Source organism: Lepidochelys kempii, chromosome 8, assembly GCF_965140265.1.
Source record: "Lepidochelys kempii isolate rLepKem1 chromosome 8, rLepKem1.hap2, whole genome shotgun sequence".
In the NCBI taxonomy this organism is placed as follows: Eukaryota; Metazoa; Chordata; order Testudines; family Cheloniidae; genus Lepidochelys; species Lepidochelys kempii.
Genome location: NC_133263.1, coordinates 22,128,814 through 22,200,902, shown reverse-complemented (window position 1 = coordinate 22,200,902; position 72,089 = coordinate 22,128,814). Strand labels below are relative to the sequence as shown.

Genomic DNA, 72,089 nt, shown 5'->3' with positions numbered 1-72,089 from the left:
GCCTTTCCCTGAGTGGTTTCCAAACCATCTGGCCCTCCCCACACCTCTGTGTTTGCCAGTCTCTTCCCTCCCCCCACCCCGGGAGTAACTTTAGGCAACTCATCTCTACAGCATGCTCTTCCCCCCACAATCACTCCTCCCTTTTCCCAGGGAGTGATCACAAACTTCTCCCTGCTCCCCTTTTTGCTTCCAATTTCCTGTCCTTTGTATAAACCTCACCTGTCTCTCACAGGTGAGTTTCTCTCTAACTAGCTGCCTCCAGCCTAAAGCTTCCTCATTTGCAGCCTAATTAGCTGATTGGCCCACCTGGTCCTATTCAGCTCTTGTAGGGGCAGTGTGGGGAGCACACCCCACCACACTCATACTGCCACCAACCCCAAGGGTTCAAAAATCACAAGATTAGCTTAAAAATCATGTGATTTCAAAACCCAATACATTTGGGGTTCTTTTTATTTGGCTTCTGGTGTTTGCACTTTTAAGGGTCACATTTTCCAACTTTTCTCTGCAACCACTAGGGCTAGAAATTAATTTAGAAAAAGCTGAGATTCTCATGCAATGCAGTAGCAACACTCCATTGAATTTCCTTATTCATACATACCCCACAGGGCTGTTATGAGGTTTGACTCACAAATATTTGTAAAGTCCTTTTGAGATCCTCAGATGGAAGGCACAGGGTGAAATTCACCCCTTTGTGAAGGACTTAAGTGCAGTATACCCCTTGTGCTGTCTGTCTGCCTCAGGTGAATTACACTGTGGAGAGATTTCAGAGTAGCAGCCGTGTTATTCTATATCCGCAAGAAGAACATGAGTCCTTGTGGCACCTCAGAGACTAACAAATTTATTAGAACATAAGCTTTTGTGGGCTACAGCCCACTTCATCAGATGCATAGAATGAACATATAGTAAGAAGATATATATATATATACAGAAATTATGGCCTTTCTGCACACTTACCCATTGTGCACATTCCTGAATGTTGTAAACAGGCCCTATCGGGTGCTCACATACGCACTGCACTATCCTTTGAAAATTTGGCCCTTTAATTTTTAATTCTTCAGTAGGATGTGACTTAAAGCAACTTGTTAGGATACAGATATTCAGGCCTGTCTGCAAAGGCCTGTGCTTTAAGAATTTAGGTGTATTCTTATCACTTGGCTAGTTCCAGAGGTATAAAAGAAAGAATCAAAACCACTGTCTGCCAGTGTAAGGGCCTTCTCTTACTGTGACAGTTTGTGGCCCTGTGCTTAGGCTCAGGCCTTTGGCTAAGCAGCAGAGGCAGCCATAAGCTGGGAAGCGAACGGTCACATCCTCACATTCCAAACTAGTCACACTGAAATAAGGTGCTATTGGGCTGTTAGGCACTATCAGGACAGGATTGTATTCCTATCACCTCCAGAGAAAGGGAAGTGCCTAGAAAATGTAAAAGGAAACTTAGTTTGATAGCATCCTGTCTGGCAAGAACTCACTTATAAATAGCTGGGATGTGAAATCCTCACTTCTGTGTTGTCTTGTTATTGTAGTTCCCACTTTGCTATTGTTTGTCTGTATAATCTCTGTCTGGTTCTGTGATTGTTCCTGTCTGCTGTATAATTAATTTTGCTGGGTGTAAACTAATTAAGGTGGTGGGATATAATTGGTTACATAATCATGTTACAATATGTTAGGATTGGTTAGTTAAATTTCAGGAAAATGATTGGTTAAGGTATAGCTAAGCAGAACTCAAGTTTTACTATATAATCTGTAGTCAATGAGGAAGTGACTGGGTGTGGGTGGGTATGTGGGTGGGGGAAATGAGAGCAGGGAATGGGGGTAAGAAAATTAGAATCATGTTTTGCTAAAGGGGGAAATGGGAACAGGGAATGGGAGTAAGGAAGTTGGAATCATGTTTGGCTAAGGGTAGGAATGGGAACAGGGACACAGGTGTAAGGCTCTGTGGTGTCAGAGCTGGGAAGGAGGATACTAAGGAAGGAAACTGGAATCATGCTTGCTGGAAGTTCACCCCAATAAACATCGAATTGTTTGCACCTTTGGACTTCGGGTATTGTTGCTCTCTGTTCATGCGAGAAGGACCAGGGAAGTAAGTGGGTGAAGGAATAAGCCCCCTAACACAACTAACTCCAGCTCTTCTGAAAACAGAGACCTCAATATTTTATTAATAGTGATATGCAACATGAGGATTTTTCTCTTCCGCATTTGGAGACTTTTCCTGATTATACAAGAGCACTAATTTCACTTTCAGCTTTCTCCTCACTACGACTCTTCTTGGTTTTGAACTAAGGAGCGATCAGGAGTTAGAGAGATGTTGTTCCTGCAGCTTTTCTCTGCCTTGATTTTCTACAGCCAAGTCCAAGGAGTGACTCCTTACTCACTGCAGAACTGTATGGTCCATGAACAGTGGAGCAAAATGATAAAGGTGCTGTGCTATCATCAGAACTTGCCTCGAGTCCCAAGTCATCTTCCCTGGAATGTAAACAACTTAGATCTGTCTGAGAATCAGATTGCAAGCCTGAGGCAGAGCGACTTCAGCAAACTGAGTCTGTTGCAAGTCTTGAATGTTTCTCAGAACCAAATTCATCTAATTGAAGAAGGCACTTTTACTCACACAAGCAGCCTAAAGATCTTGAACCTCACTTCAAACCAGCTGAGAGTTCTTTCCAGCTCTATGTTTGATGGGCTGGGGAACCTTACAGTCTTGCTACTTAGGGAAAATAATATTGACAGGATTGAGGCATCTGCCTTTGCCCACCTGATGAAGTTAAAGGTAATTGATTTATCATCAAACAAGTTACATTCTCTGAATGCTTTGGATGTTGTGTTTAAGGTAAAATCTTTGGAAGAGCTGCACATAAGAGAGAACAATATAACAAATTTCACTACCAAAGATATTGTAAATGTGCCCATGTGGCTTCGTGAACTGGATGCATCCCATAACCCAATCTCTTTCATTGATGTTGCAACTGATGCTTTGTATAGACTTCTTTCACTGGATTTATCTTTCTCTGGCACCCATAACCACATTACATGGATTATACAAGACCCTTGTTTCCTGAAAGGGTTAAAGAGATTATATTTAGGAGGAATATTTATGACACCACTAGACATATTGGCTGTGGTCCAAAAACTGAATTGCTCTTTGCTAGAGGAGATCCACCTAAATGAGTTGAACTTGACTGATTCTGACAATATCATAGAAAAAGTATGCCTCTGGCACCGAAATGTCAAGACTCTTAACTTACAAGGCAATAAATTTGAAAGCATTAAAGGAATTGTCTTTGAAAACTGCACTCATTTATGGCATTTGGATCTGACACACAGCAGGTTTAAAGTGGTGCCGTGTATATCTTTTCAGCCCCTGAATTCTTTACAGAGTCTTTCCCTGGCAAACAATGAGTTCGCTGCAGTACCAAATGCAACTTCGAATATAACGTCTCTGAAAAGTCTGGGTCTCAGCTTTAACCAAATTAGGAAAATTGTCCCAAATGACTTTGCCAATCTAAAGAACCTGGAGCACCTCAATCTAACTGGAAACAGAATCACTAAGATCAGCTCAGATTTGTTTTCGGATCTACACAATTTGTTGGAATTAAATATCGGAATGAACCTCCTTTTGGAAATCTCAAACCTTTTTCAGATAGTTTAGGGAAGCTGGAAAAAATGGAACTAACAGGAAATAAGATGAGCTCCATCAAGAAAGAAACTTTTAGGAATCTGACTTCTCTGCAGTTTCTCAGCCTGCTGGACAACCAAATTAGCACAATAGAACCCGGAGCCTTTGAAGGTCTGAGCCACCTTCAGACACTGCTTCTTGCCACAAATAAGATCACCAAGCAAACCTTCCAGAAAGGCATCTTCCAGGGAGTAAACTCATTGGTTGATCTTCAGCTTTTTGAAAATTACATCCCCTATGAGACATCTGGAGAACTTGACAACCCTCCCTTCATTCTCCTGAAGTCCTTAAAATACCTCTCTCTGAACAACCAACATCGGAATGGGCTTCTGAATTTCCCATCTAACTTCTTGCAAGGGTTGGAATCAATAGTGAGAATCCATGCTGGCAACTTGCCCGTCACTAATTTGGATCCAGCCACCTTTAGTTACACCCCTATGCTTGAACAGGATTGTTGCTCAAATCCAATCAGTCCCATTAGCCCAGCTCTGTTCCAGCCTGTACCGAAGCTGAGAGAGCTACATCTCAGTAAAATAGGGCTGCAGTCCCTTGATTTTGTTCTCCAAGTAAACTTTTCTAAGCTAGTCATACTCAGTGTCTGGAAACAAACTAAATGTAATTGAACTTAAGCACATAAGGGCTTTATCTTACCTTACTTTTTTGGATCTTAGACAAAATCCTTTCACTTGTTCTTGTGCTAACCAAATGTTCCTCAATTGGTCTCTTCATGACTTAAAAACTCAGATGATCTATTTCTACCAGTACACCTGTGCTTTCCCACTTGCCAATAAGGGAAGGAAACTATGGGCCTTTCACACCTCCTCCTGCACAGTCGACCATGAGTTTATTCTGTTTGTTACGAATACAACCACAATTATTTTACTGATGATAGCCTGCATCTTTTTTCCCTGGAGGTGGCAGGGGATTTATGCTTATCACCTGCTCCTTGCCAATATTCATGACAAGAGCTACTAAAGGATGAGGCAACATAAAAAATACGAGTATGACGCGTTTGTCTCCTACAACACGCATGACCAGGAGTGGGTGATCAATGAGCTCCTTCCCACACTGGAAGACAAATACCACTGGAGGCTATGTCTGCACCACCGTGACTTTGAACCAGGGAAGTGCATCCTGAAGAACATTGTGCAGAACATCTATGCCAGCAGGAAGACCATTTGTGTCATAACCCACCATTACCTGGAAAGTGAGTGGTGCTCTAAGGAGATGCAGGTGGCCAGCTTTCGCCTCTTTGATGAACACATGGATGTCCTGGTCCTAATTTTCCTGGAACACATCCCCAGTGATAGTCTATCACCCTACCGCAGAATGAGAAAGCTGGTGAAGAAAACATATCTCACGTGGCCCCAGGAGGAGAAGGAGATTCCGCTGTTTTGGCATAAACTCAACATGGCCTTGAAGACAAGTTAGGGGAAAGAGGATGAAGATCCTATTTTGTCTTCTGGTCTCCATCTGGAATGATCCCAAACACAGTGGCCTGCAGTGACTCTCTCTGTCTGCTTATGACACTTCTGATGGGCCCATCTCTGCGATTTCTAGATATCAGCCTGGAAATTGAAGACATTTGTGTCCAGTATTTGAAAATATCTGGCTTCCCCTCACTGAAGGGGACTATGACAGTGGCACTTGCATTACAAAGAGATCAGTCCTAAAACCACCTGCACATTGCCAAGCCATGGTTGAGGCTTATAGACTGGGCTAGTGACCGTATGTGAGTGAAGCTTGTTTGATACTATGTGTTCTTGTACCTGTTCTGTGGCTAAACAGAAGCCTTGAGTCTGCGGGCCATCAAGCTTAATTTGATGAAATTTGTTAATTGGGTTTTAATGTGCTTTAAAAATGTAAAAAAGGAAAGAAAGAAAGAAGAGCTCAGTAGCAAAGCTAAGTAATTGTGAACCAAAGAGAGCAAACCTGGGGTAGAAAAGAATGATGGAAACAACCTTTGCAAACCCAAAATGAAAACTTAACAAAATTATGAATGCCTTCCTGTCTGCAGCTGTTTGGCACAGTGAACATATGACCTTTATTGTGAAACTATTTTAAAACAATATGCAAATCACCTTTAAGAAAAGGTAAGGTGCAAACTTTCATTTTCAAACTCCCTGAAATTATGTAAATCCAGCTTCGAGGCAATTAAAGAGAACAACTGCATTGAGAAAAAGCTCTACTATGAACTTTTAATTATCTTTACACTTGTTAAAGCCTAATGTTTAGATTAATTTCTACATTTCATTTTTTAATGTTTAAGAACTTTAAATGTTTAGGTTAATTTCTAGATTTCATCTTTAGAACAAGAGATTGACACTGGTAATCAATCTGGACAGGGAGCAGATATCCACACTAAGTCCTGTTCTATACACTGTTTATACTGGTAGAACCATGTTGGCTGGTTTGTAATTTTTAATGAAATAATTATACTGGTACAACCCCTAGAGTGGATGCAGTTATAACAGTGTAAAAGTGCTTGTACCACTATTGCTTATTGTGCTTCCCATTCAGGAATACCAGGATATATATATAAGGATATACCAATATAGCACTGTTTTATAGATATATGGCTGTGTCCACATTAGAGGGATTGTACCGCTTTAGTTACAGTGGTGTCATTAAAATGGTACAACTTTTGTGTGTACATAAGACCTAAGGCTTAAATGCAGGAAAGCATTTAAGCACATGCTTAACTTTAAGCAAGTGTTCAGATACTATGGTGATTAGCGAGATCAGAGAACCAATATAGAATAGAAGCATGTGAGTAGTCCCACTGAACTAAAGCTGGATTTTTCAACAAAACGGTTTCCTTGGAAAATGCCAATTTGTTTGTTGAACTTGAAATATTTCACAAAAACATGAACCACACACGGGCAGGGCTCTATCAGAAATCCACCAGCTCTGGGGCCTGCAGCTCTGAGCAGTCTCACTATGCGGACTGCCCTATGGCTTCAAGGTCTCTGCTCCGGACCCAAGAGCCTGAAAGGCTTTGGGGGCTCTCAAGGCTTCCAGGCTCCCAGCCACAGAACTGGAAGACTGAGCGCCCCGGCTCCTCAGCAGCCTGATGGGGAGTCAGGATCCTAGAAGTTCTGGGAACCACAGTTGAGCCGGAAGCTCAGGCTCAATTTCACTTAGAAGTTTTTTAAACAACATGTTTTGATTATTTCAAACTGATTTTTTTTTCCAGATTTTCCCTTTTGCAGGGAATTTCGAAATTCTATTTACATTTCTAAACAGAACTTTATTTTTTATTTTGGAATTTCCCACAGAATGAAAATTCCGACTTTCAACCAGCTCTAGTCTTAATGGCTTTGCTAGATTGGGCCCTTGGGCATAAGCAAATGGATTGAGAGGGATTCTCTGTTACAAGAAGACACCCTGTGATAAATGAAGGGGTAGGGTAGCTCCCTTTTATGGACACCCACCCAGCCAGTAGCTATAAAATCCCTCACAGTAGCTATTCTCTAATTGCTCTACCTGTAAAGGGTTAAAGAGTCTCACTATTATGCATAGGTAAAAGGAAGTGAGTGGGCACCTGGCCAAAAGAGTCAATGGGAAGGCTAGAACTTTTTAAAATTGAAACAAGACTCCCCTTTGTCTCTCTGTTGTTGTTCTCCTGGGGAGAGGCAAACAAAATAGAGCTCTGCTGTAAGAGTTTGGGCCAGGTATGAAAAAACCATCAGTATCATACCTAGAAACTACTCATTTAAAACCCGAGATATGTAAGTAGATCAGGAAATGTCTAGGAAGACGCAATTAGGTTTATTCCTTGTGTTTCTTTATGGCTTGTGGACTCCTCTATGCTAAACCCAGGTCCTTTTGTTTTGCTTGTAACCTTTAAACTGGACCTCAAGAAAGCTATTCTAGATGCTTAATCCTTGTAGTTTTTTTTTTTTAAAATCTAGCAAATGCCTAAATTCCCAGGTGTATTGTTTTTATTAATAAAATTTACTTTTTTAAAAAACAGAATTGTTTTTTTGTGTCTTAAGAGGTTTGTGCACATGTTGTTTAATTATCTGGTGACCACAGCTGATTTCTTCTTCTTGTTTTTTTCTTTCTCAGCCCTTCCAAGCAGGGGTGTGTGTGTGTGAAAGGGCTTGAGGGTACCCCACAGGAAGGAATTCCCAAGTGTGCCTTCCTGAGTTCTCAAAGGGGTTCTGCACTTGGGTGATGGCAGTATCTACCAGTCCAAGGTCAGAGAAAAGCTGTAACCTTGGGAGTTTAATACAAGCCTGGAGTGGCCACTATTAATTGTTGGAATCCTTGCAGGCCTCCACCTTCTGCACTCGAAGTGCCAGAGTGGGGAATTAGCCTTGACACACCTAGACAGTGTGAGTTAACTGGATGGTTTTGGTAGTCTAATTTGGTGATATACAGTAGTGTAGTCTTTGTGGATATCCTCGCTATAGCTCAGCATTTAAGAATCACTACAGGATGTTTTAAATGAGCACATTCTGTTGCATTTTGCTGAGCATATTTAGTAGCTGCTGTCTTAATTTTTTAGTATATGTTAGAAGGGAATTTTTTAATAAAACAAGGTGGATGATACAGTGTTTATGAAAAGATGAACGAATAACACTCTGGGTCACATCCACCACTGCAGTGACTTCCGTGGAGCTGTTCCCATACTCTGATACTTGGCTCTTGGCCTTAGTGATCTGTTGTGACAGTGAGCTCCACAGATTACTATGGGTTGTGTAAAACGATTTTCTTGTATTAGTTTTAAGTTTGCTGCCTTTTCCTTCCATTGAACATCGCTTTGTTTTTATATTGAGAGGGCAACAAATTTGCCTTCTCTATTCCAGTCCTTATTTTGATGCTCCCTGTTCTTTGTTTCCTCTCAAAAATAGTCCCAGAGTTGTCAATTTATTTTCTTAGGGAAGCCTCTCCAGGCATCTAGTTACTACTCCCTGCCTCTGAACCCGCTCTATTTCTGCCATATCTTTTTTAAGATGGGCTGATCAGAACTAACACGCTATTCCAGCCAGGGGAAGGTGTACCCTGGATTTATCCAATAGCATTAGAATATCTCGAGCAGTATTTCCTGTCCCCTTTCTTATACACCCTGACACTTTCTTTTTTACTGCCATTTCACACTGGCAGAGGCTTTCATTGAGCTCTCCAGACCTTTTTCCTGGTTAGAATTAGGGTCTGATTCTTCCACCTTTACTCATGCTGAATAGCTCCCCACACCATGAATAGGATCACTAGAAACCGCCATCACAGTGGCACCAGTTGACACCTTTGCTGACAGTCTCAGCAGACAGCCCAGTGACTGAATGGGCCACAGATACTTAACTCCCCTTACTCTAGCAAGGATCTGTTGTATTAATCTCCAGGTCAGGGTTGGGGCACATGGATCAGAAGCAGAATTTGGCCCATTGAATGTAACAGCCACTGTATGGGGGCGATTGCTGAACTTTACATCCTGTCAATAACTTCAGCAGCCCTATATTCTGGGTGTCTGAGCCCTGCTAGTGGCTATCAGAGCAATAATGCTACCTCTGGTTATGTCCCGGTGTCTTGCCCTTGGCTGATGTGTGTCTGATTTGGCCCCTAGCAGCGCAAGATTCCTGTCTACAGCAGCAGCCCAAAAAGCTGTGAGCAGCTCTAAAAATAGACCAGTAAATGGCCTACTCTCTGCTGTAAAAAGCCCCCAGCTGAAGGTCATAGAAAAGCTACAGACCTGGCCACCCTGCTCAGAAGGGCGCCCTTGGAAGTTGTGCCCTTGTCTCAATGACATGCTCTGGACATAACAGCATGGGCAGTTGGGAAAGCACTGAGATGCTGAGGCAGAATGGGTGTCCTGAAATGAATATCCCAGTGAGTCTGCAAAACCATTCATCCAGATCTAATCTGATGCATAAATATTGTAGCAGTGCCAATAACACAGTGCCGTCTCTAATGCAGAAGCACGTAGATGTTAGCCATGTTACTGTTCTTGTATTAACAACCTTTCCTCACTGCATCAAATAGGCTCTACGGCCCATGATTGGGTCTCTGCAACCTGATATTTAACCCACCAGTCAGATGGAGAGGCAGTGTTATTTAATAACTAGACCAAGGTACTTGAAGTCTGGTGATCTGAGATTTATACCCAACTTTGCCAATGACTTCCTGTGTGACTTTGGGCAAATCACATAAGGCTTAGGCTCCCTTTGTGCCTTTGAAAATCTTTCCCCTCAAATGCTGGGGCCCGCAGGTTCTGTGAAATGAGGTACTTTTCTACTTCATAAAGTTGTTGTGGAGTTAAATTCATGAAAAGTCATAATGTGATTGGAGATCCTCAAATGGCAGGAGCAATACAAGGACAAAAGGGCAGATCCTGATCTCATTTACATCAGTGTAAACCTTGAGTAATTCACTGGACTTGCATCAGGTTTACACTGACATACCTGAGATCAGATTCTGTCTCAAAGTCTTTGTAATCGTTATGCTATTGGTGAAGTGCTCCACCCTAGCTCTGATGTTAAAACAGTAGTCTAGCAAAATTGAATCTAGACTCTCCTCTCTGACACTGGGTCCCAGCCCCTATTGCCAACAGCAGCAAGAGTGAATCCCAGTAGGGGGCTCAGAAGTTAAACACCCCATTATCAGCACTCACAGGCCACCCATGAGGAGATGTGCTTGACACTCTGACCTTTCAGATCACTGCATGATGTAGCTTGTCAATGAAAGGCTTCCCCCCTAATGCTATTTGGCAAGAGCAGGGGATATCCCTGCTGCCCAGAAGGAGGATCTGTTCCCTCTCTCTCTCTGACTTCACAGTGACAGATTCACCAGCACTACTGCAAGTATGCTGCTAGATCTGTACTGTATAGAACAGCTGTTTCATTATGGTGTGCACAGCCCCCCGTCCCTACCCTGGGATCAAATTAAAAGCTTTGGGGACATTCAGTTGCATAGAAAGAACAACTGAAGTGTGAGCAGTGCTGGGATCAAGGTGATATTGAGCTAATTGTATGAGAATGGTTCTCAACAAAGCAGGAAGTTCAGTGTATCTAATGGAGAGAGAAGAAAGGGGATTTATTCTTTTGCTTTATCTGGTGATACAGATGTAAACATCTCTTCCTTGCTTCATTGCCCCTCACAAAACAATGAAATACACGAGACTTAGAGCATCTCAGAGCTTTAAACAGAGAAAATATTAAAGAGCTGAGGCTAAAAAGTGTGGTGTATTGAAAAGTGTGTTAAAATTATAAATTTTTACATTCTCAGTAGTTTACCTTACTGGTGCTGCTTGCTGGCGAGGGTACTCTGTAGGGAAGCGTGCAGTAGTAGCCAGTCTGCAAAGATCCAGCCTAGAGCAAGGTGGGGTGACTTGCAGAAGGTGGGGTGACTGCTTAAATTGCAGAAAGAGAAGTTTAGGTTGGACATTAGGAAAAACTTCCTGTCAGGGTAGTTGAGCACTGGAATAAATTGCCTAGGAAGGTTGTGGAATCTCCATCCCTGGAGGTTTTTAAGACCAGGTTGGACCAGGATGGTCTAGATAATACTTAGTCCTGCCTTGAGAGCAGGCGATTGGACTAGAAGACCTCTCGAGGTCCCTTCCAGTCCTACACTTCTAGGGTTCCATCCGATTGATTTGTCTCAGGCAATTTTTTTATCGTATTTTGTTGATGAGGGTGTGTAGGCTGATAGTTTCCAGTTTTACGTTTGAATTAAGCAATTACTTTTTTTCTCTCAGTTTTTTGCAAAACCACCTTTGAAGCTGGGAATGCAGGCTTCTTTTGCTGATCAGACTTGTCCATCTTCCTCTGACACACAGTACAAATCACCTTGCAACTCACATTTACAATGCCGCTAATGCTCCCTGTGGTTTCAAAAAGAAATCCAAAGCCAGAAGTTTTCATCAATTCATTTTCTTTCTGATACTGACAGGCTGTGCAAATGTTATTAACATTTGTGTAACTCACGATTTTTCTCAAAGTCGCAGAGTGAGAACATGGATGTAGAGGCTGTGGCTGCATTTCTGAAAGGCCTGGATGGATTTTTGATTCATAGCTCTGTAAACTAAAGACCAGACTCCACAATATAGGCCATGTTGAGGGGTGAAAGTGAGCTGGTATGGGCCGATACGGCGTACCATTAAGATGCCGGTACCAGCCCATACACAGCCCATCTTAAAGCACTGCTGTGGCAGTGCCTTAACGTTGCTGCCCCTTCCCCCATCCGTCGGGGCCCTTCCGGTAGGGACCCTAGCGGCAGGGCTGCCGATGGGGGAGGCAAAAAGGACAACGACGTTAAAGCGCTGCTTGCCCCTTTTGCCCCCCCGGGCAACCGACGGGGGCTGTCAAGTTTCCTTCCCCACTCTGAACTCTAGGGTACAGATGTGGGGACCTGTATGAAAGACCCCCTAAACTTATTCTTACCAGCTTAGGTTAAAAGCTGCCACCATCAAAGTGTTACACAAAGAATAACAGGGGAAGTGCCCACTTGGAAACATCTCCCCCCAAAAATATCCCCCTCAAGCACTACAACCCCTTTCCTAGAGAAGGCTTGATAAAAATCCTCACCAATTTGCATAGGTGAACACAGACCCAAACCCTTGGATCTTAAGAACAATGAAAAAACAATCAGGTTCTTAAAAGAAGAATTTTAATAGAAGAAAAAGTAAAAGAATCACCTCTGTAAAATCAGGATGGTAAATACCTTACAGGGTAATCAGATTCAAAACATAGAGAATCCCTCTAGGCAAAACCTTAAGTTACAAAAAGACACAAAAACAGGAATATACATTCCATTCAGCACAACTTATTTTATCAGCCATTTAAACAAAACAGAATCTAACGCATACCTAACTAGATTGCTTACTAACTATTTACAGGAGTTCTGACCTGCATTCCTGCTCTGATCCCGGCAAAAGCATCACACAGACAGAGAGAGCCTTTGTTTCCCCCCCGCACCTCCAGCTTTGAAAGTAACTTGTCTCCTCATTGGTCATTTTGATCAGGTACCAGCGAGGTTATCCTAGCTTCTTAATCCTTTACAGCTGAAAGGGTTTTTCCTCTGGCCAGGAGGAATTTAAAGGTGTTTACCCTTCTCTTTATATTTATGACAGGGGGGCAAAAGGGCAGCTGCCCAGGGCTGGCAATTTAAAAGGGCTCGGAGCTCCCGGGCCTGGCTGCTGCTACCGCAGCAGCAGCTGGATATCTAGGCCCTTTTAAATCGCCACCGGAGCCCCGGCCAGCGGGGTCCAGGCAGCGTAGATGGGCTGGCTGGGGGAGGCTGACCTGCAGCCCTGCCCCGTTTGCCAGAGGCCCCACCCCTTCCGGGGGCCGAAGCCGGCCCCCGTACTGGTAAGAATTTATGATTACTTTCATCCCTGGCCATGCTTATCCATGGAAAAGCCGGAAAGAGACTATTTCTCCTATTGGGCTTGACAGCTGGAAAGGTGCATTATCAAGAGTGTTCATCTTCCTCTGAGGTATCGGAGATTGGTCACTACTAGAGGTAGGATTCCAGAGTAAATGGATCAATGGGTCTAATCCAGTATGGCAGAAGGTAGGGTACCATACTAGATGTACCTGTGGATCTGATCTTATATGGCAAGGGGCAGAATACCAGCTTAGGCCTCTGAGTCTGATACATTGTGCCAGAGCTGGATACAGGACTGTATGGACCTGTGGATCTGATCTGATATGGGTAAGGCGTGGGATACCTGAATGGATAGCTCTATGATTTTCATTCAGATCCTATGTCCTTACTAATCCCATTCACTAAATGTGTTGAACTCCTGCCCATCCAGAAATTAATTTCTCTTTCTTGTTCTTGAGAAAAATATTACCTTCTTGCTATTGCAGAAAGATACATACACAAGTACAGCTCATAAACTGCCACGACCCAAATCTGAAAACTGGCATTTAAAATGTGGACAGAACAGTAGTAGAAACAGGATATGAGCTGAGGTCATTTCAGTATCATACATCTAGACTTGGAAGAATTATATATTTTTTAAAATAATTTTGATGGCTAATATTGATTTTTTAAGCATTTTTTCCAATTTGTATCAATTTAAATCTTCAGTTGTGCAAAATTATGGGATTTAAACATTTTTTTATTATTATCGATTTCCATTTTCACAGCTGTAGGAAAGTTGGGGGGAATCAGAAAGTAATTGTTTAAGACAGTAGACATTGAGATTTAAAAGGTTAAAGCTTTGTAACTGTTAAAAACCAACTGTCAGAATCACATGTGAAAATACACAATATAAATATCCGTAAATCAAATTCTAATAAGTTCTCAGGCAGCATTTTTCTTCCTTTGCCTATTTGTAAATTTCAGTTGTTATCTATGGAAATATTTTTGCAGGGGTGTGTGTGTGTGTGTGTGCAGAGAAATTGACATTCCCTGATAAAAGTTGAATCCTTCCAAGCCTACATACATTCTGCGATGTTCCTTGAGCCTCATGCATGAGTGACATGGTGGAATTGTCCCTGTGATCTTGTGTGCACATGTCCATGGAAAGCGTATGTGTGTGCATGTGTATGTTTAAATAGTGGGCAATGCATATGTTTGTGTGTGTATGGAATCAAAAGGAGATGACTGTATTGATGTTGATGCCTTTGCTAACTAGAAGCATAGACAGATAAATAGATCTATTTTCTTTCTGTCCAGACAGCCAAAACTCCCATTCAGGTTTCATCATATCCCATCTTCGCTATTGTGGCCTCCCTAAGACCCATATCACCGTACAAAATGTAGCTGTTAAGATCATCTTTTTTGTTTTGACCAAGTTCCCTTTGAATCTCCTCACTGGCTCCCTTGGTTTCATGGCATCAAGTTTAACCTTCTTGTCCTCACCTTCAAGGCCTTTCAGAGCTCTACTCACCAAATGTATCTGCTCTTGTCTCTTCTTGCATGACTCTTCCTCCATTCCAGCATGTTCGTCAGCTTCTCACACACATCTCTGTGCCTTCTTCCTGGCTGCCCTCTATGCCCAGAACATCCTTCCTGAACTGATCCTCTTTCAAATCTTTCAAAACCTCTCTCTGCTGTGATGCCTGTAAGAAGTTAGCTTGAGGGACAGATGGGGATAACTGGCATTTACCTTATATATTTAAAATTATCAAGAGAAAAAATAACAAATGTCTATATGTATATTATAAATTGTGTATGTTTCATCATATCCCCCTATCCAAGTATGATACTTCTTAGATTGTAAGCTCTTCAGGGCAGAGACAGTGGTCTTCATGGGATTCCAATCCTGATTGGAGTCTCTGGGTGCCACTGTAATATAAATATTCAGGGGTGCTGGAACAATTTTTATAGTGAGGGTGCTGAGAGCCATTGAACCAAACTGTAAACTCTATGTATAATGGAAACCACTTCAACCAGGGGCTGTGGCAGCGCCCCTCAGCACCCAAGTTCCAGCACCTATGTAAGTGTTAGTTTTAAACAGTAATAATAACAGTAACTTTTCAGCCATCAGATGGCAGCATTGCACAATTTTGCAGATCTAGAGCAGAGAGGTCAGTAGCACTCAGATACACCCATATATGGTCTATTTATCAGACAACCTGTTTTTCCAGCTCTTCCAAATAAATGTGACTCAAGCCAAACAACTTCCCAACTGCTCAAATCCCTTCAAGAGCAGCTATTAAAAATCCTGTAGAGCTTTAAGTGCTTCTCAGTCCTCCTGAGCTGTTTGCAGATCATGATCAACAGTAACAGCACTGGCAATAGGGGACACAAAGCTCCTTATTTAGAAATGAGTTGAGGGAGTTGTTCTGAGACATCTCAAGTGCCCTTGAAAGTCCAGTTCCATCCTCCTGTGATATGTATCCGTACTCCTTGGTACAAGATCAATATTCACTTTCAGTGAGAGACCAGTGCAGATATTCTTACTTATGCAAAGAATCAATTACAGAATTTACATGGGAATGAGTTTTGGGTTGACTTTAACTTTGGTTATTTCTTACTGATTCTAAAGTATGTGGATTAGTCCAGAATGTGATCAGTGTTGGTTAAGATCAGTTTTATTTTCATTGCAGGGAGAGATGGGACCAAAGCAAAACTCAGATCCAAATACCCTGAAGCACAAGAAAGTTTGGAACTGAACTTTGCAGTTCAGGATCATTGCTAACTGCAAGCTTCATCCCCTACTTGGACTTCTCATTCCTCTTGGTTTCCTGCTTTGCAGCCACCTTATAGATAACAAGGGGAGACCAAATGAATTTAGGCAAGTCTCAGAGTTATCACATAGTCACAGCCAATACTTAGGGCTTGTTGACAGAGTGTTCTTCTACCACAATAACTAAACCAATATACAACTCCTAGTGTGATTGCAGATATATCAGGGGAATAAGCTTTACCGGTATAAGCACCTTTATACTGGTATAATTGCATACACACTAGGGGTTGTACCACTTTAACCATATCAGTATAAAGTCACAGCCCTAATCAAAGTGGTTAAATCGATACATAAACTGTGTGTAGACAAGGCCTTAAATTAGGCTCCTTATCATTCATAAGCATGTGGTTAGCAACCCCACCAGCTGAGCTGAAAGGGAGCTTCTGTGGCTGATCCAGTTAGCAAGAGACATGCCAAGTTGGCATCTAATGTATGCTGCTCTTATAATTTGGCTGCATTTCTCTAGGTACTTTCTCAACAGGGCTGGAGGCCTAAATCTTCTCCCAAATTTAGTCTTGCGCAATGGAGCCCATCCTGACAGTGAGTAATAATGAGTCACAAGGAATTCTCAGTTTCATGCTCTTGCAAAAGAATAATGCAGAGAATGGATCGAGAGGACAAAGAAGGAAAGAACATTTAAAAAGGCAGAAAGAAACAGCAGACCCAGAATATATCTGGCTGACACAAAGCAGCTGGTTAAAGAACTCCCGGCAGAAATTTGCAAGGCATCTCCAGCAATTAGTGCTACACACTTTACAATCCAAAAAGACTCGTAGCTGAACCAAGGTTACGAGGTAAATCAAATCATGTCAGACCTACCAAAGAAGGATGATAAAACAGAGGTTGTGTATGCACAAAAACACAAGACAGCTCCACTCCATTCTTAATTCACCCCTATTGTGCTTCTGGGCCTGAGATACTGCAGCAAGAATCTCAGAATAGCAGGGGGACCTTAGGTGCCACATGTTACTCTGAATTTATTTTTCTATACAATGAAGTCAAGCACTTAACATTAATGTACCAAAGGTTTTCGGATTTGATTTGGGATCTGATAAGTTGTCAGCAGAGCTTGGATACAATCCACTTTGGGCAATACTCAGAGCTGATGTAAAAGGTGATGTGAATTAAAGGTCATGTGTGTACTGGTTAGAAAGATGGTGTAATTGACACACTGAAGATCAAGAAGGGGGTATGTAGCAGGAAAATTGACTAAGAGGATGGGTACAAAAATCAGATCTATGAATACTCCATTTAAGCATAATGTAACATTACTGCTGCTTTCCTCAATGTGACCCCAAAGCATTAATTATTATTTATAATGCACCTAAGTCAGGTACCTGCTCCAAAGAGGTTCTAGAGGAGATCCATCCACTTATAAAAAGGGCCAAATGTAAGCTGTTGCAACTCCTTTGACTTCAGTGGGAGTGGACCCATTTACACCTGGTCTGACTTTTAGGCCCTTTATATCTTCAAAGTATTCTTCACCTAGGGTCCTCTCAGCCACTTTACAAAGAGCCAACCAACCAGCAATATTTAGCAGATTGGTTTGTGAAATGGACAAAAAGAAGCTGTGCAAAAGAAGTTGTGCAGCCAACTTCTCAGAAGTGGCCACTGATTTTGGATACCTCTGGTTTTGGGTGCCCAAGTGTTGCAATGCCAGCTCTCATGACATTGGTTTTTTTTCTAAAGCCCCAGCACCCAGAGTCACGTGATTAATTGAAGATCTCAGCTTACATTTAAAAAATTGTCTCTATCCTTCATGTCTGCAGAGCCAACTTGAAAATATTAACCTTAGAGGCTCAAAAAACAGATGCCAAACAAAAAAGAACTCAAAATTTAGACTTTTTAAAATCTCATCATTTTTAAGCCAAGCTCGTGATTTTTCTGGGGCTTGACTCATGATTTTTGAATACTCAGCATGAGGAATACTGCCAGCTAGAGACATCGTGGGCCCAATTTTCCAGGGCTGAGTGCTGAGTACCAATTGAGAAGCTCCCCCTAACTGCACTCAATGCTGCAACAGATGCTGAAGATCTCTGAAAATCAGGCTCCAGCTGTCACCAAAAACGGAAGCACCCATAATCAGATGGCCCCCTCTGAGAGTGACTGATTTCTAAGACTGCTAGCCCAGGACCATGGCTCTGCTCTCCCCCAAACAAGGCTGGCTGCCAGAAACAGGCTGCAAAGCCCCCGTGCCCCTCCCTGGCCCCATTCCCACAAAGTTGGCCATGTCAAGTGACAGAGACCCCTTGTGATTTTGAAAGGCCACTGGCCCTTTAAGGCTGAAGGGGGGGGGAACAGGTGAGGGAGGACGGGCGAGCATGCACCCTTTCCTTTTCACCCTTCCGCCTGGTTTCCGAATAGGGTTGTGCGCATGTGCACTTGCGGAAACTGACGCTGCGTGAAGAGCCGAGCTGCTCATTGAATTTGAGTCAACGCCGTCTACGCATGCGCATGCGCGCTGGCTCAACGTCCTCGCCTGCCCTCTTAGCTTGCACTTGCGCGTTTTGTGTCCTGTCGAACATGCGCAGTAGCTGCCCCGCCCCGTTCCCAGAGTGCCCTGCGCGGTGAAGAAGCGGCGGCCGCAGAGTGGAGGCATTTTGTGTCCGTGATAGCAGCCGCGCGATATACAAGATGGCGGCGGCTGCTGAGTGAAGTACCAGCGGTGGCGGCCGGGATCCGGCGGTGCCAGCTGCGCTCGGACACCCAGAGCCTCCCGGTGCCACTCCCGTATCTCTGGAGCGGGCAGAGAGTGTAGTGGCGCCCGGCCGGGGAGTAGGGCAGAGCCGCGGAGGAGGACGCCCGCCGCAGGGGCCCGGCCTAAGCTGAGCGGCGGGGACCAGATTCCTCCTCCGCTGCCGCCTCCTCCCAGGCGGCGTAGAGCCCCCCCAGGCCCGTTGTTCCAGCGTAGGGCCCCCACCTCACTTCCCCTCAGCGCCGGGAGGGCCGCGAGCCGCCCCTCACCATGGCGAGCAGCAGCGGCTCCAAGGCCGAGTTCATCGTCGGGGGTAAATACAAGCTGGTGCGGAAGATCGGGTCGGGCTCGTTCGGGGACATCTATCTGGCCATCAACATCACCAACGGGGAGGTAAGGGCGCCACGTAGCCCCGCAGGGAGCCCCGGGACTCATCCCTTGAGGGAGTCCCCGCCCCAGTGACCCTCCTCGAGCCGGGGTCTTGTCAGCACAGGGAGCCCAGGCCCCTGTGGTTGGCTTCACCAAGAGATTGGGCGACCCGCGGACCCGCTGCGGTGGTTAGGCCGCTACCAGAGAGAGGCTGGCCGGCCCTTCGCAGGGGAAATTTACCGGATGATAGCACATCGATTCGGGGGATCTCCACTTACCCTGGGGATGGGTGGTAGAGTTAGGAACCTCTCCCCGAAAAACAAATGGGGGTATGTACCTTGCCATCGGCAGCGCAGGGGGCCATCTTCCCCTCCCCCAGTCATCTTTTCTGCTTTGAGGGGGCACACACTTACCTGGCACTCAACATATGGTGAGACACACAGAAGGACACCCCCACACACACCCCCCACTCTTCGGTTTTCTTCTTTTTTCTCTCTCCATCCCACATTTTTCTGAGCCACGAAGAAACAATTCCCATCTCGATTAGTTGTATGGATCTGAAGACTAAACATTTCTAGTCCAATTTCCCTTTCAGGATGGATATTTATGCACAGATCAGCACCCTGTGGATTTTATTTGCAGAGCCTGCTGCTTCTCCATATTATGGATATTGAGCTAGTGTTGTGAGCACTAGAAAATTTTCCTATATTCCCAAAATTTACTGCAGCAGAGCTCTGAGTGGGAGTGGAGTGCTGTGTCCTCCTAAACCCCTGTACTTGGTGGATGCTCTGATCCCTGTTCCCTCTCACTGCAGGAAGTGGCTGTGAAGTTGGAGTCTCAGAAGGCCAGGCATCCCCAGTTGCTGTACGAGAGCAAATTGTACAAGATTCTGCAAGGGGGAGTTGGCATCCCACACATAAGGTAAGAGTCAAACAAGCTGTGGGACACCAGTATGGGCTCTTGTCCAGTGCGTCAGTTTGTGATGGGGCTCCATGGTTACAGAAGCGGTGAGTGTTTTTACTCAGGATTGATTTAGGAGGTGGAAAAGTGTGTATCCAGTAGAATTAGCAGGATCTCTCCAACCCAGCCTTCCCCATTCCCCCTTACTGCCCTGTAGATTTCAGCCCTTTATGCAGCAATCCCTGAGGAGGGGGAATTCCTGCAGGATTTGTGTTTAGGAGTGTAGGCTGGCTTCCGGGGAGGCAGCATTGGAAATGGCTGCTCTCTTTTGTTGTGTTTTTGTTCCAACATGTCTTCCTTCTCTGCTTAGAAAATGGCGGATGGACGTGACTAACCCTTCCCCCATCTTCTGTTGGGACACGGGACATGCTCTGGCATGTACCTCTCCCTTCCATCACATTTGTGTGTCTGGAAGGCTCAGGCCTGCAGAGAACCTCCAGGAGGAATGAAATGGCAGCCCCTTTCTGTTGCCCACAACAGATGCGTCACTGAGCCCTCTAGAGATACAGTGCCAAGATTATTCCTCCCCCTTCCATTTGCTTGTTATGCGGTCTCGGTGTTTCATGCTAGTTGTGAAAACATGTTTTAATACATCAGGGGAGGCTTAGTCAGAACTATTTTTTAAATTTTCTTAGTAGTGAAGCATACTTGAGAATTGGATTAATTTACTAAGACTGGTAGGTCAGCCAGGTGAGCAAGAATAAAGCAAAAGCTGGTGGGTTCCCCTTACTTCAATATAAAGATGAATGGCAATGTAACTATCTTTATACAAAAACTTTTTATAAAAAGTTGTCACTTTTCGAGAGCCTTCATTAGAAGCTTATTGCATTTAAAATTCTGTGAATTGTGTTTAACATCTGTTGTGTGGTGAGTGTGAAGAAAATCAAAGCTATGTTGTTGGAGTCAGTGGCTACATAAACAAAACTTAGGGGTTTGCAAAGGATAGGGTATTAGTAATAGTTAGGATTGGAAGGATTAGATTTTTATGGTAAATCTTGATAAACATCAATTTCACAGTGTACACACAAACCAAGGAAAAAATATTTCCATCAATAATAGAAATTTACAAATAGACAAAGTAAGAAAAATGCTTCTTGAGAATGTAATTTGATTTAAAGATATTTACGTTGTATATTTTGAGGTGATGTTTTAATGAGTTTGAAGCTTTAACTTTTTGAATCTCAGCATCTGCTCTCATTAAATTATTATTGTCTGATCTCCCAAAATTTCCCGCAACTGTTAAAATTTGATAAATATAGAAAATGTTTAAATTCAATATTAGCCATCAGTTGTAAAAAGATGAAAATTGAACTCTGACAAGCCTAGCTATAGTACACGCTTTGTACCTATTCTTTTCCTTGTTTTATAATACATAATGGGTATAACCCAAGAGATTTTGTAGGACATTGTGACTGGCCGCTGTTATTGTAGGACATGTTTTGTAAATCTTATCGAATACTAATTAGTTTAATGCTTTCCTTCATTTAAAATAAGGACATTTGTGTGTGCCCCCAGTTATGAGCAGTAATATCTCCTGCACATATGCCATAACTATATTGCCGTAGGCTGTGTTGTCCTATATATTTAAACCCTTTATAAAATCAGTATAGTCTTATGTAAGGATAGAGCAAATATACCTGGATGAAGCAAAAAACCTCTAGCTATAAGTGTGAAATCAGAGCTGCACAGATTACGCAGTTTCAATATCCTTTTCAGTTTTAAAAATGAAAGCCTTCCATTGAAGAAATACGTAACATTGTTTATTGAAATGCCACTACTGAAATAGTTGAACATTAAAATGATAACTTGGAAAAACTGCCAAAGTGAACAGGTACTTAATATTTCACTGCCAGTCTGAAAAAACAGGTGTTTTTAGGTAAATGTAAATTGTTATTCTTTAAGTGAAAAACATACCTGTTATGCTACCAACAAATCCTTAATTTAGTATTCTTTCCATGTAGCAGAAGTGAATTACAGTTCAAAGAGATGTCGTCAGGCTTGATCAGTGATAAACAATTTATTACTGTTTTTTACAAGCTGAGATGCTGAAAGTCTACTTAAATAAGATTCTTGTATAAAACTTACCTACTGTTTGAAAATAACAAGATTGATATCACTGAAAGAAAAAACTTGTTTTTAATATTTTGAGTTTTTTCTTTGTGCATTTGACAGTATTTTATATATCCCATTTCACTTTGTATATAGTCAGCAATTTCACCTTTGTTTTAAATGTGTTTTTTCCACACAACAATAGGGGAATGAACAGCTGTTTTAAAGAACAGGAAATGATGGATAATACCACAAAAAATTGATTGGGAGATTTGGCAACTGATATGGTATCTGAAACTACTCAACTCACTACTTTTTTTAAACTGAGGAAAGTTCAGGTTGAGTAATCCCTTAGATTATGTGACTGAAACGATCTCTGGTCAATTTCACTTTGAGGTTCTCACAGCCCTAGTCCTACCATAGGGTGTTCTGCAAAATGCTACCTTTCAGAACATCTGCCCTCATTCGAAATTCTTCCACAGCACTTCTGCTGGGTTTAAATCTTGCGTGGGGGGATGTATTTTAGCCACACACTTCTACTTTTGGCTGGCATCCTGCTCGATGATATCTGGTGACAGTTGCAGTGAGAGAACCTAAAATAAAGTGCTTCTTATTTTGCGTTTTCTACTTTAACATCAGAGAAGGGCAATAACAATTTGTTCAAGAAAGTTCTTGTCCACAAACATGAAGATGATGGAATTTGATTCAGGCCAAATACTTGTTTCTGTGAATGAAGATGAATAACCTGACTTACAACATGGAATGTGTCACTAGAACACCCATCAAGGATACGTACATTGTACAAAGAATTAATTTGTGACTTTGATCCTGGTGATGTCCATAGAGTGTGCATATTGTGCTTGATTTACCAGTATGTCTCTTTAGACGCATGTGATCTGGTACGCTTTAAATGCACTCTTGTCTGGAAAATGTTTGACTTTTATATTTAGTTTAGTTTTCGGTTAAATATTCTGACAGTACACCACATCAGCACTATGGCAGAATGTGTGTATCTGAACAGTTGGAATAGAATTGAGTTGTGCTCTGCTGGAGGAAAATGTTAAGGAAAATTTAATCCTTTTTTTTTTCTTCATAAGTCAGGCAAGCTTTAAAACTGTTATAAAACCTTACAGCTGCACTCTATTAAAGTAGTCATAGCAGGAGGCATTGTGATCCAGTGGATATGGCACTTGACAGGGAATCGAGAGCTCATTCCTGGCTTTGCCACTGGCTTGTCGTATAACCTTGGAAATGTCACTTTATCGTTCTGTACTTCAGTTTCCCCATCTGTAAAACCGAGGTAATACTTTACAAAAGAATGCAAGATTACATTTGACAACCTGGGGAAAAGCCAGAGGAGTGCTACAGAAACAATTAAAGTTTTAGAAAACATGACCTATGAGATAACATTGGGGAAGAAAATGGGGATGTTACATCTGGAGAAGAGAAGATTGGGGCTGGGGGGCATAAGTCTTCAAGAATGTAGAAGGTTGTTGCAAAGAGGAGGGGGATAAATTGTTCTCCTTACACACTGAGGATAGGGCAAGAAATGATGAGCTTAAATTGCAGCAAGGGAGATTTAGATTAGACGTTAGGAAAAGCTTCCTAACTATAAGGGTAGTCAAGCACTAGAACAAATTATGTAGGGAGGTAGTGGAATCTCCGGCAGTTGGAGACTTTTAAGAACAGATTAGTCAAACATATCAGGAATGGTCTAGATCGGGGTGGGCAGACTATGGCCTGGGGACCACATCTGGCCCTTCAGATGTTTTAATCCGGCCCTTGAGCTCCTGCCAGGGAGCAGGATCCAGGGCTTGCCCCGCTCTATGCGTGCTGTGGCTCCGTGCGCCTCCCGGAAGCAGCAACGTGTCCGCCCTCCGTCTCCTATGCATGGGGCAGACAGGGGGCTCTGCATGTTGCTCCCACCCCAAGCGCCAGCCCCGCAGCTCCCATTGGCTGGCAACCGCAGTCAATGGGAGCTGCAGGGGTGGCGCTTGTGGACGGAACAGCGTGCCGAGCCGCTTGGCCACGCCTCCACAAAGGAGACAGAGGGGAGATGTACCGCTGCTTCTGGGAGCAACTTGTGGTAAGCGCTGCTCGGAGCCTGTACCCCTGACCCCCTCCATCATCCCTTCCCTAGCCCTGATTTCCTTCCGAACCTCTCAGTCCCACTGTCGTGGACCCCAGAGCCTGCACCCCCAGCCAGAGCCCTCACTCCACTACCTGCACTCCAACCCTCCCGCACCCTGAATTCCTCATTTCTGGTCCCACCCCAGGGCCCGCACCCCAATCCCAATTTTGTGAGCATTCGTGGCTCGCTATACAATTTCCATGCCCAAATGTGGCCCTCGGGCCAAAAAAGTTTGCCCACCCGGTCTAGATAATACTTGGTCCTGCCTCAGTGCAGCAGCCTGGACTAGATAACCTATCGAGGAACCTTCCAGTCCTGTGTTTCTATGAATCAGTGTTGAGACCTGTGTATAAAAAACACTAGATAAGCAACATCTGAAGCATAACTTTGTTATGCTTATACAAGAAATAAAATGGTACGTCTGAGTTACTAAAGTAAAGATTATGCAGGCTAGCTTCTGAAAAACATGTTGGGCCTTCTTAGGCCTAGCCTACAGTAGAAAATTCGGTTGATTTAACTGTGTCCATTGGGGTGAAAAATCCACACCCTGAAGCGGTATTGTTAAGCCAACCTATGTGCCTGTGTAGACGGCTAGGTTGATGGAAAAATTCTTCTTTTGACCTACCTAACACCTGGGGTGGTGGACTACTTGTATTGACAGGAGAACCCTTCCTGTTGCTGTAGGTAATGTTACACTGAAGTGCTACGCTTAAGTGTAGATATACCCTACATATATCAAAGCAGTAAACACGGAAGTGCAGTTATTAATACTTTTGCAATAAGAGGAAGTCTCTGTTTAATATTCAGCTCTCTTGCACCTTAGATGCAAGTGCAGAAACATGCTTAGATACATCCAATAAAACCAAGATGACTAGACTTGGTCTTCCAGATATGTTAAGATAAATTAGCAAAAAAAAAAACCCTTACATGCATTCATAATGTATAAAGAAGCAAAAGGGCAAAATCCAATTTTAAAATACATTTTTGAATGTCACCTCAGAGCTGAGAAAGCTGACGGTACATGAATCCTCAGCCATCCCTGTAAACAGGTCAGGTTGGAGACTTTGCAATCCTTATGTTTAAGATAAAAAAACACAGTCAGATTTGGGCAGGAAAGGTTTTGCTTTATGGTGTAAAAGAAATCTTGAAAAAAGGGCACAGCTGTTATTCTATACTCCCACCATGCAGACCCCTTCAAATATTAAGAATTTGAAACTAGTTCAGAGTACAAGGAACTATATAAATGCACTAGTAGTTAAACAGTGTAATGCGTGTTATTTACATTTATTGTGCAACATGAATTTCATTTTTGGTTGACAGAACTTGAATCAAGGTTACACTTCTTTAACTGATTTTGTGCCCTAAAGCAGCTCTGATGGACTGAATGAAATGAAAAGGCCACATTCTTCTGGCAGGTTTATCCAGATGGTTCTAGGGCATTGTCAGTCTGCTTCTTGTACTGGCAATCATTTTCATCTGTTACTTTCTTGTTTAATTGATCACATTAATTTGGGGTATTTGAGTTTGTACCAGATGCCTTGGTTCTGGCTGGCTGTATATTTGGCTGGTGGCTTGTTCTGAACTTTTTTTTGTATTAATTTATTGTAACTTAAATGTCTTTCAAGATGCACCCTCTACATATTTTTAAATAGGTTTTCTTTGGGTAGAGATTTTTCTTGAGGATTAGTTGTTCAGATGAATTGACAGGATCTGGCTGTATTTGGAATGGATGATGTATCTGCTCCTTGGTTACAGCCAATCATGAGTAACATATTAAATGTTGCATTTATTTATTGAGGGCAGAACTAAGGCTGTGGCTACATGAGGAAGCCATTGCTCTTGTGTAGACAAGGCATAATAACACACATGGATAGGTGATAATTAATGGCACTGAAAATATACCAATGGTTCTTTGAATTCCAAGACTACTGAAAAAATATGTATTGTGTATATCATAGCTTTCCTTCCACCCAGCTTAATGTTCAAACCTGTTTTATATTCTACAGGTGTTGAGGCATGTTTATGCCAATTTTCATATTCCTTAATGCAGGGGGAGTGGAAGGAGAAGGTTGAAGCTTCTTACTGCTTCCCATCATCTTCATGGAAAGCAAATTCTAGAAGACTGTTATGATTAACCTTATTCTCCTGATATGACCTACCAGGTTCAGAGAAGTTTGCACTATGTTCTCACTGTAGGAGTCTTAATACCCCACTAAGCATATGAAGCTGACTAAAGTGACATTTTAATTTAGTCGTAAGTAGAATCACACCATTGTATGGAGCTATTCAAATTTAACATTTAGCATGGGTCCTTCCTAACTCATAAAATGAGTAAAACCTACTCTGGCATTAAGCCTTAAGAGTGCAATATGTGCAGTTAGATGTGTAGTGATGTAAAGGACATTGGAAATGTATTAATTTAAAACCATTCAAATTTATAAATATTATAGCTTATGATAAAGCACCCTTCTAACAGGGTGTCCTGAAACATCTTAAAAATGTTCAAGGGTCTTTTGGCTTTAGCGTTCACTAGTATCTCCCATAATAATGGACTATTCAGGGAAACGGTGAAACTGAGTTACATAAAGTGCTGTCAAATGCACAAAGTAAATTGAAAAAAGTTACTTAATAGTAATCCTAGAGTTTTATTAATAATAGTAGATGCATAATTTTCAGACATCTTTTCAAGTGAATGTCCCTTTAAGCAGTGTTTTATACAAGTTAAATATTTTAATCAGTGAGGATGCATTCTCAGCTTGGAACTGCTTATTTGAAATCATAAGACAGGGCTTGAAAAACAGACCTGCTAGCCAGATACTAATATGAGACATGGAGAGGGCACAACTGTAACTTCCACTGGCAGTGCTCTGGTGAGAAAAGTCCATTTTTGTGAGCTGCTGGAACGAGGTAGGGTCCTGTCAATGGATTCTGTTTCATATTTGTAGGCGTGTATGACTCCCCTGTCACTTTTTTTTCCCTTCCAGCAGCTGATGCTTTTCTTTTTGTGGCAGAGCCTTTTGGCTGACAAGGAGGGTAATCTCTTCTATTGAATAGGGATAGCTTCAGTCTTTTTTTAGATCTTCTCTTATACTTGGTTCTGTCTACCTCTGCTCACACTTTTATCTAGCAGAAGCAGATACCAAGGTAGCCAACAGTTTTGTCAGTTTCAATATATGTGGCATCCTGTATGCAGTAATTAAACTGACCAGTTTTGTCAGTTTTCATCCTGCTTGGGAAAGCTGAGCGGCACTAGAGCAATATAAAGACTTGGGATGAAAGCACTCCATGGGTTTCTCCTTATATTGGAGGATTACCTTTGCAACCAAAAAGGCAGGAAGGCTTAATTTCTGTAGAAACATACATAGAAACAATTTACCAGATGTAGATTTTCTGCCTTAAGCAGTTAGTAAAATAGCAAGTCAATCACTTAGAAGTGCATATGCAGCATGGAGAATTCTAGTCAATTTAAACCATCAGGTTGCATGGTATTTATGGGAATGAGTTGCACTAGCATACTTCAAATATTTGAAGTGTCTTAGCTGTACAAAACAGTCACAATATTTTATTTATAGTAACTCTTTAACTTTCCTATAGAAAGTGTTTAGTTGCCACTTCTTAATTTAGTACTTGGGTGGCCTAATTTATAACTAATGTTAGTTGCCACAGTGAGTGATATCTGCTAAATATTTCACTTGACTGTACCAGTTATCCCATATTATGTTAATTGCATTTGTATTCCTGACTTAGTTGGTCAACAATTAACAATTGTTTTTCCAGCTTTATGGAAGAGAACATACAAGTCAATATGGAGAAGCTAACACATAGGCAGTTCAGTCTCAAATGTCTCATGGTGACGGGCTCTATTTTTCTTATATACACTCTATGCATTACATTATTGCTGCCTCTGGAGAGGTTGAATTAGCAAGTGTAAAGAATCCAAACTTTTGGTACATTGGCATACTTGTTTGCTGTGAAATTTTCCTCCCTCTGTAATAGTTGAGAAGTGACTGCCATAATGAAACTGTATATTTGAAACGGAAAGATGTTAAGGAACTAGTTGCTTGGTGCCAGTCAGAATAATTGTAGGCTAAAGCAGTATAGGATACTGACAAAACATAAGGAACCAAGACAAATAAATGTGTGTAGTGTCCTGGTAGAGGTATGAAATCCATATGCCTAAGTTGTGCTGGATGTCAATAAGTTATCACTGATATTTTCAAGTAGTCCGTTTCATTAGATGTAGTCTGAGATAAAACGCATTTGAGTAAACAAGATCTAAAGCTGTAGTGATATGTTTGAACTTCAGTTTATAACAGCTTTGTTTGCATTTCCTCATGCACTCAAATGCACAGTTGTGCTTCTTGTGTCTAAGACTGCTAACATGGCTACTTTCTGCTTCAGTTTTATTGTGTTTAGTAACATGATGTACTTCTTAACTGTCACTAAGAATGCCTTTGAGATTGCTTTGAGATTATTCCTTTGAGTCCTTTATGCCAGTGTTTGAGTTTTAAGTTTGTGCCCCAGTTAAGGGCAGATCTATATGTTTGAGAACTCTTAGATGGGTATTTATCTGAAGATGGAATGGCTTTTTCTGCTCCTTGAAGTTATGTGAATGCTGTTTATACTTGCCTAATGATTTGGAATTTAGCTCTTAACTGCTATTTTGTGGAACGGTGGAAGTGGTACAACATGGTCTGAAATCAGGCCTAGAATTTCACTGGCTGTTTGGCTAACATAGAAACAAGTGGTTTCATCTACTTCTGCTCCTACACGTGGCTTTCTTCCTTCTCCCGCTGTTAAATACTCTAGTGAGTCCTTCCTCACACAAGATTGAATGTACAGTCTACTTTAGGAGGTAACATTTGACCATAAAATTACTGCTTTGATAATTGAACAGAATTGCTTTTTGTTAGTAAACTTGCTATTGTGACATCTGGTTTCTCAAGATGTTCTAAATATTAATTTGTCACTGGCCATATTCTTGTAACATGTATTCACTAACACCAGGGTTTTGACAATGAAAAGTTCCAAAATGTATGTTATAGCTAGGGCCCTACCAAATTCACTGCTGTGAAAAACACGTCACTGACTCTGAAATCTGGTCTCTTGTATGTTTTTATCCTATACTATACAGAATTCATGAGAGAAACCAGTGTTTCTCAAACTGGGGGTCCCGACCCAAAAGGAGGTTGTGGGGGGCGGGTGTCATAAGGTTATTGTAAGGGGGTTGCAGCATTGCCACCCTTACTTCTGTGCTGCCTTCAGAGCTGGCTTGCCGGAGGGACGGGCTCAGCTCTGAAAGCAGTGCAGAAGTAAGTAGGGTGACCAGATAGCAAGTGTGAAAAATCAGGCAGGGTGGGGGTAATAGGAGCCCATATAAGACAGCCCTAAATATTGGGACATCTGGTCACCCTAGAAGTAAGGGTGGCAACCTAACCATCAGAGGAGTAAAGTTTTGGAATAGCTTTCCAAGGGAAGCAGTGGGGGCAAAAGATCTATCTGGCTTTAAGATTAAACTTGATAAGTTTATGGAGGAGATGGTATGATGGGATAACATGGTTTTGGTAATTAAATAATCATGGTAAATAGGCCTAATGGCCTGTGATGTTAGATGGGGTGGGATCTGAGTTACTCAAGAAAGAATTTTCTGTAGTATCTGGCTGGTGAATCTTGCCCATATGCTCAGGGTTTAGCTGATCGTCATATTTGGGGTCGGGAAGGAATTTTCCTCCAGGGCAGATTGGAAGATGCCCTGGAGGTTTTTTTGCCTTCCTCTGTAGCATGGGGCACTGGTCACTTGCTGGAGGATTCTCTGCTCCTTGAAGTCTTTAAACCACAATTTGAGGACTTCAATAGCTCAGACATGGGTGAGAGGTTTTCGCAGGAGTGGGTGGGTGACATTCTGTGGCCTGCACTGTGCAGGAGGTCAGACTAGATGATCATAATGGTCCCTTCTGACCTTAGTAGCTATGAATACTGTGACCCCCTTACAATAACCTTGCAACCCCCCAGCTCCCCCCCCCCCCCCCATTTTGGGTCAGGACTCCTACAGTTACAACACTTAAAATCTGAAATTTCACAATATCTGAAATCATGAAATTAACAATTTTTAAAATGCCATCACTATGAAATTGACCAAAATGGACCATGAATTTGGTAGGGCCCTAGTTGTAGCCAACTTAAAAGCAGTTGCTGTTTAAAGGATGATGCCTTGGTGGAACTAAGTACAGTAATTGTGTACCTACCACTGTGGTATCAACACTTTCATTTGCTTTCCTCAAGGTTAGTCATTAAAGAAATAAAAACCATGGGTTTGCTGAGTAAGCACTAAGGTGAATCATGTGACTTGGCATAATGCCTGCTTGCCCATCTGGGAGCTGCAAACCAAATAGTTTCTCACACCACAGTATCACATGACTGAATTCCCCAGCATAGTGACACAGACATTGAAACACAGGAGGTTACAAACAAGTTTTCCAATTCTGCCTATGTATGTTACACTGCTTTACTATAGTAAAAATGTGCTAATGCACATATATGGCTGGAAGGTTTGTATATTTTTGCAAGTCTTTGATGCCATGTAAGGTTTTTTAATTTGAAAGTTTCTCTTTAATCAGTACCTTTGAATAGTTCATTTTAATGAATATGAAATTTTCAGCCCATTGGAAAGTAGGGAAGTGTGCAGGGATGCATACAGTTGTAAATCTGACTACTGCCCCAGCTCTGCAGCCTTAAAACTCTCAAGGCTACCTCAATTTCTGATCTCCCAGATTTCTTACCCCTATAAACAAGGTGTACTTTACTAACTTGAGTGTAGCCTATATCTAGGGTTGGCAGAATTTGATTTTTCTTTTTTGATTATTTTGACTGATAATATCAATATTTGTGTTTAAGTGTTTTAGATTTTTATCAATTTAAATTTTTCAGTTGTGGAAAGCTGTTTGTGGAACAAGACAATGGGGAGGTCAGACAGTAATTGTTTAACAGTAGACGTTGATTCAAAAAGTTAAAGATTTATAACAGTTAAAATGCAAATTGTCAGCATCACATCAAAATATACAATGTAAATATCCTTAAAGCAAACTAAGTTCTCAAGCATCATTTTTCTTTCTTTGCCTATCTGTAAATTGTGATCATCATTGATGAACATATATTTTCATTAGTTTGTGTGTGTACGGTGAAATCACCATTTATTGACACTTACTGATTAAAAATTTGATCATTCGAAGACTACCAGTAAATCCGTAGCCATGTCCTGAAGTAACATGACTGTTTAGCTAAACGTTGTAAGTATATTTTCCAAGGGTTTGCTTGTGAGAGCCAAGTTTCTGCATTCTTTACTATTAGTTTCCAATAGTAGCAGCTACCAAACAAACCTTGAATGGACAAGATGTAGCCTCACTTCTTAATCCAGTTTTTCCTGGAAACATTACAGGAAAATGAAGTCTTTGATTTGCAGTGTTTAGCAAAGCCAAACACTGAATATTTCAGATCTCCTTTACCAAACCTTTCAAATTAACTGGTTATGTGAATCAATAGGAATTATTTCTGCCTTCTTACAATTTAAGAAATGAAAGTGGTGGTGAAATACTACCGCATTTTCCAACATAAATTCCTTTTAGAAAGTTGTTGCAGAACTAGCTTTGCTTTAGACCAGGGAGACTACATATTAAAAGCCTGTTAAGAACCCTTGATAAATACTGAAATCATTTATTTTAGAATCGGTTATGAGGACAGGGTTTCTTTCTGTGTTTTAAAAAATCCCCAAACAAAATCTGCCTCTTGTGTATTCTAGAATGCCTGCATATGACCCATAAAGGACATAATCCACCCAAAACATAGTTTGTTTTGGTGGGAGGGAGAATACGTTGAGATTTTAGCAAAAATCTAAAACTGGACTGTAGTCTGGGTGAATGATCCTAGTCCACTTCTTGATAACTGTCTATTTAAAAACAAAATCTATGCCTTGTTGGAAAAAAATCCTACATCTTCCAACAATTCATGGACCTCACTGAGATATACCTGCACGTTTTGGATGGGGTCAGTTACCTTTTTATTTTTGATAGCAGGAATCCAGCATATTGCTTCCTTGCTTTGTATAATCCTTAATTTAACTTAAATAAAAACATGGCTGAAATTAGCATTCAGTTTCTACATTTGAGGCAAACCTAAGCACTTAGTGAAACATGTTTGGGCAGAAGCGAGGTGGAGCTATCCTAGTGAATCATCTATTTGCTCATACAATGTATGAGGGTTGGATGGAGGGATTGAAATGCTTTTCAAAGCAAGTAGGAAGCAACTTCTCTGGAAAGTCTGCCCAAACGCTTGATACCTCTAAATATACATCCCAAAACACACTGACCTCTTATTTCTTATGTTGAATTAAGCAGCTTTTTTAGTTCTAAACTAGTTCATCAGCTCCATTGTTAATGTGCTCATTTCCTGTGTTAAGTTTTAAATAATAGAAATGTGGGGTTGGAAGGGATCTTGAGAGGTCATCTAATACAGCCCTCCTGCGCTGAGTCAGGGCCAAGAACACCTATATCCGAGATGTTTTTAAATCACATCCCACCTTAGCATTGTTTTTCCTGGACTTGTCCCTCCCTACCCCCTAAAATTTGCTTTTGAATGAGAGGCAAGCATCAGGATGCAATGCCACAGTACCCCCCTGCATTTACTATAATTACTGAACTATTAGAAGGTTTGTCAAACCCCTTAAAAGTTGGACCCCCTCCCCAGGTTGAGATGATCAGTCCTAGACCATCTCTGATACGTTTGTCTAACCTATGCTTAAAAACCTACAGTGATGAGATTTGTTTAAAAACACTTGGGTTGCAGGATGATGCATATATTTTCAGTATGCTTCACTGCTATTTGACATAAAAGGAATGTGGACTCTGAAATTGTGGGTGCTATTCCAGGTTCTGAAGGGAATATTCACAAGTGGCTTCAGACCCTTCTGTCCTGACCTCTCCAGCCTGTTTGTGTCTAGCCTCTGTCCCCTTAGCTCCTCATCCCTCTGCATTCCAGTCAAGTTGTTCCTCCTTCTCCTTCTTAGGTCCCAGCAGAGGGAGTATGAGAAACTCAGTTCCCAATGCATGTTGTGACAGTGGCTCTTGCCAGGTGGAAGGAGCAATAGCAGGAAAGTCTGTTCTACCCCTGCAGCATGCCCATTAGAGAGAGAATCTTTGGAGAATGTAGCTGCCAAACCAGGTGCTGAGACTTTCAGAAGCTCATAACTTGGTCAAATTTCAGTTGCTTATAACTTTACCAAAATGTAACTGTTTGGGTTGAAAATGGTCTTACAATGGACAGTGTTGGGTAACCTTGTCTATTTTAGACTGTGCAGGGAACAATACCTATAATGCAAACAAAATATAGTACTTTTTGGAAGGGAAACTGGAACCTAAAAGCTTCTTACAGTGGTCTTGACTGTTTTATGTGTTCTGTCAAAGGCAAAAACTGACTCGCTACTTCAAAAACTAGTAGATTAGCATCTATAGGGCATTGCATAACTACTGTATAGTGCTGGCTATGGTGTTGTCTGGGTTTCTTCTGGTCCTACTTTCTGTCTTGAAGTAGGTGAAAAAATTTGACATCAAGAACTCTACTTAAAGTTTAGAAAGTGGACCCGTCCAGGAGTTCCAGTAAAGAATTTAAGGTCTAATGCAGGGGTCGGCAACCTATGGCACGCGTGCCAATTTTTAATGGCACGCTGCTGCCTGCCGGGTCCCAGCTGCTGGCCCCACTCAGCCCGCTGCCGAACCCAGGCCAGCAGCTGGCTGAGCTGGGCTGGTGACCAGGATCCTGGCAGGAAGCAGCATGCCATTAAAAATCCTGCCCGCCCCGGCCTGCTCTTTTCCGCCCCCCTGCGGGGGCAGGGTGAAGAAGCTTGGTTCTGCCGGCTGCAGGGCAGGCAAAGTCCCCCCCTCTTCCGTGGGTGTGCTGGGTTCCTGCCCCTCCTCCTCTCCTTCCCTGCCGCTGATCAGCTGATGGCCCTTGTGAGGGAGAAGCGGAGCTGGGAGCAGCAGTGTGCTTGCTGCTCCGGGGAGGAGGTGGAGAAGAGGTGGCAACGTGGTCTTGGGGAAGGGGGGTGGAATCAGGACATATCCCCTCCAGCCCCTGCCATGAGCTGCTCTGAGCAGAGGGCTGGGAGCACCCCCAGGACCCTAGCCCACACCCCCAGCCCTCTGCCCTGACCCCTAAACTCCCCGACCCCTGCCCTGACTCCTGCAGCCCCCACACATACCCAGCCCCTCCCACACCCCATGCCCTGACTCTTGCACCCTCCACATTCCCACCACCACCCCAAGCACCAAACGGGAGCTCCTGCAAACCCCCCCCCCACACACACACACAAACACATTCCCACCTGCACCCCTAGCACCAAATGAGAGCTGCCCTGCTAAGCACTCCACGCCCAACCCTCCTGCCCCAACCTTGAGCCCCCTCCCTCATTCTAGCTCATGGCCAGACCCTACACCCCAACCCCCAGCCTGCTCCTTTACCCCCAGCCCTGTGCTCAGTGCACTCCCACCCACAGCTCAGTGCAGAAAGAGAGGAAGAGAATGGGCTAGAACCAGGGAGAAGGTAGTACCCACTCTATGTAGGCAGGGCCAGGATCCCAGACCAGCAGCGGGCTGAGTGGGGCCGGCAGCCAGGACCCTGGCTGGCAGGAGCCGGCGGACGAAACCCCAGACTGGCAGCGGGCTGAGCCGCTCAGCCCGCTGCCGGTCTGGGGTCCCAGCCCCGCTCAGCCCGCTGCCGGTCTGGGGTCCCAGCCCCGCTCAGCCCGCTGCCGGTCTGGGGTCCCAGCCCCGCTCAGCCCGCTGCCGGTCTGGGGTCCCAGCCCCGCTCAGCCCGCTGCCGGTCTGGGGTCCCAGCCCCGCTCAGCCCGCTGCCGGTCTGGGGTCCCAGCCCCGCTCAGCCCGCTGCCGGTCTGGGGTCCCAGCCCCGCTCAGCCCGCTGCCGGTCTGGGGTCCCAGCCCCGCTCAGCCCGCTGCCGGCTCCTGCCAGCCAGGGTCTTGGCTGCAGGCCCCGCTCAGCCTGCTGCTGGCCTAGGTGAACGGAACCCCAGGTTGGCAGCGGGCTGAGCGGGCCAGCAGCATAAGATCTACATTTTAATTTAATTTTAAATTACTCTTCTTAAACGTTTTGAAAACCTTGTTTACTTTACCTATGGCAATAGTTTAGTTATATAATATATAGACTTATAGAGAGAGAGACACCTTCTAAAAAAACATTTAAAATGTATTACTGGCATGTGAAACCTTAAATTTAAGTGAATACATGAAGACTGTACACCACTTCTGAAAGGTTGCTGACCCCTGGTCTAATGGCTAATTGAGCTTTTTACTATATCTTCATAAGACCATCATGAATAACTGGTTCAGAAGCTTCTATGCCAAAGAACAGATGGACTCAGAGTGCCTGAAATTGTTGTACAACTAAAGGATTCTTTGAAAAGTAATTTCAAGTTTCATTATAAGACAAGATAGTTGGTCCCAAGCCAAACTGATCTCTCCTTCATGTCAGTCCAGTTGTTTACTGCTCAGGAGTGCCTTTGCTCTGCTTTAAACTTTATGGTGTAGATGTGTCTAGGTAATATAGGTGGTTCATTACTATTAGGATGCCAGCTTGTATAGGCTCTTAGTGGTTGGCATACTCAGTAATTTCGACATTGAACCCAATAGCCTGTAGTTGATCTAGAGCTTACCTTCCATACGTCCAGTATTGACTTAGACCTGTGTTCATTGTGAATCAACCACATCCTGTAGTAAAGTATTCCAGTGGCTAATTACTTCCATTATAACAAATTTGTGCCTTATATCACAACTCATTTTTTTTTGTAAAGTCAACGTCCAACCATTAGATTTCTTTATGAAGTCTCTAGACCAAGGGTTCTTAAACTTCATTTCGCCACGACTCACTTCTGACAAAAATTGCTACATGACCCCAGGTCGGGGAACTGAAGCCGAAGCCTAAGCCCTGCTGCCCTGGGCAGTGGGGCCAGGACCAAAGCCAGAGCTCCGCTGCTCTTGAGGGAGGGTAGGGGGTGTCAATGCCTAATCCCTTCAGCCCCAGGCAGGCGGCATGTAACTTGAAGCTACCCCCACACACACTCGGGGCTGGAGTGCTTGAACTTCAGCCCTGGGCCCCAGCAAGACTAATGCCAATCCTTGGCAACCCCATTAAAACGGGGTCTTGACCCACTTTGTGGTCCCGACCCACAGTTTGAAAACTGCTGCTCTAGACTAAAGAGCCTCTTACATCTTCTCCCTGTGTATGTATTTTAAGAATGTGATCAGTTTGTCTTTCAACCTTCTGTTCCATAAACTATAAGTTACACTTCCAGCCTTGCTGTATGGCATATTTTTCTGATGTTGAATCATTCTTGTGGCTCCTGTCTAAGTCCTTTCAAAGTGTTGACACCTGCCTGGTAGTGGTCTCATCAGTGTCATATACAGTGCCTCCTTAATCCTCCTATTCATGTTGGCCCTCTTTAGCTGTAGCATCACACTGGTAGCCTGTATTCAGTTGGTTACCTACCACAACCCCTAAAGTCCTCTTCAGACTCTGCTTCCCAGGATATAGCCCCCAGCCTGTTAGCATGGCCTGTACTTGGTTCCTAGATGTAGGACCATGCATTTGGCTGTACTGAAACACATGATCTGGGTTGATGGAGTCAATATTGATGAGGACAGATCAATCTGTGATAACTTACTTTCCTAGAGTCCTCTCCTTAAGTGGGTATTTGCTACAGGAGTTATACAGACATATGGTAGTTGGGGCTTAAGTCAGAACTTGATCTAGTACTCTGTTCACCTACCTTTATTTTGGGGGGTATTTATTACTAATGCTATGGCAAGGGCCATATTAGTCAGATCCCAGAAAAGTTAATCTTATTTTCTTCGCTTTGTATATCTGAAGTTTCCAGTGTCTGACTGTATGTCCATTGAAAGACCTAGGTACAGAGTTCCAGTAGTCAAGGCTGAAGGTCCCAAAAGTACGATTACTGTAGCTAGGTCCATCTTTGAGAAGATGAGGTGCAACCTCTGGCTAGTCAATGACAGAGGGTTTTTGTCATGACCATTTTGTCAAGCAGTAATGAGCAAGGAGGACATATGTGCTGTAAACTGCTGAATCCTGATAAGAACTTTTTAAAGCATGTCCCTTTTCCTGACTTTCATCCAACCAATTATCTTGGTTAGGCAGAGGAATTATTTGGAGAGGTGCTATTTGAACTGGAGAGAAAGCAGTGGTGGTTGTCACTCCTTCTTTCCTCTCTTCCGTTCCCCTCAAAAAGATGTTATCCCTGATGGAAGGGAAGTATTAAGATTTGTGGGACTTCGCAGTTGAGCACTCTCAATGTAGATGAGCCCATCGCCATACTGAGCATTCTGAAGGGAAGAATTGGAATTATTTTTAAGTGCTCCCATCAACCACTATTACATCTGGTAGGATAATAGTATGCAATGGCGTGAAATACCATAGACACATTAGCAGGAATACTGTGGATGCAAAGAGATCTTCCCTTGGTGCTGAAAGGATAGATATGCTTTTTGTAAGTCGTTCCTTACTATTTCTCTATGTCCTTGCTCAGAATTGAGATTAGACACTCTGGTGGCTTGCAAGATCTGCCTGGTCCAGAGTAAAGTAATTTAGTATTCTATTTTAACAGTGCCTTTAGATATCTGCTTTTGGAATTTTAAACTCCTACTTTTAGTAAAATCTTAGTTTTGTCTTAAGTATAGCAAGGATCTCTCGCTAGATTTTCTATCAGCTTCTTCTACTAGAACAGAATATATCTACTGGGTGCTCAAATGCTGGAAAGATGGCTGCCAATAAAAACCTGGATGAATGTGTAGTGAGGGAGAGTCTAACTTCCTTGCCCTGTTGTTATCTAGTGAAAAAAAGTCATAGCTTGAAAAAAACTGTACAACTCTCCTCTGGAAAGACTGCTTATATGTGAACTTTCTCTGGGGTGAAACTGGAAACAACAAGAAGCAACACCAAAAATGAGGTGATACCTTTGAAAGGTGCCAGTCCAAACATGGTTTGAACCTTACCGTTCATACAGCTGCCTCTGCTTTGCTCTGTCATTTTAATTTGGTACACTGGTATTTTTCAAATGTTTTTCTGTCAGAAAGTGGCAGACATCGAGTTGAAGACTGAGAGGGATGGGAGAGTTGCAGGTGGAAACTTGACACTCCTTTGTTTGAAGTGAAAATTGAAGGCACACCTTATTAAAATACAAACAAAACCTTTTTGCTCAATGTCCTATGAAAGTTGAGTGCTTTTCCAGAAAGTAGGGTGACTCAGTAAGTTGCTATAGAGCTTTCTGTTGCTGCTTGCTTTACAAAAAGGTATTCTATTTAATAATAATCAATAATAATAAAAAAATTAAACTATTCAGCTTGTAAAGGCCAACTGCCAGTGGGTTGTTTTTAGTCAGTGCTTTTGGTGGTTAATAAGAGAATGGGAGTTAACATCGTTAAAGGCCAGCATTATGCATTGCTTTCTGGAAATCAATGGCAGGAAGAACAAAATGGGGCTGATCCAATTAAGACCTAAACAAAATGAATATTATAAAAGAAGTGCATCATTGCCACTAATCTACATCAAAGTAAATTACTGTCACAAAAAACTCCATATCTAATGGTAGCCAGGGCTTGCTTATAAATACTGAACACTTTGTAAAACAGTCTAGTTAATTGCATTTATGTATCAACAATATCAATTGTTATTTTGATGTGGGAAAACATAGTACTACTTGGCATCTTCTAAAATTTAAATATTAACTGGCTACCTCACTGTTAAACTAACAATCTGTAGTATTATCTTAAACAGAATAACTTAAACATCTCTGTGTCATTGCAGGTGGTATGGTCAAGAGAAAGACTATAATGTTCTAGTTATGGATCTTCTGGGACCCAGCCTTGAAGACCTCTTCAACTTCTGTTCCCGCAGGTTCACAATGAAAACAGTACTTATGTTAGCAGACCAGGTATGTGAAACTTAAATTTGCGTTGTAAGGAAAACGAAGCAAATAATGTTCCTTTTAAGTATGTCAGAATGTGTGCAACCCGGTACTCTGTATACTCAAGTGCCTATTTGACTCGCATAGAAGCAAAAAATAGGAACAGTGTTAGTGGCAGTTTTGTGGTATAGCAGAGCATAAGATTAGCATTGTAGAGAACTCAGAATGCAACACAAATATTAGTATTCTCATGCTAGTGTTAACGCTTTATAAAGTCATGCTCTTCATTTTATTTTACTTACATCACAGATGTCAAGTACTGGTAATGGTAAAAAGCAATCCTCAGCATTTTGGGTTAATTTGATTAAATGAAGCACTCCAATAGGCTTCAGCCAAGCATGTTGTTGGCAGGCTGTATATAGACTTCTCCGTCGAGCTCTGCCACTGCACGTCCGTGTGTACCTGTTACATCCTTGATATCCTGACTTTTAGTCTTCTCAAATTTGAATGGTTTTGGGATGTCTGCTGTCCTTTAGTGACAAACATGGGGATGCCAAACTTCTATCTCTTAATTCAAATCTCTAGAGTTGAGGTTACATATTTAGTGGTGAGTGCCTTAGAAATGCCTTATCTTCACTTGCTTCTCTATTTAGGCGTGAAATATTCCATCATAGAATCTGGGGCTTGGTCTACACTTAAAAATTAGAACCATCTGGCTAAGTCACTCAGGGCTGTGAAAAATTTCATGCCCTGAGTGCCAGGGTTAGATGGACCTAAATATAGGTGAGTTTAAAACTTGTATTGAAAATTATCCAAGATTATCCAACTGATGTTAGTAGTAACTGTCACTTTGCCAAATGGTCATGAAATCCCAGGCTGTCAGCCAAGGAAGGGTAGGGCATTTCTGAGTGGAGATAGGTGTCAACTGTCCTTGTTCTCAGCTGCTTTTAGTCACTGATGCTCACTTCAGAGGGAGAACCACTCTTGGCTGCTGTGGTAGTAGCATCTTTAAATGTTGTAAAACAAAAGGTTATTCTCAAAGAATCAAAACCTGAGTATCTGTGGGACAATAGGAATGCCTTCAAACGCATTGCTGGATAGGAACTTTAGTACAGTAAGTTTAAAGGTGGCCACTGGGACAGAGTCCACTAGGATTGCTACTAGCTTAGAGAGATGCTACAGTATTGACACTTGTAATTCACTAAGGCCTGGTCTATGCTTAATCAGTATAGCTTTCGCACTCATGGGTGTGAAAAAATCCACATGCCTGAGCATCATAGCTATGCCAAACTAACCCTCTAGGGTAGGTGCATCCAGGTTGATGGAAGAACGCTTCCATTGACTTAGCTCCCATTGCTTGGGAGGTGGTCCTACAGTGACAGGAAAAACACCTTCCATTGCTATATGGGGTTATGCCAGCATAGTGATGGTGTTGTAGCTATACCACAATAGTCCCCATAATGTAGACCTTCCTAATGCTATAATATTATTGTCCAGCAAATTAAGATAACCAGAATAGCTAAAAGGCATATGTGGAGTAACCAACTGTTAATGAGTTAGTTCCTAGTCGGACAATATCAGGAAAAGATTCTAAAACAGTCCTGTAGTAAACAAAGTAACTTTAGTTAGGTTGGTTTTTTTAAATTCGTGAATAAATCAGTTGTGAATACAACTTGTGCTACTTATAGTGAAACAGTTGGAGGCTTTTACACTGAAGACCTGTAGTATTGGTCAAGTGATGACAGACCAGTGATTATTTTCATCAAACTGTTTGTCACGTCACTTGACAAATCTATTTTGTGATTATTTGTTAAAATGTACTTGGTTAAATACTCAATTTATAATTAATTCATTAGTAAGGAAAATGAACTTGAACTAAACCACTGGACTTTTTTCTAATATCTTTGATCTTTAGCTTTCTATTTCTAATGTTAAATTCTGATTATTTTTTTTCTTATATTTACAGATGATCAGTAGAATTGAATATGTGCACACAAAGAATTTTATACACAGAGACATTAAACCAGATAACTTCCTAATGGGTATCGGGCGTCACTGTAATAAGGTTAGTCTAAAGCTCTTTGCATGTAAGAACAAGGAGGGTAATGCCTCTAAGAATGGTACTGATAAACTTCAGATTTTGAAAAAAGCTATTCAGCTTGCGATAACTGTTTGTTTGTCATTGCTGAAACAGATATGCCAAAGAGACTAAATCAGTTTAATTCTTTGATGCCAGGTGGTGGGATTTCCTTATGTGTATTGCTAAATGCAGTAGCATGAACATGTGGGCCTTTGACCCACCCCACAAGGAGGATTTAATGACAGGATTGTTTTTAAACATAAAAATCTGAAGTGTAAACTAATTTGATTACCTAAACATTTTCTGTCCAACTATGGTGTTTCATTATTCAAAGTTAGTGAATATCCGAATAGCATAATTTTTTTCCGTAATGTTAAAATCAAGTCTTAACTCTTGGCTCCAGGATGGATATCTTGATGCAAAATGTATTTGCACCAGTGTAGGAGCTCCTGACCTACCTGTCACCAAGGTGTTAAAGTTTGCAATGATTGGTAATGAAACCTTCAATCTTCAGGATTATGCATACAAAACTAACGGTCAGCCTATAGATGGTAGCATTGTTGACTTAAACTGTGTTTGTAACTGAATTTCTGCAAACCTTTCAAGTTGGAGAAGTACTAAAATGTAGATTAGTTGAATGCTTAAAGATCACACACCAAAACTGACCTTACTGGACCTTAAATACTTTAAGTTAAATTGGGAGGACTTCTAGTTGCTAACTTTAAACTTGGGGGGTAGGGGGGTTAATTTAGCCAGAGATGCATGCTTCCAGTTGGAAACTTTGCATAGAGAAATACTGTTTTCCGTGACTAGTTCTGTTGAGTGAAATGTTTCATTCTCAATTGTTATGTTGAGCTCGGGCAGACAGGCAGCATTGGCAATGCAGTAAGCATGCTATTTAATAGAAATTTTTAACTTCAGGACAAACGTACATAATTAAGCTTTTTATTGGAAGCAAGATTCCCACTTATGTTCTTTATATGCTATCTGAGGATGTTTACTATCTTTGGGCACTATTAGCTATAAAATGTTTACCTTTGTTTGCCTGTATGAATGCCAACTTGAAGCCATTAACATTAGAAACAAAATTGGTTGCTAACATGAGAAACATCAGAGTTCTGTCTGAAGGGGTGCAGTGCACAATGAACATTTAGATTAACTGTTTTTGTTGGAAAATCTTTTTGTAACAGTCCAATTGAAAGGTAAAGTCTTCATGTAATCCTGTTGCTGTTAAACCTTGCTCATTCCCAAGTTTCATACTTTTACTCTATAGAGCTCTATTTTTCTCTGCTATAAAGCAGTCAGGTTCTTTAATTCTCTGGCAAGACCTGGCAATATAATTATAAAAAATTAAAATAGCTTGTTTTTAATTTTTTTTACTAGTTTCAGTCTCTGATTTCCAACTTCTTTCGTTTTTGGCCGTTTTCCCACACTTTTGCACAGTCATGCTGGGTTGGCATTGTAGCTCCTTGTTTTACCTTGATATGGAATAATGGCCTAGAAAATACTGCTGTGCTTGTTTTATTAGATGAGCATGTTAGTCACATCAGCTGAGTGGAAAACCTAAATTGTCTGCAGACCATGAATTTTTAGTCAATGCCACTTGCTATTTGTGTTAGGGAGCCACACAATGAAATAGTGGCAAACACTCTTTGTTGCGGGCATGAGTTTTATTAAATAGTCTTTGACGTAAGAATGTAAAATTGTTGCTTTACCTAAGCCGAATTGAAAAGGGACATTTTGTTTCAGTTTTGGACTAATGGCTGCTCCATTTTAGAAACATTTGCTTCCAGATATAATACACTGTTTTGTTCCTTTTCTTTGTAGCTAAGTACAGCTACGTATTTAGTAGTTTTGTACGTACTCCTTGAGGACATGCCAGTCACAAAAAGACTAGGGTACTATGGTAATCTTGTTCCAGTAGCTTCCTGTCAATTATAAACAATATTTTTTTTTTTAAATGTAGTCACAATTTAAATTTGTGATCAATTTTTAAATTATTCTCAATTTGATATTTGGGAGTAATTTGTTCCTACCTTAAAAGGTAAACTTTCAGCTCTGCTAGAAATTAGCCCTGCATGCTTATGAAAGTAAACTTTAAGGTGACTAAATGCCTTCTACCTCTTCCTTACTGAAGATTTACTTTTTCTTAATGTCTTTTGGGGAAGGGCAGTTTGTGGTACCAAAGAATGCTTTTTGTAAGCAAAGCTTCAATTTCCTTTTTTGATAGAGCCAAATGTCACCATTGCTATCCCTGTTTAAGGCAGTGCCATTATGGAGTGGCTCGTATTCAAAAATTATCTTGCCACATTTTTCAAAATTCTCTTTAAAAAAAAAAAAATTAACTGTTTTGGAAAACTACAGTGCTTGGTGGAAGAAGGATGGCATTTGGCTACCCTGTTCTTTCTCTAACGCCTCGGTGTTGCCTGTCTGCGCCGGCCATTGTTGCAATGTAAGCAATACTGTTTGATGCACTGCCACCCTCTATTGTTTGTTCAGTGTTTAGAATCTCCAGTGGGGAAGAGGAAAAGAAGCATGACTGTTAGTACTTCTCAGGACCCATCTTTCTCAGGATTAAACCAGGTCTGAAACTGTCTCCTATTCCAACCTCAACCCCAAATTCATGTGCTTTATTTATTTTTTTGTTTTGTTTTTTGTTTCTGGACAATGTAGACCTTGCAAAAGCACCTCTTATGTTGGCATTATTCAGACATACTTGGCAAACATGTAACATTTCTAAGATGTTTCCCTGTGGCACTTGTCTAAACTGTAAAGTGTTTTCTGTAAACATAAATGTGAAATGGGTTATATGTACATGCCTCATAGTCAAATGCAGAAATTAGTTTTTAGTTTGGTATATAAAACTTTAGTGCAATTCGTTGCATGTCCTGATGTGTCTAGGTTACCCCTTCAAAGTGGTAGCAACGTAGCAGCCAGACTTGCTGCATAGGGCTGTACACATGCCCACTAAGCAGGGTGCATGCTGTGTATCTGAATGCATTCAGATATGGGGAAATCCTGTTGATCACCTCAGTCAGTCTCCCTTCCCATGCAGTTCTTGCTTGGTAAATCCATTTCAAATGATGGTGTGAGGTCACTCATGACTTAAGACTGTGCTCATAAAATGAGGCTACCCTGATAAACCTGTCTCTTGGATAATCCCGTTGCCTGTTGCTTTCAAATCTTAAGTGTAGGGTTCCTTGCTGCTAGGAGAGAGGACATGGTTGGAAAGGGAAAGCAAGTCTTGTGCCTATTTCTAACCATGCAGTTGAAACTAAATGGAAATTGATCAGAAAGCAACTCCTGGGTTGGTAAGGCGTACTATTCTGGTATGTGGCTTGCGGAAGCAGTAGTCTTCACTGCTTGTAGTTGTTCTGTAGCACATATGCTGCACCTCACTGACAGATATTAGGAATCTAGTTCTGAAAACATGTCAGTCAAGGCAATCTTTATTCTACATCTGCAGCTGCCCTGCCCTTCTACCTCAAATCAAATCAAGGTGCTATTGAACTTGTTTCTATGATGGCTCTTCTGTTAGTGCTGACTGGCATCTGATGGAAGAGTCTGTCCCTGTTAAAATTGGGTCAGAGGGTGTTCTGAAGAGATCCCAGCCTCCTACACTGAGAGATACTACTTTACTCCATTGAACCCATAGTAGTCTAGAAGGGAGGTGGCTGAACTTGCTGTCCCACTCCTGGAGACTAGGTTAAATTCCTGAGGGGGGGGGAGTTAGTGGAATATAACAGATTCCAGTTACTTGATCAGTGTAAAACAGGACTATACATCACTGGATTAGGTCATTTTTAAATAATTGCTGTCTGTAAATTTTAAATATGAGTAGGGAACAACAGCCGTATCAGCCCAATATGCATTTAAGCAGGTCTATAAGAGTTGTAGCAGGAAGCATGGAGTATCACAAAATTCCTGCAACTAAGTGTGGGGTTTTTGTTTTGTTTTTGTTGTTGTTTTTTTTTTTGTTTGTTTTTGCTTGTTCTTTTTTTAAGAAGCAGCAGCAGGTAGGCTTTAAAATGCCATGTGGAACAAAACTCCAGGAAAAAATACAGAATTTGCCTAAAGAACTATAAAGACTGTTGCTGTGTGTGGCTATACCTTTTATTGTGATCAATATCATGAGGCTGTGTTTCTTCCTGCACTTGCGATTAATGGCAGACCCCAAGGATTACAAGTGCCTGTCATATCAGCTGAGACTTTGAAGTATTTCCAGTACTTTGTAAATTCCTTGTGTAGTTTAAATGTTCTGACTAAGTGAATGTATGTAATCACTGAGGAATAAAATACTTATTTTATTTGAGACATAAAATACTTGTATTTGTTGCTGGAAGGGGGCACTCTAACAAACAGCTTTTGTGATCAAAGCATCATATTGGTCTTTGTCATGTGATCACAAAGCTTTAAACTTTGAACAGTGGATGGGAGCCGTCTTTCTGTGTGGAGGCCAGCTATAAATTTACATCAGCACTTAGTTTTTCCTATGTCAAAGGTAGGTAGCACTTGTAGCATGCTAATACAAGTGTAACCTTACAGCATCTACTTTAGGACTTATTAAATTGTCCCAGTAGTTCTAAGAATTTGATATTTCTGCTCAGCCTGTGGGGTGTTGTCTACACCAGTATGCTCAGCCTGTGGGGTGTTGTCTACACCAGTAGTTGTGTTGTGTGCTTAAGAATAGAGATTTTTTTGAGACTGGCAGTGGCTTCATCTGGTGGAACATGAAATAACAGCAACCCAAATTACTGGAAGAAATTTCAGTAAGGCAAAGCTTTCCCTCAAGAGAAAAGGAAGAAAAAATTTCCATGCAGATTTGTGTGAAAGCAAGTTCTTAAGATCATGGTCTTAAATATAAAACAAGTATAAATTATGTCAGAATGTCCCCAAGTTGTTCAGCATTAAACATTACCCCTTATCCCTGCCAACTTAACGCATGTCTTCAGGCTGCTAAAGAGTACTCTGAATTTGATGATTGCTCTCCAGAAGAAACTATAGTTAACAAATCGCCAGCCAGCCACCCTAGAGTGAAGCTTCTTCGCACAGTAGAATTGTTGATTTAATTTGTGTTACCACCTAGATGTACCAAAGGCAGCCCTCTCTCCTTATACTAGGGTAAAACTAGCCTTCAGTCTTTTCCTTCCCACTTGTTGAGTGAATTTAAGAGCCATGTCCTCTATCTTAGTTACCTAGAATAATCTTTTGAACTTAAGACCCTGAATGTGGTTCTCTTGCGAATTATTTAGGAGTCGCAAAAGCCCCCTTAATAGCCTGACACTCAGCCACTTCAATCCTTTGTCATATGTATGGACTGAGACCCCAATCTTCTGTTGGCCTCTGGATCTAATCTATGGCAGTGGGGTGTCACATGTTATCAGGCTGAAACTTGAAGGTTCAGCTAAAAAATTATGAGTATCTTAAAGGAAAGAAAGGAACAGATTTAATTGTTCAGCACTGAGACAGAAGAGTAATATTCCAGATCTATAACTGAAAACACTTTTTTTACATACCTCAGTCTCATTCTTCGCTGCCAAATTCTGCCTGAAGTTTTGCCACAAGAAAATACAATAACTGTTACCACACTAACTGGAATCCAGTTAAACATACTTCCTATTTAAGTTTGATAGTTAGGGAGGTTTAGTTGACATGGGCTCTGTAGAAATAAATCTTAATCTGATCCTTTTACTAGGCTAGCGCTGCTTGGCTATGTGAATATAGTCAGCTGGATTTAATAAAAGCATCTCATGCTTCTGTGGTGCTTAGCTTGCTGACTTCTAATCAGTAGCTTAAAAATATGGGTGTATGGCTGAAAGCAATATATCTCATTGCTATTGAAGTTGGCCTTTTATGCTATGCAAAATGATCTTTGACTATTAAAATGCACAAATGCTAGCCCATCAAAACAATTGAAGGGTTTAAGTTGCTGAGCTGCCATTAAGTGAATATCTAAATGTATGTAGTGCAAAATTGCTTCAGATAAAAACATTTTTGTGATGCATATAGCCATACCATATTTTCCTTTCCCTTCCTAACTAATAATCACATCACAGATCTTGAGTAAGGGCTTGCCTATACTGCCCCACAGTTTGCACTACAGGGGTGTGAATAGCCATGCGTGTCAGGGTGCTCTTCTGTGACGCCTCCGTGTGGCCACTGCTGACACCAACTAAAAGGTTCTTAGTGTGCATTAATGTAATCCTCTTTGAAGAGAACTACATGAATGCAAAGTAAGAACCTTTTAGTTCACACCCACAGCATCTGTACAAGGGAGTTACAGTGCGCACTGTCCACACCCCTATAGTCCAAACTGTAGGACAGTGTAGACATAACCTTAGTATAATACAGATTAGAACAGTAGTAAAGTATGTTTTAAGACTAAACCTTTGAGTTGAGTAGCACAATCTAGTCCCTCCCACCTGGAAAAGGAAAGGCTTAAAAAAACTGAATATTAAAACGTCGAGTTTGCTTGTTAGAGCAAGTAAGACTTACTGTAGTGTTACTTTGCTTCCTTTAAACTATTGCCTCTGGTTTAACTACAGACCTAATGAAACGAAGTACATATTGGGTGGGGTTTCCACATACTTGTATCTGGAAGAAATAACCTACTTTCATTTCTCTTTTAAGTTATTCCTTATTGACTTTGGTTTGGCCAAAAAGTACCGGGACAACAGGACAAGGCAACACATACCATACAGAGAAGACAAAAATCTCACTGGCACAGCTCGATATGCCAGTATCAATGCACATCTTGGCATTGAGCAGAGGTGAGTTCAAGGGGATTACTGCAGTGCTCCTGAAGGCTATGGCTGACCTCATTCATAAGACTCAGAAGTCTCTAAACTACTTTCACTCAAATGTGTGAACACATCCCTTGGCAAATATTTACCTTTCTGCCTGCTTCTGCCAGAGTATGAAAGCTAATTAAGTGCTTTATTTTCTTCCTTGAAGAGTGAGTCTTGCAGGCTGAAGAGACACTTGTGCTGAATAAAATTTCAAAGCACAAATTGTTTTCATTGTGCTGGCATTTGTTGTTGTCACTTTGAAAGGTCTTGGAAGATCCACTTCCATAGCCCAGTTTTTTGTTTCAGTAATGGGAAAAACTCTTAACTGGCTTCAGGGGCCTTTTTGTACTGACTTTCAGTGCTGGTATTTTTACTTTGTCTTCCCCCAGTCATTAATTGTTAGGTTATGAGGATCACGGTACCCCTGCTTTCCTCCTCTGTTCTAGTCTTTTGTATACTTGGCTGTGGTTCTGGTAGTATCCCTGTTCCTAGAAGGGTGAGAGCAAGCCACCTTCTCCAAAGCAAATATTGAAATTCATTAATCAAAAGGGTGGATTCGCACCACCTCGAGCCAGAGTGCATCACTCGCTCTGTGTGCGTGAGCTCCACTCCTCCAGAAATCAAGTGGAGAGAGTGCTCACTCTTCTAACTGTTCAGAAGAACACACAGAATTCAGAGTGTTTACTACTAAAAGAATGAAACAAATCTTGCTTAAACGATGTAAAAAAAAATACTTCACTCCTGTTATAATAGACATCAAATCTCTTTTGATCCCTCGCTTAAATTTCAGTGTTAAAACCTCTATTTAAATTTTTTTTTAATCTTTTCCCTCAGATTATCGCAGTTTGCTTTTTACCCCCACCCACAACAAAGTACATTTTACCTGCTCCTGCTGTTATTTCAGTGGGTCCTGCGGGATCCCAGTCCTGCTGCAGGACTTAGTTTAGAGCCATAATAGGTCATATCCTGAAGTAGTTAGCCTTTCCTGAATTTTTGCTCCCTGTGGTCTGTCGTCAGAGCTTGAACATTATTAAAACATAGCTTGAGCAGCTATTTTTATCTCATCTGTTGTAACAAAACTTATAACTGACTATTCAGAGCATGTGGGAAGGGCTTAGTACCATAGACTTTAGGAAAGGTCCATATGTTTCCATATTGACCTCCTTCCTCTATGGCTTTTTTTGTGTAGCAGTTGGCATGAATAGCAATTTAAATATGGTGGTTCTTCTCAAGACAATTTTCTAACATCTTAGACATGTGGGGCAAATAGAGAATGTGGGCATTAGAACTTCTGATGTGAACACATGCTCTTAACGCAGGTTTTGATACATTGCATCCCAAGTAGATTTGGATAAGCCAGGATCTGAAGGTAGAGGCAGTGATCATAAAAAGGACTATGCATTCTTTGCGGCTATTTTTAGTAGTTTGTCTGGCAGCTCTCCCATCCTCTATTTTGGTATTTGGAATTCTAGTTTAATGGTAAACTTTCTTTTACCCCTCTCTAAGAATTACTAAAACATTCAGACTAAGCCAGTAGTGAGGTCACTAAGTGATCCTCTGCTGTAAATCATGTGAAGGTGGAGGAGACCTGAAACTTGACAGCAGAACCCTTCATCAGTTACAGTACTAAATTGAGACTACCGCAGGGTTTGCTCTGTCAAGTGTAGTGACAGCTGTTACTGAAGTAACATAAATACCTAGTATAACAGAAGGTGATATCATCTCATCCTTTACAAGCCAGATATCCTGGAGTCCACTTACATGCGTTTGGATTCTAATGAAGCCTTTATTAGGAAATGTCAGTACAAGACTGTCAATTCCAGGCTTCATACTGTACAGCTATGGCATTGAAAAATCCATTTAAAACAAATTACAGAGAAGGTGCATGCTGCCCCCTCACTGCCTGGGCTCAGAGAAAACTCCCCCAGAGTCCTACTGCCACCACCCCTATATAAGCTCTTAGGCACATCATGTCTATGCATGAGGTCACTGGGCTTTGCTAGTGCTTATTTTAAAATGGAAAACACAAATGATTTCAGAACCAGCACATTTTGCACACTGTGGTCTAGGAAACTGCACAGTCTGACTGCTGTCACCCGCATTTTTTCCATCCTACCTTGTAAGTACATTCACTGAGTATTCTCTCAGGTAGTAAGCTCTGCAGGGCAGGGTTGTCTTACATGCACATGTGGATTCTTTTGGAATCTACTTATGTAGATGCTCCTTCACTACAGTCTCATTAAATAAATTCCTTCCCCCCCCAAAAAAAAAGCTTTCTCTCATCTCCCCTCTCCCTTTAACCCCTAGTAGGCGGAAGGAGGGAACCCATTTCCATCTAGCTTACCTGCAGAATAACATCTAGCTTACCTGCAGAATAACATCTAGCTTACCTGCAGAATAACATCTAGCTTACCTGCAGAATAACAGCCTGGCAGGAGGTGTGTTTGATGAACTGGGGTTTGTGGGTAGACACACAAAACTAGTTGGTTCAGACCATGTTAAATAGGCAGCATCAGCAGGCTGGCATATAGAAGGGCAGAGGCCTTCCCTGCCATTGCAGAGAGGACATTGCCAAGAAGGAAGACTGGTGGAGTAGATACCTCCTCACTGCAGTGGATTGCACCTGTCTTTAAATACTCACACAGAAGAATGATTCAGGAAAATGTTATCTGTGGAGCATGTTTGGTGTGATACGGTCTGAGGCGGCTTACTGGTGCTGGAGCATGTCTAGTGGAAACAATGTTTCAGCAGCAGGCTCTTAATACAGTCTGCAAATAGCACTGGAGCTTCCTCTTACATTTTTTTCCCCCTTTTTTGATGGTTTAAAAGTGTGTTTTAAATATAGAAGTCACATCTGCTCCCTGTCTAAATATGGTGATATAACTGAACATCAGAATCTACAGTAAGCCCCATAATAAAAGCAGAGTTCAAGGAAAAACTGTTTTAAGTAGGTCAAAGATGTAAATAAGGAAGACTATAGAAGTCTCTTAAAATAGCACTAATTCAAATCCGTTTCCTGCCCGAGTTACTTAAGGTGTGTGTACACTCCAGAGACTATACTGGCATAGCTCTGTTGGAAAGGAGTATTAGGGATTTTGTCCCCACGTGACCATAATTAGGTCGATGGAAGCATTCTTCTGTTGACATCACTGGCTGTTACGTCGTCATAACTACGTCAGTCTCGTGTGGATTTTACAGACTCCTGATTTAGGTTTGTGGACCTGAATATCAAGTGTTGACTGGGCCTTAAAAGGAGTTAATGCATCTGTGGTTATCAAATTTTTCACTTTGGCTTTCTGGAGTTCCATGGGAACAAATTTTCATAGATGTGCAGCTGTTTAGTCACAACTGCAACTAATGTCAATAGGAGCTGAATGGGAAAGTCACTTTCCTTGCTTTGAAAAACTAAGTAACATTGGAGCCTTCAGACTGATTGTTACATGTTTTCCCTAAATTTCAGTATCTCTAAAATGACTTGTAGAGAAACATAGCTTAATCCCAGATTTTTCTCCGTTTTGCTCATTGATTCCTTGTGTCATTGTTAGAAATAGTTTGAACAAACATGAGACTGTTTCTAGTTTAAGGATTCTTATGAACACTAAATGGTGCAATCTTAATGTTCTGATAACATTTGCAGTTTTTAAGATTGTCTTTTTTTCTCTACAGTCGTCGAGATGATATGGAGTCTCTAGGCTATGTATTGATGTATTTTAACAGAACCAGCCTGCCTTGGCAAGGATTAAAGGTAGGCCATGCAGTCTGCAGTCTTACTGTAGACTCTAAACATGTAAGAGCTGGTAATGGATGCTCTTGACTACTAGCCTGCATAAAATGATCTGTGCAGTTCTAACTCAGAGCTCTTTTCCAAGTTTAGTTTTACTGGATGTGACAGGAGAAGGCCTCTGCTTTTACTCATGCAGTATGCAAAATGTGTGTATTGTTTCACTTTTTAAATTTATGCTAAACAGTGGCTTACATCAGCCTTGCAAAAGTACTCTTCCTATCCAAGGCTGAGGTCATTTTGGAAAGGGAGACATAGATATAAAAGATTATTTTAATAGTCTCAGTAACTATGTAGGATATGAAAGTATAACTTTAAAAAGAGAATTTAAGTCTCGTTTGTGGGTTAGCTGAATGGCTATCTTAATTGAAACATACGCAAAGCTTAACTTAGGTGTGCATTTGCATTACCCTATGTCAGAACATGAGGTCATCATGTAAAAGCATGGTGAATTTGTGATTTGAATAGTGTAGACTTATTCTTTACTGTATTTTAGTTTTCTTTCCCATATGGGAATTGTGCTGTTCAGGGGGCGTTATAGCTGCACAACCAGTAAGTTTTTAAACAGGCAATCTGATGGTAAAATGCTAGAACTTTCCAGCTGCAATCTAATGTAATGGTTTCTCACTAAAAAGTAGAGGCAGCAGTTGAATGGAGTTCAGAAATTGGAATTAATGGAACTTTTGCAAATGGATATTCAAGTAGGGTCTGAGTGGACAAAAGCAGCAGCTAGAAAGACACGAGTTGTGCCATGTGATGGAAGCCTTAGACTGCAATAAATGGTATTAAACTGTGTCCAAATCTTAATACCAGATTGACCTTCATTCCCTGTGCAATAAGTATGTGGGACTTGGAGATTTCACATAAAAAAAACTTCTGGTTGACAAAGGGCTTTCCCTGTCAGTTTGATTTTTATTTTTTGCTACTGTCCTTGTTAATCCAGTGTTGCACAACATCTTTTTATATTGTGACCCACATGTTCCACAGGCTGCAACAAAGAAGCAAAAGTATGAAAAGATTAGTGAAAAGAAGATGTCCACTCCTGTTGAGGTTTTGTGTAAGGTAAGAGTAAATGGAAATAATTTTATTTCACCGCATGACATCATTCCGTAGAGACTCAAAGGACATGTCCAGTGCGTTGGACACATGGTCAAAGCACTTTAAATAAACTGCATTCTCTATTCACTTGAATTCTCCTGCTAGCCATTGCTACTTGAACAGCAGGTGCAGCTGGCAATCTAACAAGATCCTTAATTTGCAAATATAAATAAGGCAGGCATAGCCTCGGTTTGGGGGGTCTGAACAATATAAATCTTCACTTTTGCCAATTCTTCTTGCTCTCACCATGTAAACGCTCAGTCAGGTTTATCTGGGTTGAGTGTCGTCCAAATTCTTCTCAAAGTATTTCATTGAGGTACAAATAGAATACTTGCATCACGGGAAAGATTGGATGAGATGAAGCTACAGAGGTCTCTCATCCAGTGCTGTGAGGGAACACTCAGCAGCCTGTGTTTCCTAATAGTCTCCTATACCTGTTGAGTAGAAGAAGCAATAGAATGGACCCCTGTGGAATCCCACTTGAGAGGCCTGACTGCAGAAAAACAATTATCCAATGCTGTCATCTGGGATTTCAAAGGACCAGCTCACTGTACCCTCTCCAGGGCTGCAGATGTCAGCACCTCATGGCATCAAAAGCAAAGGCATAGATGCCTGCTTTTTACCCATTTCCAGGGTAAGGTTATGTTGTTGGTTAGGTGTCTTCCAAGAGTCCCTTGGGTCTAACTCTGCAATCCTGCAAATCACCGTATAGTGAATGTTGGAAAAGTAGTTCTACTTCCTACAGATGACAGATTTTACAAGTATCTGCCACTGAATTCTCCCTCCTCTTGCTTTTTTTCTTACAACACTAAAGCATTAGTTTATGCAAATAACTATTTTATTATTAAGAATAGGGCGTTTAAGCAGCACTTATTATGCAGAAATTCACATTATGATGCCAGTTCTCAAAGTAGACTTTTTCATGATTAGGTCCCAAGGAGCATTAAGCAGTAGCTTCTGTTACTTAGAATACCCCCAAAATAGCCTGTACAAGTAACTGAGTTTTCTGAAGAACTGTAACCACTTCTGTTGGGGCAAAGGATTTTTAAGAACTAAGCATAACTAGAATAAAAGGGGAAAGGTATAAAAGAATAAAGCATTTGGTATATTTTCAGTTTTAATTAAATGCTGCTGTTTGTATATGTCTTTATTTTTACGTTGCATACATCATATTAAGGTCCTGTGAATTAAGACAGGAAAAGGAATATATTCTTGGGTGTCTAGTGATCTGATGAGCATCCTGAGCAAAATGGGGCCAAAACAGAGACTTAAGTTATTGACTTCTCCTAAGACCCAAATCCATTTTTAAACTCTGCCTTTAAATATTGGCTATGGCTTTTTGATTTCTGAATCCTTACAAATGGCTCCTCATTGCGGGTCATAGTTTGACTAATGCTGTTGCTTACAGGGATTTCCTGCAGAATTTGCCATGTACCTGAACTACTGTCGTGGCCTTCGCTTTGAAGAGGCACCGGATTACATGTATCTGAGGCAATTATTCCGTATTCTTTTCAGGTCAGTCTAAAAATATAGCATAATTTAGAAATCTAATCGGATCAGCATTCAAATGAACAATAACTGCTTCATGAATCTTCTTTAGAGTTTTTTTTCTTTTTAAATTCCTGGAATGGGGAAACTTCTAAGTTTACTTCAAGAAATCATTTAAAATTAGAAACAGTATGCAAACTACAACTTTAGAAAACCAGGAAATGTGGCACAATATGAAACTGGCTGTGAAGGAAGAGGATCTTTTCTATTTGATCTGGTCCGCCCTGGCGATGACGTAGATCAGTGACTTTGATTCCTCTTCATCCTCAACCCCCAAAATGGCTGAAATTGTCCAACATCCCACCATCTCCAGCAACTCTCAGTGGCAAGAGGATTATGGGATCTGGATCACGAGAAGAAGCGATGGGAAGCTTTTGGGTGCGGTGAGGATTGGGGCTACATATAGATCTGGTGGTGGTGTCCTGGAAGTTTATTTGAGGGAATGGTGTTTTAAAACCCATTAATACTTTTTACACTGTAAAGAAGCAAACAAGAACATAAGACCAACTGTTTTCTCTATAAAGTGCCTTTAAATAATGGAAGTTGGTGTTGACCCTCTATAATCTGAGCCCTTTGGAATCTTATAAATTCATGTAGGATGATTTGTAGCACCAGAAATCTCTCCTATAAGACAATATAAAGGAAGAATCATGACTCCAGTGCAGGCAGGAGGAGAAGCTGGGCTGTTGAGAAGTACTTCTACAGATGCAGATATCTGTGTGAATGAGGGAAGCAGACATTACCAAATGGCTTTGACTTACTCCAAGGATTCCTTTCAGTTAGTAATATTTAGCATTTGTACACTGCTCTTAATTGTTTTTTGTAAAGTGCTTTGAAGATTAACTTCTAGCTTCATTTCTCAGCAGACTGGCTTGAAATTCACAGTAAGGTAGTCACGTTGCAGTAAGTGTTTCCCTGTCTTCTAGGACCCTGAACCACCAATATGACTACACATTCGACTGGACAATGTTAAAGCAGAAAGCAGCACAGCAAGCCGCCTCTTCCAGTGGGCAGGGGCAGCAGGCCCAAACCCCCACAGGCAAGCAAACTGACAAATCCAAGAGTAACATGAAAGGTTAGTAGCCAAGAACCAAGTGACGTTACAGGAAAAAATTAAACACTAAATTGGACAATGCCAGTGATTTAAGTGTTAGATCAAGGAGGTGGTTTAAAAACACACATTTGGCTGTTTGTTTAAAAAAAAAAAAAAAAAAAAGACGTCCTTGGAGAATTTGACTACTAACTTTAAACCAAAATGTCCTTGTTCTTCATATCATTTCTTTTGGGGATGTTGGGTCATTTTAACCACTGCATCTTTTGCTCCCGCATTAACCCCTTTTCCAAAACAAGAAAATGACTTGGTGTTGGGAATGTGATAAGTGATACAATCCAAAATCCTAGACCTAACACTTTACAGCGATAGTCCTCATTAACTAGGGCCAGTATCTGGAGACTTTGGGTTCTGCTCTGTTCCAGCTATAGGAGTGTTGTGGGTTTTTCTCCACTCTGCATCTGTCCAGCAGTGAAAATGGAAAACTGTGAATGATATGGTTTCATCACTTGGCTTCCTCTAATGTTAATACATACTGCATTCAGCCTCACTTGGCCCAAAGTCCAGGGAAAGGACCAATAAGCCTGGAATGTCTTGCTCAAATTTAGGTATAATCTTGAACTGCTGTTGTACTTCAAGGTTTTATCCCAGAAAGTCACAATTTTCCATCTTTTTTCATTTCAAAGTGGCTGGACATTCTTGGTTTTTAGACTTCTTGGTATAAAACGTAAGTTTTTAGATGATGATTTTGCGGGGAAATGTTGTGAAATGTTCAGATGCAATTGCTGTCCAAAACTTCTTTTTGAGACTAAACATGCTTCACTTTGAACACTGTTGAATTCTTCTGGAAAAGCCCTAGGGACTACTTTGAATATGTTTTCTAGCTGCTTTTAAAACTCAGCTATTTGAGCAAGGAAATGATTTTCAATCTTACCTTCACAATGCATATGCTGTATTAGATTATATTTCATTGATGCAGTAACAGTTACTACTATAGCAGGTCCTTGTGCCAAGCATGGCTGAAATAAAAGAGAAACCTTGGATAATGCCTGGTTAGAATTTAACCTACAGTGAATCTAGGTGTGAAGTCAGTAAACTAGCAGGTTAAGTTTTAAGACTAATAATGCAGGGAAGTGTTGTGAAATCCACTGCACAATTCTGACTTCCAGCATTCTCTTACTGGTAGACCATTCTGGGATATTAAAACTTGTTTTTGAGGTCAGTGCTGCACTTGGCAAGCCAATCAGTTGAAGGCCTACTTAACCACTATCAAGTATTCCAGCAAGAATAGTCTGATGTAGCTGGCATCCTACCTTTTTGATTGCAGCAAAACCATGATGCCACAAGTTAGCTAGCCAACTTGAGCGTATTGGTTGCTCACTCTACTACATGCTAATGCCACCTGTTTGCGGGAGGTGGGTGGGAGGGTTGGAAGGTGAAAATTGAGCATCTTGACTGGTTAGAACCTTGTAGAACAAATACTCTCTGTGTATTTTTCTTTTATTTGTATACCAGGCCATCAATGTACATGGCTGTTTATAAAGTACATTAAACAAATTTAAGACATAGTCCCTACCCAGAAGAGCTTACAGTCTACTCTAAACTGACCAAACGTAAGAAATTAACTCTGGAGTTGGGGAGGGAGTCATTAAACTTCCTTCCCCAACACAAAGAGAAGCTACACAGCCATTAAACCTCTCCCAAAACAAAGAAAAGAATCTCCGCTATTAACCCCCCACACACACCTTTCCTTACTTCAACAAAGCAAACAGCAACATTAAATGCCCATGTAAATAAACTTCCACTAGTTCCCTCTCAACAAAGATCTCCTTTATAATACCCACACAGTTAATCCCAACCAAACCTTGCCAATAATCTGAAAAGTCCTGTGCTAATGAGTGGATTCTAATATCACATCTCAGTAAAGGCCTCTCCCTTCCTGCTGTTCTTCCTCCTGCTGCTGCCACCTATGAATCCATTGTGTTTGCTGTAGGGAGGAAGAGCTGTCTCTCCCTTTCATCTGATCTGGAATTCTGTAAAGGTCCCGGGAGGGAGAGGGCAGCATGCCCAAAAACGTTTTGTTTCGCTGGATTCTTCCGGAACAGCAGCAGATAGAGAATAAATTGGCTACTGGTTGGTTGAAATACAAGAGATACTTCATAATCTGGAAAGCATTCCAGAAGTAGGAAGACATTAACAACAGTGACATAAATAATGCAGAGTTGGGGAAAGCCAGAATCGTTTGTATGGAAACTTCTTTTTTACTAGACATTAACATGGAAAAAACGTTAAAGCGAAGTGCAAGTTCTGTTCTCCTGAGTATGACACGTAGATAGAATGGAGAAACTCTGATGAATTCTCATGATGTGTCCAGCTACTAGCAAAACTATTGCAGTCAAACAGCAAGAAAGGGAAAACTGGTCTGCATCAAAATTTTTCTTCTGTGCACTCCAACTTTGTCGTTGGCAGCATCAAGAAGCATGCAGGGATATTTTCTGTCATATGGGTGAAAGTGAAGCTAATTCAACTTCTTAGTCTTCTGATAAGTATTTTGATACTCCACCTGCTTCAACATTGAAAACTCCTACTCCTGGAAAGTATTCAGATGTTCATAATCGTTTTTAAGAGGCTTTTGGATAAAATGTGCCATGATCAGAAAAAACCTAACTTGACTACATTTGGTAGAGGTGTTCATGCCGGCAATATACCATTTCATACCATCAAAAATCCTCATATGCTAGAATTTTTTCATAACTTGCATCCTATTTACAAAGTACCAAGTAGGATACAGTTTATAGGGAGTCTTCTGAATGCCAAAGCAGACAATGTGAAAAAATTGATGTATTTACTGTGCAAGTTCCTCACGTGTCTCTCTAGTATTTGATGAATGGGGCTATAGTCAGAGTGCTCCATCAACTTCATGATAACTCCACAGTGCTTTACTCATTTCAGTGCACAACTGAGAATCACCACACAGCCCAATATATTGTTGACCAGTGTAGTAATGTAATCAATGAATTGGCTCCAGGGAAGGTTATTTTGGTTGTACCAACAACATGGCTAATATGAAACCTGCTTGGGCTTTAATAAATGTGTCCACACCTTCTTTGTTTATGTGCTGTCCATATGATGCAGTTTTTCATTGGCGAGATCTGACAATTTCTCATCATGTGTCAAAAGTGAAAAGCATTTTCAAGTTTTTGAAAAAACAGCCATTCTTCAGTTATTGAGTACAGGACTCAGTATCATCCACACAGAGTAAGCATAGTCATACTCGATGGGCATCTTCTATTAAATGTTTCCAAGATCTTCAAATATTCAAGAAGGTCATTCAATACACAGCTGTTGGAAAAAGTGGTGGCCAAGTGCTGCCCCTGAGTACTCTGCGCTGACAGTCTCAATATCTTGAATATAAAGCTCAAAGTTCATTTCACTGTTTGTACCCCATAGCTCAGTCCATTCAGACTACGGAAAATTATAGTTAAACATTAATGGTAAGAATGAGTTGCTGATGGATAAATTTTTTGAGAATACTGAACACAACCCACTTACAAAAACTGAAGAGGAAAGGTAATAGACAAAACAGTATCATGGAAAAGCCAAGTGATCACATAATGCTGCCTACCTTCTTGATCCACATTTCTAGAGCCAAGACCTTTCTGGTGACACATTCAATTCAGTTTGTGACCTCTTAGTGACTGTTGCAAATTTTAAAGCATATACAAATGTGCAAACAATTCTGACGGTACAACTGCATGTGCGGAACAAAACTTGTCAGTTTGGGGAATCCTCATCCATTCAGAAACCAGAAATAGACTGAAGACCGCCAGTGCTGGGAAGCTGGTGACCATGTGTCACAATTTAATATTAGAGAAGAAAATGGCAGATTAAGAGTTGACTCAGTATTCATCGGATGAAGAAGAAAGCGATAATGATGAATTTGGTGGCAGGAATAGATGAAGTAGTTGAAGCTGAAGAAAAAGATAAATGAAAAGCCAGGTGCTTGAAGAGTTGGCCTGCTACTCACTAGCATATGTGCATTTAAAAAAATCACTTTTTACATATGCTATTTGTTTTCTGTTTAATTTTTCTTTTATAACTTTTGTATGCAGTGGTGTTGTAGCCCTGTTGGTCCCAAGATATTAGAGGGACAAAGGTGAGTGACGTATTATTTATTATTGGACCAACTTCTGTTGAGGAGAGACCAGCTTACACGGAGGTTTTCTTGCATAACATTCACATTGCTAAAAAGGTAGTAATTCTATTTATTAGAATGTTTTCATTGTGCTTCACATTTTTCTAAGTTAAATAACTTTTGTTTCGTAATTAGGCACAAGTGTTTAAAGCTAAGCCTATTGAAGACCATAAAGTGTTACCTTTTTGTTGTTACTATTCTGATAAATTAGTGCTTTAGTGGTTTTCCATACTTGCCATTTTTTTAATAATGTTTGACCAAGTCAGCTGGCCAATTATTTTGGACTGATTGAATGCTCAACCCTTACTGCAGTTGATGCAGTTTCTTAAAGCTTGATTTGCAAGTTGAATCTTCACTGAGGGAAACAGCGAAGGAAAGAATCTTTGACAGTTATTCATGTCACTTGTTTCAGTAAACAGCTGCAAAAGAACTGTTCTGTGGTTCTCCTTGCTAAATGGGTGAGTGAATTTTTTTTGAAAAAATACAAAAATAGGATTTTTAGGTTTTAAATTTTTAAACAATTTTCTCTTTAAAAATAAACCTGTTTTAAAATGAAGTTTGAATTTACTCCAAAATATGTTAAGGCTTAAACTTGCTGTAATCTCTTAACACTTAAATAAAAAATACATATGCCGAATCCATGAGCCTCTATCAAAAACTTTGAGTTAAAGGATGCTTTTCTATATAAAATATTTTCCCCGATTCTAACTTTTGAGCTTTATAAATGATGTAATAGGTCATGTACTGTAATAGCTTGATCCTGTGGTAGACCCACAGGCTGTACTGCTTGGTGCAAGAGCCTGGCAGTCGTCATAAATGTTGGACCTCTAACTTCAGGAGATATCCTGTATCTCATCAGGATCATCCACTGAGCCCACCTTGAGGTGGTCTCCTCCTGTTTTATATCTTGGATTGTTAATTCTTTTGTTTGGCTGGGGCTGGGGCAGGGTAGAGGAGTTTTGTAACAAGGGAGAAGGAGCAGAAGGGTGCAACACTGGAGTGAAAACAGGACACTGGGAAAAAGGGATAACATTCTTCAGAGTGCAGCCTCTAGCGCAGTGTTTTTCAAATGCAGCCATTGTAGCCACATGCAGCTACCGGAGCTTTTCTTGTGGCCACAGCCTCCTGGGCCGTGATGGGGACAGTGTGGGGGGGGAAGGAGTGGCAAAGTAGCGGCCCCTCCCTGTTGCTCCTGGATGCACCGCCTTGGTATTGGTTGGAGGGCTGCCAGTAGGGGTTGGATCCTGCCCCCCTCCGGTGACAACCTGGGGCACAACGCTGGAGGAGCAGGCAGCCAGTGAGTTCCTCACCTTCCCAGGGGCAGTGGGGCTCAGGCTTTGGGCTTCAGCCCTGGGGAGGCAGGGCCTAAGGCTCTGGCCATGTTTCGGGCTCCGGCTGTGCAGCACCAGGCTCCAGCCCTACGGCTTTGGGCTCCATCCCAGACCCCATCCCCTGTCCGTTTCAGGATCTGGACACAAGATTTCAGGCTCCATCCTACAAATATTTTAGGGAAAAAATATGAGTAGCCACCAGCAAAAGTTGGTGGCCTCATAGCGCGGCCACCAAAACATTTATCCTGAGAACTCCTTCTCTGTTCATTTCAACACTTGGGAATAGAGGAGGAAAGAGACCTGCCATGGCTGCGAGTCATATTTACAAAACAAACAAAAATTGTACCTCCTGGGTATAAAAGGAACATCATATGCTAAATGTAAGCAGCACAACAGAGATGCAAGGTCTGGTTGTCAGAATGAAGCATGATGCAAAATGCTCTTCAGAAGGCAATGATTTTGAAGATGATGTGGACATATCTGAACAATCTGGATTATCTGGTTAGTAAACTTATTTTTCCACCATTCTTATGGACTGCCTACCATGTCTTACTATGTTAGTGAATGATAACTTAGCTTATTATCACACACCAGTGTTTTGGGTAGATTATTTACTTACCAACTTCAAAGTTTTTGTGTTCACAATATAATTGGTATATTAATTTGTTGTGGGAATATTTATCGATTCCATTTTTACTGTTACTGGTGGACTTCTGAAATGACTTTTTTATTGCGCAGTATAATCAAACAAAAGTAGAGTTTGATTAGGCATTTATGAATTTTTAACATTTAAAGGGGTTTTTATTTTCACGCTGTCTGGTATGTTTCTAGAAATGAGGGTTTTTTAATAGAATTGGATAATTCTCATGACTTTTTTCCAATAAAACTAGGTTCGGAATAAATTATTTAAACAGTGGAACAAACAGGTCCAGTAGGATGCGTGTTTCATGTGTTTTATATATACTTTATTATAAGCAACACTGAGTAATGCTTAATTAGTGACGTTTACCATTTTGTTTCAGGGTCCATCTTAGACAATAAGGGTTTATGAACATCTGTCTGCAGTGTTTACAACTTCAGAGTCATCATCTGCCGGTACCACTAGATTGCCGCAACTAAATATGTGTCCGACAGTAAATTACCTGAATCAAGAAAAGACTTTCTTCATTATCCAGTAAAACCATGGATGCGTTAGTAATCAGGATCAGCCCATTCCAACCAGACTCCTTTGGTGACAAGATTGCTTGGTTCATTTATGCAACAAATTCTCCCTTTCGTCTTGTTCAGAGCAAACATTTCATTGATGTGGCGCAGTCGTTATGATGAGGCTACACACTACTGGCAGAGCAGACCATGCTGGAAAGTTACTGGACACAGAGTGTGAGAATGAAATTGAACACTGTGTGCAAAAAAAATTTACGGGAAATTTCATTAATCTGAGTCTTGATGAGTGGAGCAACGTACACAATGATCCAATAATCTGTGCTTGTGTGACAACAGAAGATGGGGTTGTCTATCTTACAAGAACAATTGATACATCAGGAAATATCCACGTAGCAGAATACTTATCAGTAGCAGTAAAAGCTATAACAAGTTGAACAAAAATTAAAGTGTGTAGCATCAGAGACAATGCTGCAAATGTAGCAAAGATGAGAAGATATCCAGAAGAAAATAATGAAGGGACCCTAAAACTTGGGGTTGCAGTGCTCATTTGATTAATCTTTTAGCCGAAGTTCACCTCCAGGAATAAATAAAAATGTTGAAATTTCAAAATAATTCCCTAACAACCACTTCAGCTTTGCTGCAGAGAGGAGGAGGATCCAAACCAATTCTCACCCAATATGTACAATGGGATTAGTAGTTGACTTTTGAGGTATTTATTAAGAACTGACCTGTTTTGATGACTATTTGTGAAGCAAATTGTTGGCAAAATAGATGGAACTATCACAGCTGAAGTAGTCAACATCAGACTGAAGAGAAATGTAGAATACATGCTGCATATACTGAAACCACTTTCTGTAGCTTTGGATAAACTGCAGAAAGATTGCTGTATTGCTGATGCTGTTGAAATTTAGAAAGGAACATCAGGAGACATTGAGGAAAGGAAATAATTAACAACAAATTTTAAATTGCAGGCAGTAAGGAAGCAGATGGATCAATCATTTACTCATCTCCTTTTCTTGTCAATATTGTCAATGCAAAGCACCAGGGTAGATGCTTTAACTGCTGAAGGTGCTACTATACTACTGGCATCTAATAATCACTCATCAGTCATGCCAACCACAATAAATTTCAGGGCTGGTGGTAAACCATTCAAGCCATACACGTTTGCTAATGATTTAAACAAAGTCCTACCACTGAACTGGTGGCTGTCACTAGTTAAGCACCTGGAACCAGAGTTTTTTGAAGTGCTAAACCTGCTTTTGACAGCAGTAGCCTCTTCTGCAGGCACAGTGAATATTTGCTTTATTTGAACTAATTCAAATTTGAGAAATCAATTAGGAGTCGAAAAAGCAGGAAAGCTAGTCCCTCTTCTAGTCTATGAATAAAAACGAGGGGAAGGGATGAAATCTAAAAGTTTGAAGGAGGGCCTAAGAAATGTAGGAGACTCTCTCATGTTCAAGAGACTTATGCGAAAAGGAACTTCAGCCTGGGCAAATGTGCCAAAGTGAAAGTAACAGGAGCTGACCTGAAATAATTTAATCACTGCTAAACGCAGTTAATCCCTGTTTCCTAAATCATTTAGTTGTAAATGTGAAATATGTTTTGATAAGCAAAGTTTTGTTGAATAAAAATGCTGTTTTCTGTGTTTAAATTCCAGCTGCTGTCCTAATGCAGCATGATTCAAATTATGGGCAAAAGTTAATTATCCAGTAAATAATTGTACATTTTCAGTATGCTAGAAAACAGTGAATGATATTGCTTAATCTGAAACTATTAAACTAAAATTGCATAAATAAATGTGTGTGTATATGTATTAGGACTGTTGATTAATCGCAATTAACTCAAATTAATTGCACTGTTAAACAATAGAATACCAATTGAAATTTATTAAATATTTTGGATGTTTTTGTACATTCTCATATATATCGTATTGTGTTGTAATCAAAATATGCACTGATTTTGATTACAAATATTTGCACTTTAAAAATGATAAACAAAAATAGTATTTTTCAGTTCACCTCATACAAGTACGGTAGTGCAGCCTTTGTTGTAAAAGTGCAACTTACAAATGTAGATTTTTGGTTTTTTACATAACTGCACTCAAACAAAACAATGTAAAACTTCAGAGCCCACAAGTCCACTCAGTCCTACTTCTTGTTCAGCCAACCGCTAAGACAAACTGGTTTGTTTACATTTACGGGAGATAATGCTGCTCTCTTATTTAGTGTCACCAGAAAGTGAGAACAAGCTTTTGCATGACACTTTTGTACCCGGCATTGCAAGGTATTTACGTGCCAGATAAGCTAAACATTTGTATGCCCCTTCATGCTTTGGCCAACGTTCCAGAGGACATGCTTCCATACTGATGACACTTGTTTTAATTAAATTTGGCACAGTTCTCTCCCCCCCCCCCCCCCCCCGAGGAGTTCAATGTCCCCTGCTCTGTTTTACCCACATTCTGCCATATTTCATGTTATAGCAGTCTCGGATGATGACCCAGCACATGTTCATTTTAAGAACACTTTCAGAACAGATTTCAGAAAACACAAGTTACCAATATGAGATTTCTAAAATAGCTACAGCTCTGGACCCAAGGTTTAAGAATCTGAAGTGCCTTCCAAAATCTGAGGGTCAAGGTTTGGAGCATGCTTTCAGAAGTCTTAAAAGAGCAACACTTCAATGCAGAAACTACAGAACCTGAATCACCAAAAAAGAAAATCAACTTTCTGCTTGTGGCATCTGACTCAAACAATGAAAATGAATGTTGGTCTGCACTGCTTTGGATTGTTATCGAGCAGGACCTGTCATCAGCATGGACACATCCTCTGGAATGGTGGTTGAAGCATGAAGGGACATACGAATCTTTTAGCGCACCTGGCATGTAAATATTTTGCAACACCAGCTACAAAAGTGACATGAGAACGCCTGTTCTCACTTTCAGGTGATGTAAACAAGAAGCGGGCAGCATTATCTCCTGCAGATGTTAATAGACTTATTTATCTGACCAATTGGCTGAACAAGAAGTGGACTGAGTGGACTTGCAGGCTCTAAAATTTTTTTTTTTAAATGCAGGTTTTTTTGTACATAGTCCTACATCTGTAAGTTCAACTTTCAAGATCGAGATCACACTACAGTACTTCTGTTAGGTGAATTGAAAAATACTATTTTGATATTTTACAGTGCAAATACTTCTAATCAAAAATAAATATAAGCTCTGTACACTTTGTATTCTGTGTTGTAATTGAAATTAATATATTAGAAAATGTAGAAAACATCCAAAAATTTAAATAAATGGTATTCTATTGTTTAACAGTGCGATTAATCATGATTAATTAATTGTTAGCTTGTGATGGTCAGTCCTAGGGCTATAAAGTAAAACCGTAGTCAGCTAAGAGGGAAGCCGGGAAACCTTCTCATCTGAAAGCCACTTACACTGCTCTATGCAGAGAAAGGTAGTAGACCGCAGGGTCTCAACAAACTGTTGGGACATGCTTTTGTGGGAAGACATTGTGGGGAGGGATAGCTCAGTGGTTTGAGCATTGGTCTGCTAAACCCAGGGTTGAGAGTTCAATCTTTGAGGGGGCCATTTGGGATCTGGGGCAAAAATTGGGGATTGGTCCTGCTTTGAGTAGGGGGTTGGACTAGATGACCTCCTGAGGTCCCTTCCAACCCTGGTATTCTATGATTGTCCCAATTCTCCCATTTCATCCAAGGACTGGACAGTTACCAGAACCAAGAAATGGATCCTCTTTGTGTGGTGGGAGCACCTACTCTGTAATCTTTTCTTCTTCTTGCTCCCTCCCCAGTAGTTCCTCTAACACTTCTTGTATGTTCAGGATTGCTAGAGGAAAGCATTAAGGAGGTTCATGGATTCCACAGCATGAGACCTGTCTCTTGTGTCTTCTGTGGTGGGGATGCTCCCATCTGCTTCCTCACTTTGTTAATCCCACAGTCCTCCATCAGCAATACAGAGGAGAGGCAGCATGAGGGCTGGTTCGTTACAGTACCAGGACGCTGTATCCTGGATAAGTGCTGCTGTGCTCGTTTGTCAGAGCACTGCATCCACTCTGGGCTTTCCTCCAGGAAGTGGAGGCAAAAATTATCTGAAAAAAAACAGCTTTTAAACGTGAAAGCGTCTCTTGTCAATTAAAATATTACAAACTGGTAGAACGTCTGACGTTAAAGCCTAAGAAGGCCAAGAAATGGCAACAGTATTTTCCCTTGGTGTTTAATGTTGGTAGTACTTGTATCCAAAACACGGCATGCTGTTCATAGATCATGGCAGTACCTAAGACCTAATTGAGCAAATTCTGATATTAGGCAAAAGTGGCAGTGTAAAAGTGTGCTTTTGTTTCCTTTCATATTTTCCCAGATTCAAATAAAACTTGTTCTGTTATTTAGTGAGATGTTTTCTAGCTACTAACACCAGAAATGCAAAAAAAACCTGCTCAAATTCGCATCTTATCATCCCCAGTAATCTGCAATTTGATCTTTGATGGGGGTTTTTCATGACACGGAAGACCCCAGCTCATCATGCCATAGCTGTATGGACTCCGCAGTGCTGATCACTATAAACTGGCTGCTTTTTTCAGAGATGAGACTCAAGCATACACAGCAAATCTACTGAATGTGTCATTTTTAGATTGCTTTCCTTACCGTAAACTCACAAACTAGTGAATCTCGTTCTGGTCCCATGGTTCCCGAAAGGCTATTAGCATTTAGGAAGATTCCCAAACTTACGCTCTGACTCCTCCCCTCTCTCATTTTAAAAGACATGTACTACTGATTGTCCTTAGTGCAGCTTGACAACTGGAAACAAAGAACTGTTGTCACAAGACTAGCCAATTTAGTGGTCCACAGGCCACAGTTTGGTCACTGATGTAGAGTATCCTGCCTTGCTTAACAGTAATACAGAACACAGGAGATTCATGTGATTATTGCATTTTGTTTCCTTTTGTTTCATCCACTATCTCCCATAAATCATTTCTTTATATCATGCTGTTCGTGTTATCTTGTACATTGAGTATCTGTGATGGAGAGTTGATAAAAGCTCTAAAGATGTTTGATTTCCTGAGCATAAGAACTTCCAAAATGCAGTGAACCTATAACAGTGGTAGGTGTGTAGTAATAGAGGCACCTGAACAAATGATACGGCAAAATGGCACTAGTGTTGGATGGTATTGTGACCAGAATGCAGGGGGGAAGTGTACATACCAGATTGTGGTTGCCAGTCTTATCAGCGTGACATCCCAAAGTACAGCCCCAGTATCTGTGTAACCAGTCCTGAGACTGTAGGAAGTGTTTGTCAAATTGGCGAAGGCTTATCACAACAGAAGAACACAGCCACACAGCAAAAATGCAGACTGCACAATGGTAGTTTTTCCTGCAGCTTTTAATGAGGGTGCTTAAAAGAAGGTGGTGTAAATGCTGAGCGTTTTAAATGCTTTCCAAATTAGGTGCAGTGTACTTCACATTCTGATAGGCTGGTAAAATAGTCTGAATAGTCTGAAGCTGGGTAATGATTTGGGACAAAGCATGTCAGATGGGCCTTTATCTTTCAACTAAAAACATACAGCTGCAGTCATTTGGATAAGGCATATTAAAGATGAGTTGCAAAGAAGAAAAGAATCTTTGACTCTAATCCGTTTTGGCTTCTTTAATTGAAGTTCAGTTTTCTTTACAGATCATAAAGTGTTTTTGCTTGTTTCCATTAGAAATCTAAGTGCTGTGTATTCTGGAAGGCTCTCTGACTACAGAACTAGTGAAATGGTGACATCACAAGAGCTAAAAGCTGAGCCGTTAAAGGAAAGGGATTTTTTTTTAATCGCTGGTTTTAAAATTCTTTTTTAAAATCTGTTCAATGATTGACTCTGGTTAAAGAAAATTTGCTAGTTTCAGCATTCTAGTCCCTTCAGTAAGTCATTAGTGTTCAGACTTCCCTCCAAAAAAAGTCAGGCATTTCTAAGTTCAAAAACAAAAATGAACAACCTTTCAGGCTTTTATCCCTCATGAAATAGCAATGGCCGCAAGTCCAATTTTAAAATACTGGTCACCTTTTAAAGGTTTTGGGGTATCAAAATGACCTCATGGGGGTGATTTGATTGAAGATTTCTTGTGTGGTAAATGATCTAATGGCTGCATCTGTTTGAGAACAGAATTTCAGTTTTCCAGTAACTGCTCTCAAATGAATTGGGGATAGGAAACTATCAGATGGCCAGAGACATTCATAAACAAAATGCACCTTGATTTGTGAACATCTCACTACAACACTTCAGTCTACCGTGTTCCTTAAAGTCTGGGGCCTGCCTACAATTCTTAAACCTGAGCATTTCCAGTCGCGCCATTATAAGTAGACAACTACAAAGGGCTTAAATGGAGCCCTGAAGGATCTGTAAAAGTAACTGGTGCCCAGCCAAAGCAGTGGCTCCCTCCAAACACATCACAATGTGCCTTTTTAAAATAAGGATCTGAAGCAAACCAGCTGATAGTTGCTTCATGGAGTGAAAAGGCATTTTAAAGTATTTCTGCACAGTTCCAAAACGGTTCTAATCCGGCTGGCCCCAAAGAACGGGATCAAATCTGCTTCCTGCCACTTGATGCTCCTCCGAGAGACTGTCATCAGGTGACCGGTGGGGACATTCTGCAAAATACACACACGCACACACACACACAGCATTACAGACAAGTAGAAAACAACTCTGTGAAATTACACCCTGCTTCCTAGTGGCAAGAACACATCTTGTTCTTAAATTCTATGGCTGGCTGCCAAACTGAATGGCCATTTGAAGGACTTTGCATCTAGTTAGTGCATATGTGTACTGTTGCTATAAATTTATAAGCATGCGATGTTGGTTCGGAACAGTGATCAGTCAAACCACGTTTAGCTTTAGAAAAGGAAAGCAGGGACCATACCGTTCTAAAATGGAACAACATTTTCCTCTGTAAATGACCATAATTATTTGTGTTTAACCCTGCCATCCCGGAGGCTGTTCCGTTTTTCTTTTCAAATATCAGTAAGTTGCCTTTGTTTATCTTACAGGTTTCTGAGCATGAAGAGAGGAACAAACAAAGCAGAGCAGATCGGAGCAGGACTTGTCACTCCCCAAATCCTAGAAATTTTAGTTCATACGTACACTTGCCAGTGGTTGTGGGCAACCATTTACTTGGTGTAAAGAACTTAATTTCAGTATAAACTGGCTCTGGGCAGTACTGGTGATGCTGCACTTTGAGTTGTAGCAGCAGCTGTAATTGTGAATTACTGAGATAGTGAAACATGGTGTCCAGTTTTCTATTGCATTTTTTCAAGTGGAAAAGTTAACTAAATGGTTGACACAAAATGGTGGAGAAAATTGTGCATATGCCAATTTTTGTTACCTTTTTACTTTGAACTACACTGCTTATGAGATCTCATTGTTTTGGAAGAATGGCATGAACAGTCTTCAGCAACAGTTGTGATAATTGTAAATGCTCACAACTGTGCACTCTTTCTGGTTATTCCTCCCTGGGTTTTGAAAGTTGTACACTTAAAACATTCTTAAAATTGTTGGCTTCTATGTGCAACATACCAAGCCAGCTGACATGGTAGTAACCAAAGATTCCAGTTTTTAAGCGTATGAAAGACTCTGCCTGCTTACCTGTGCTAGAAATAACAGCATCTAAAGTGAAGACTTAAGAGAAACTTAGCGACTACTAGATAATCTTTAGGACTCTGCATTAACTCTATAATGTTCTTGGTATAAAAGGAAAAACAGCATATTTGTCACAGAAATTTAGTTAACATCTTACAACTCAACCTGTATGTAAGTTGCTTAGATAAATGTAATCACTGTAAACATCTATATGATCTGGGATTTTGTTTTTATTTTGAAACGGGAGCTTTTTTGTTTACAAGTTCATTAAAAACTAAAAACTTTCTGTAAGGAAATTTTTTTTTTAAATTTGCCTTGTTAATTCAGTCTAAAGAAATCAACACCACCCCAGTTCTTTTTAAACAGGCAATTTCAAGGCCATTTGTTAAGCAAAAAGTCATTTTTCTTTCTAAATCATTTTAGATTTAGTATTGTAATTCTTCCTCACTTTCGTTTTTAATTTTTTTTTCTTGAGGGGAAAGGGCAGTCTTGCAATTTTTTATAACCTGCTGCATTGATACCCAGCCCTCTATAATAAGAGATTGGCATCTTTTGAAGACCCCAGTATTGGCAGCCCACAAGTGTTGCCGTTGTCTTGCATTGGCTGAACTGACTTGTGGTGATTAGTTTTGAAAATTTATAATGGAAGTGTTTGGAGGGTTTTAAACCAAGGCATTTTCTTTCAAGTTCTTGTGAAGTGGATATAATCAAATTAACTCTTGTTCTTGGACAGCCTCACACTGTGCAGTGTTCACATTGGTTACTGCCCTGGGCTTTCCTCCTCACTCTTACTTTAGCCCAGCTGAAAGAAAAGTACTTTTATTGCTGGTAATTCTTTAACAGTGTAATTTATTCCTTTATAGCATGTCAGAATAAATTAAAAAAATCTGAAAATGCTGCCAGATGCCTATTGTGTAAATGGTGTTTTTACGTTAGCATTTTTAGACTGTTTCCATGCATATAGCAAAGTTTTTTGGCCAGGGGGCATATTTTTCTTGTTGGAAAAAATCTTTTAATTTGAAAAACTCTATTCCAAGTCTGCAATATATCCTGTGCACTCTTACTAAAGAGACTGAGATCGCAATTATAACAGACTACTGCTGTTCCAAAAAGTGGGCAACCTAATGGGGGGTGGCAGGCGGGTGGGCTTGTATTCTAGTTTTCCTGATAAGATGTTAAATTCATATCCGGAGAAACCTGTGTCTTGTGAGTTGGCAACTATATTAATAAACACCACTTCAATAGTTAACATGGGTAAATATCTGTTTGGATGGGCGAGGGGTTTGAAAGTGTTGAAGACCTCAAATATATCAAAATATACTTTCAGTGCTTCTGTCTATGTATATGAAGGGCTTCATTTTTCTTTTGTAACTTTGCCTTTGAGTAAAGACAGTTTCTTGCAGCCGGGGGGGAGGATGCTTAAGAGAGCTATTTTCCAGAGTGAATGGGGAACTGATTTCTTTCATGTATTTTTGGGGGAGTCTGCTGGGGTAGTGGTGAGGTTCTAGGTGGCATTCCTCTACTTCATATTTTGCCAAAGGAAACTTTGAAATTCTAAGTATTTGACAAATCCCAGTCTCAGTAATGGAAACAGCCATATTTCAAAGGCACCTGTTGCCATAGCATCTAGGTACATAATTTACAACTAGGCACAAACCAGAGTATTCTGAGGTATATCTAAACTGAATGGAAAGTCCCACTTCTGTAAGACACACTGGTACAAGTGGAAGACGCTGATCTGAAATGTAAGCTCCTCCTGGACAGCTGTAACGTTTCCAGAAAGGATTAGTTGATCTGAACTTCATAGGCCACCAATGCTATTTCCTTGCATAAATGTAGCTCCCCAAAATTGTGGGGAGATGCCATCACAGCCACTGTCAGCTACTGTTTTGGGAAGATACGACAGTTGTGGGGGGGAGATTCCTGTGTAGCTATAATCTTGTTCTGTTTACAAATGAGTATGTAATGGATTATTAATGGTGGGGGGGTGGATTCAGCAGTTGTGTAGCACTATAAGTGAAATCCATTCCTAGCTGCCTGCCTTGTTCACCTATCAGGAAAACCTGGATTTGGTGGAGTCAAGAGATCCTGTTAATCTACAAAAGTCATAGAATTGTGCTACTTCCATGTGCAGGAAAGGATGGAAGCTAATTGATACTATTTAATACGTGTATATGGTTCTTGTTTGATGTGAAAACGTGAGTCTAGCATGGGAGATGCTGTCATATGCACATCAGACAGTATGGCATTGTTTTGGAAGGCACTTCCCACTCCTGCAGCCATCAGGCTGAACAACAAAGAGAATCTCTTCCAAAGAGGGTGAACACCAGCTGAATGTTGGATGGCTGTATACTGTGCAATACATACTGTAACCAAGATGTAAAACTGAAGCCAAAGTACTAAACTCTGTGAATCTGGGCTAATGGCTTTCA

The 72,089-nt window shown here is 41.0% G+C and overlaps 1 protein-coding gene and 1 pseudogene across 8 annotated transcripts; both read left to right on the top strand.

The window, feature by feature from the left end:
• Positions 1–2,299: 2,299 nt before the first annotated feature.
• On the top strand, positions 2,300–5,149 carry LOC140916507 (uncharacterized; annotated as a pseudogene).
• Positions 5,150–18,356: 13,207 nt separating this feature from the next.
• On the top strand, positions 18,357–70,561 carry CSNK1A1 (casein kinase 1 alpha 1). Of its 8 annotated transcripts, XM_073355835.1 has the most exons (14): positions 18,357–18,897; positions 19,688–19,794; positions 38,894–39,020; positions 40,960–41,058; positions 43,573–43,656; positions 47,704–47,843; positions 51,528–51,606; positions 52,630–52,704; positions 54,149–54,255; positions 55,215–55,363; positions 56,026–56,066; positions 59,452–61,366; positions 61,888–62,738; positions 69,069–70,561. In XM_073355835.1, exons 1-11 carry the CDS (start codon positions 18,775–18,777, stop codon positions 56,061–56,063), a joined length of 1,128 nt encoding a protein of 375 aa, XP_073211936.1. In that variant the 5' UTR covers positions 18,357–18,774; the 3' UTR covers positions 56,064–56,066; positions 59,452–61,366; positions 61,888–62,738; positions 69,069–70,561. The 8 variants fall into 8 exon arrangements, with proteins under 8 accessions (XP_073211936.1, XP_073211941.1, XP_073211938.1 ...); XM_073355843.1 differs by lacking the exon at positions 43,573–43,656 and having other exon boundaries at positions 18,358–18,897; XM_073355840.1 differs by lacking the exons at positions 56,026–56,066; positions 59,452–61,366 and having other exon boundaries at positions 55,215–55,327.
• The last annotated feature ends 1,528 nt before the right edge of the window (positions 70,562–72,089 follow it).

Coding starts and splice junctions, on each gene's coding strand:
- CSNK1A1 (XM_073355836.1), top strand. CDS start 18,775: ATGGCGAGCAGCAGCGGCTCCAAGGCCGAGTTCATCGTCGGGGGTAAA. Junction 39,021..40,959: donor TACTTATGTTAGCAGACCAG/GTATGTGAAACT, acceptor TTATATTTACAG/ATGATCAGTAGAATTGAATA. Junction 43,657..47,703: donor CTTTCTCAGGATTAAACCAG/GTCTGAAACTGT, acceptor TTCTCTTTTAAG/TTATTCCTTATTGACTTTGG.